This window comes from Schistosoma mansoni (assembly GCF_000237925.1).
Source record: "Schistosoma mansoni, WGS project CABG00000000 data, chromosome 5 unplaced supercontig 0195, strain Puerto Rico, whole genome shotgun sequence".
NCBI lineage: Eukaryota > Metazoa > Platyhelminthes > Trematoda > Strigeidida > Schistosomatidae > Schistosoma > Schistosoma mansoni.
The window spans coordinates 172,021-244,109 of NW_017386018.1; the positions used below are offsets into that span (position 1 = coordinate 172,021).

At 31.6% G+C, this 72,089-nt stretch overlaps 2 protein-coding genes across 2 annotated transcripts in view; one reads left to right on the plus strand and one right to left on the minus strand.

Moving 5' to 3' along the window:
- Positions 1–21,433: 21,433 nt before the first annotated feature.
- Smp_157240 (serine/threonine kinase) lies at positions 21,434–51,223 on the plus strand (the record flags this gene model as incomplete). Its single annotated transcript, XM_018791084.1, has 12 exons — positions 21,434–21,476; positions 21,901–22,036; positions 23,975–24,161; positions 26,765–26,886; positions 30,665–30,737; positions 33,296–33,386; positions 35,213–35,413; positions 39,237–39,319; positions 40,442–40,513; positions 41,104–41,221; positions 46,942–47,171; positions 50,645–51,223. 12 exons carry the CDS (start codon positions 21,434–21,436, stop codon positions 51,221–51,223), a joined length of 1,935 nt encoding a protein of 644 aa, XP_018645702.1.
- A 7,681-nt stretch (positions 51,224–58,904) lies between these two features.
- The window catches only part of Smp_159370 (family M13 unassigned peptidase (M13 family)), a gene marked incomplete at both ends in the record, with an annotated part of 41,255 nt that continues 28,070 nt past the window's right edge, over positions 58,905–72,089 (minus strand). Inside the window, 5 exons of the mRNA XM_018791085.1 lie at positions 58,905–59,004; positions 61,653–61,729; positions 64,989–65,084; positions 66,819–66,884; positions 68,983–69,107. Coding sequence (XP_018645703.1) covers positions 58,905–59,004; positions 61,653–61,729; positions 64,989–65,084; positions 66,819–66,884; positions 68,983–69,107 — 464 coding nt within the window. The remainder of the gene's footprint in view (positions 59,005–61,652; positions 61,730–64,988; positions 65,085–66,818; positions 66,885–68,982; positions 69,108–72,089) is intronic.

Consider the following 72,089-nt stretch of genomic DNA (forward strand, 5'->3'; position numbering starts at 1 on the left):
CCTATTCGAGTATTCCAAATTCAGTCAAACCAGAAGTCATAAATGTATAAGTTTGAAGATGGAGTTGGAGGTGAGTGAAGGTGTAACTGATATAAGCTGACCAGTTGTTATGTGAGATGCACCACATTGGATATCCATGAAGTCAACATCAGTTTCGAAGACTTACAGAGCTATTTAGGAACGATCACCTAATATTTATATATTTGGAGAGCAGGTAGTGCTCGTTGTCCAAAATTAGTCCCAAAAACATCTATAGACTCACACAACGACATGAATTTGGCGTTAATTCGCTGTGATAAAGTAGGTGAGCCTGTAATAAAGGCGCATTCGGAGCTACTGTTTGCTTCTAATCAAGACTATTGATGTATGGCTTCGGTGAATTAATTAATTTCATGGAGCGGCGATGTATAGTAGCTTCGTCATCATCCATCTAGATTCTTATTCCCGTAATTTGTCATGCTGAATAAACCGACGGAACTGGATATCCTGGTCTCTAGTGCAGAATGGGTGGAACAAGAAACCATGAGTTACTGTAGCCATATCTTTGTGCAAGATAGATTTAAAAGTTATATCTGTCCAACTAGTTTTTATTACTTTTGAGGGTACGTATTCAGGCCCAAATAATTTGCTATGATTAATCACAGTTCAATTCTTTACGTTATCGTCTAATAATATCGCAGTTGGAAAGTTCAATTGTCTTATTAGAGAATCGGAATCTATGGACATAGGATTCTAAAATGAAAGAGTAGATTGTACACTATATGTTAATCGAACCGTCACATTGGCACTGTTGAATCTTGTTCGATCGTAATAAGATTCTGTCCGTTAAACGTCTTTAAGTTAAACGTGGCTGATAAGTAATTTAGGTTTGAAGTGCCGTAGTGATACATGAGAGAAAAAACACTAATAACTGTTTAGTGTTAATTTGAAATATGCTTAAGAAATACTATTAAATTCAATAAGTCCAATTCCTCGACAATACATAAGCAGGAGCTTAGATTCAAAGTACTCGGCATGAGGTTGTACGATATTGTAATGATAGCTTTAAAGACGATATTAAATACTTAATCGCATAACAAGTGCACTATTAATTCGGTTATTCGACAGATTACTATCCAGCCCATTAACTGGTGGTTTTGTATCTATGATTGTACAATATTGACTGAGAGTATATTACGTATTGCCATGTTAACATAATGTGTGGTAAATGACACATCTTCAAATGACAGAGGTTATTTTCGGAGCTTCCCGTGCATATATGTGTCAAAAACAATGGAATAAAATGAATGCAAAATGAATCTATTAACCGTATAACCCAGAACATGGATTCAAACCAGTCGGTCAGGACAACTAGGTATAGAAAAACCAAACGTAGTGTACTCAAAAACATAAATCATACTGACAGTGAAATAATTCTTTTAATCATTTTGGTGTTTCACCACCATTCACTCTCACAACACAGCTTACCGAGGGATAACAATCAAATATTTGGGGTTAGGTCTTCTTTGCGCAGTGTAGACGGTTTTGTAGAGAGAAGGGACAGAATGCTCTGAATTTTGATGAACGACTAGAGATCAAAACACACTTTTCTAGTGATGCGATAACATTTCAACTACTTTTTAAAGGTAATACGAAGAGTAGTGCCGAAATCCATCTGTAAGTTTAAAAGGTGTGAATTTCAAATTGCTCAGAGGGAGTTATATGCTTGATTTTCATGTGTGCTTAGTGAAGCCACCTACGCAGTCACAAATTACGCACAATTCGCTCTAAATGACAAGCGTATTGGGTGGTCCATAGTTCTGTGGTGGACCAAAAATTATATGGACCAAAAATAGCAGTAAAGTTATTACGTCCAAAAGTTAATGTATCAATAAAACAACTTTTAAGTTATTAACACTAATAAAAGTTCAGGGACGTTACTTAAATCAGCTGACTGTTGCGTGTTCCGTTGTCCTTGGTACCAAAACTCACAATTATACATAATTAATAATCCCAATGAGATAGATATGGCTCCAGTAAGTGCAATGGGAATGTCATAATAGTCTATAAATATAGATAATAGTTAATTAATAGTTCAGTTATCATATCCACAGGCATGATAGAACGAGGCATGTGTGTATAAGAATGTATTTATTTACGGACAGTTAACAATGTCGTGCTATGAGTAGTTCGAAACGGAAGTAAGTAGGTAAGTGCTCAAGGTCATACACTTAAACGACAAGTACAATCGTTTAGTGATAAATGTAAAGAATGTGAAAACAAAAAAATAAATGCAAAAGCTATAAAAAACTATTTACAAAATAAGTTTATTAGACTTATCTCCACAGTTCCCCTCCCCAATCCTTATATTATCTGTGCAGAAAAGAAGCTAAAAAGTTTTGATCAGTGTTCTGTAATAGTAAATAAGTCCGGAAATAAATGGTTTTATATATCTTCAACATTGGTGTTGACCTCATTAGTTCTTCTGGGCACGCCCTAGCTGAAGGGGCTCGGTCAAGCTTCTGCACCATATCACGAGCAGGTACGCTACTACACATCCCTTGCAACTACTAGTCAGCTTGAATCGAAGGCCTCTTAATATATCAGCAAACTTCCTAGTACATCTTGGAACTTCTAGCTTCCTGACTTTTGATTATACTGGGTTGGTATACTTCGATTATGAAGGTGTTACATGAAGATCTGTGGCATCTTTATATAATTTGCTAGACTAAACGAAGCTAATCAGTCAGAGAATGACATTTAGTGGAATCCTTTCGATTACGAAAAATTAAACAAAATGGAACAAAAATAACCTGATAAGTCATAATCTTTCAGTAAGATATTCTTAACAAAGGTCAAATAAGCAATTTCAGAATGATTTAGAATGATGTTTCGGGTAGAGAATTCCATGATATTTCGCCTTAAGATGCATAGAAAGTCTCTAAAATCGTAGTGAAAGCTGTGTAAACTTTATAAAGCCATGTTTTTCAAGCAGTGAATCCATTGACTCGCTGTACATCCATGTTGGTATCAGTGGGAACCATGTTTCTGCCAATCAGCCTCGAGTGAGTTTGTAGTTGGTTATTTGAATGGAATTTTCGACAACTGAACTAGAGAATGTAACCTTGTAACAGGAAGCACGTGTTTCACTCTCATTTATATAAAAAGAAAACTGATTAATTAACACAAGAGATAACGAAGAGTAGTAGTTCAACACGCTAACCACCAAAGAATAGTGATTAAGTAAAACAACACTGAAACAGTCAATGAGGAACGATAGAATGGTATGGAAATGGTCAGAAACTAAAATTATAGGCATGATGAATGATGTTGTTCTCATGAGAACCAAAAAATATAGTGGACTTACACCTAAAGGTATTTTTAAAAATGACAAGTTTACATTTCAGTGAAGATGACAAGTTACAAAAGATAACGTAAAATTATTTTCACACAATAACCTACAAAAAGATTTTACATCAACTACTATTAACCATGCTGCCCTAAGAAACCTCGGAAACATTTTTTTTCTCTAGCTCATCTCGCGAATACTTACTTTCATTCATAATGGATCATCACCAATTTCTATATTGTAAATTAATTTGTTTGATATTTAATCACATTGTCTTTCTTTCATCACTCTTTATCTAAACCTTTAATGACAATATCCAGTGTTTTGGCCGTTTTTTAAAATGAGCTAGCTAGTTTTCATGTGGTTAACCGACAACTGTTCAAAAGAAAGACAGTAACTGTAGGGACAGTGACTAAAATGATCGTAATAAGGGTAGAAAATCCATAATATCATCTCTACACACGATTAGTTGGTTCGCACATATAATGTGTTCTTGAGTCCTCGGTGAGTCAAAGTGTTTAAAGCATTGATTTGAAGTGAAGGAATATGCGGATTTCAGTGATAATAAAGGGTCTCAAATCGACTCTCTATTATTTAAATCACCGAACGGACGTATGCAACTACTCTATACATGATAATAAAGGGACAAAAGGCAAAACATCAAGTGCGAACTTCTAGAGTTTGGTGTTCTAAAGTTTTAACTGTATTGTGACATAAACAAATAAAAATAATTTCCAACGGTCAATAGCAGTAGCACATGAAATATCAACATGAATGTGTTAACATGATCTAGAATGGGGACAAACAACAATCAGTCTTGTGGCTAGTGTAAAACAGGCTTGAAAATAGAAAATAAAACAGATAGAGTAGATCAAAGACCAGTAAGATCACCTGAACCTGTTTACACTTGAAGTCCAACATGGCTCTTAGCCCAGTTGGACAGGTTTTACATATCTTTGGTTGCTACGATCTAAAATGAAGTGCTATTATAAGCAAAATATATTACGCATTCCACACATACTTTGATAAATTTGAGGTGCTATGAATAAATGTCTTGCCAGACGATCAAAATACAGTAAATATCTCTTACTAACCTTTATGGTTTGGATTCGACTAACCAGTTAACAAGAGACAAACTGACAAAAGGCGTTTTATGATGTTTATGTTACATAATGAGAGAGGAAGGGATTTTTCAGAACTCTTCATCACGTGATAAACAGTCTTTGTAAACCAAGTTCGATTGGTGAAATAATAATTACAAATGTTTAGGAAATAATTTTGCTTACATTGAATGAAACTTAGAAAAAATTATAATTTTGTCAATTGCATAGCATTCTGCTTAAGTCAGTTTCTGTGTCATACGAATCAAAGACATTTACACAGTTTGTTTTTAATTATTCAGCTAAATATTAAATTCTGACCTCGTAATTCATATCACTTGATTATTGTGACTGTTGGAAAATAATTCATATCTGATGAATCAGTCATACTTCAAAAGACCCAGTAAAAAGTAAATTTTTAAAGAGAAACATTCAGTATGTGAGAAATCAAAATAAACAAAACTAAAAACACTGTAAGTCGTGTGGTTTCTTCGTTATCGAATTCAACACTATCAATATCAACATTGGATCTCTTTATTAAATCCTGTTTGACTGGTGAAGAACATCATTAGGAATTACTTAACCTTGAGTGATTCTTGCCAAATTATATATTGGAAAGATAACTAGTCGATTCACTATCTATATTGTACTGATAATTATGATAAAGTTAGCATCTGATGAGCTCATGAAAACATCTTTGGCTATTTAGGACCTTATTATATAAAATACTAAAGTATTAACATATATGACTTATTTGTTTCGCAAATGATTGCTTGGTAAATGTAACGATATTGCTAATCGTTTCTATGCGTAGTATAAATGCCAGAATAAAATTGAATATCAAGCTCTATTAACATTACTTCCAGTCAGTTTTTGAGTTGTTTCTTCATTTGTTTTTCTTTTTTTACTAACGATCAGAAACTTAGTCTTACAGATTATCGGTAAGAACTTGCTACCTGTTCATTAATAAGCCGATTATCATGTTGAGTTGAATATTTCATCTATCAAAGTTTTATTTTATTAAGTACCGCATATTCATTTTGAAAATCAGTTTGAGGTTCATAATCTAGATAAAAAATTGCTATTATAAATAGATACATAGTTTTAACACAGTAAACCGTGAATAAAAAGGATTCAATTTCCAATTTCCTCTTCACTCAGATTTGTAAATAAACCACTAATACAATGATGTTTCGGTGTGTAATAATGGTATTCTTCACCTAATTTCATCTGGAAAGGGTTTTCATTGTCTTTAAATACAGACATATCGATTCAACTAGCTCAACAATATCGAAACAGTATTCTTACTCGGTTGAATACTAGAATAAGTAGCGGTAACCTCAAAACAAGCGATCAAATAAACAGGTTTCGACCACCGAACAAATGGTTTTTGCGTCGATTACTCACAATTTCTGAATATACCACAAATGTTCAGTTGTACCCAAATGTCAGAGATATTTCTGTAGAATAAATTTACCATTCTTCATTATAATAACTCTCTTTAACATATTTTACTAAATCTATTTGGCCTTTAGTATGTGGTGTATTTTACTGGTATTTGCAAATATAGAAATCAGGTTTAGATTTATTAGTTTGGATAAGCTTTAACAATGAATAAATGATATTCATCTTATTGAAGTTTGTATTGAATAAAAGTGTAGAGCTAAACACATCAAGACTTAATTCCATGCCCCTTTATATAGAGAAAAAAGTTGATGAAATAAACGAATAAAATATAGGTATTGATACTGTGGGTTTCAGTGTACCGATAGTCGGACAAGTCATAAGCAACAATTATTGAAGTATAAAAACGCGAAATTCTGTTTTTCCCACACAAAATGTTCTAATTAGCTAGTAACTATCTTCAAAAGCCACAAATAATCTGAAGAATCCCAAATGTATACTTGACCATTCAGTGCCTTTCGTCCAATTGAAGTTGATTTATTTTAGTTTTTTACCAATATCCATAAGTGAGTGGTTATCTGAACTCAGTAGCTAAATGGATAGAACGATCGAGTTTGAAACGAACAGTACTGAGTCTGCCGAGCCCAGAAGTGAACATCAACTTTGGAATTTAGGTATGTTCAGCTGCTGAGTCCCTGATAAAACGAAACATGCGTCCCGGATTCCAATGATAGCCGCATTCCATCTATTCTATTCTACTTTGTGTCATAATGGCTATATCTAGGCAATCCACACATAACGTATTCATGCCCACCATGACTGATCAAATTTCCGTGGAATTATCGATAACGGAATACTTCATTCCATTACAAATTTAATTAAAAGCTTTAATTAATTGAACATTTTCCCAATATGTACTTTATACACTTGGTAGAATTACTCTAAATGGTATTTCGTGGTGAAAAATTAGTCGCATGAAAATGTTTCATTGATTGAAAATATTATGATATTGCATTGTTGATAAATGGGTGCGATTCAATATAAGTTATATTGTGTTTATTTGTCTAATGTACTTCTTAACCATGTGACTTGATTTTATTTAATGAAGCTCATTGTTGTGACAAAGTGAAGCAAGTTATATAGATATGTACATTCATAAGCAAATTTTATGAGTTAAACAATTTTATTGGATAGGATATGAATCTCACACTGTTGCTAGCTAATGACCCCCCTTCCAGCTATAGGAACATGGTGGAGCCTATAGGGCCCTTCTGGCGAAGAGTGCTACATTGAAGCACGGCACAACTACCTGGCGCAATAGTTGTTTTTGCACTGCTTACGCAGAATCATTACATAACACTTTCATTCTTTTTTGGGCAGACTCATTTTTACCATCTTTTTGAACCCTCAATAGTCATGCAATGACTCTTTATAGCATTCGTAATCGTTTTTTGGGAATAGGTAGAGTGGTTGATTAGGCCGATCTCCACCACTCGTGTTACCGCTCACGTTCAGTCAGTCAGTCAGCTACAACATAGGACCAGGCACATTTATGCATCGGTCCAAGTTGCCATACCTCATTAGCACAAGATGAACGCCGGATTTATAGAAATAGTTAATTTAGTGGTTGTAGTATATAAAAGATAGGTTGTATATAAGGATATAGTATAGAAAGGAATAACGTTATGAAGCAATTTTAATCTCAAGGTTTAAGGGAAGATAAAAAGTGTATACACCTACACCATTGTGATCGATTCTGAACCATGTCACCTAGAGTCTCCAACCATTGGTTACGATGTTCACGCGGACCCCAACCAAGTAGTTTACATCTGCCAACATGGCTCAGATTAGAAGTAAGTGACTTCAAGCACTGATGCCACGTTTTGGTTTGGCCGCCCCTAACTCTTTTCCAACCATCCTCTACACTAGTCAGCATAGAGCGTCGTGGTAATCGGTATTCAGGCATACGTAACACGTGGTCTAACCATCTCAGTCGATGAAGATTCATGACTTCATCAACTGATTTACCATCATTTCCTAATATCCTGTATCTAACCTCACTATTACTTACCCGGTGATCCCTGCAGATGCGAGCAATATTTCTAAGGCATCTGTGGTCAAATACTAGTAACTTAAGAGTATCTTCTACTCTTAATGGCCATGTTTCACAGCCGTAAAGTAGAACAGAGCAAACTGCTGCGCAGTATACTCGTCCCTTGATTGATAGACGGATATCTCGTCTTCGCCATAGGTGACGTAAGTTGGCAAAAGCCAAACGAGCTTTCTGAATCCGTGCTGAGATTTCGTCAGACACCAACCCCTTAGGGCTGATCAGACTTCTGCTCACGTTAGTACATGGGATAAGTGTCTGCTAGCTAATGAAGTATTAAAAAAGACAGGATATAAAATATCCATCCAATACTAATTTGTTACTCTTCAGAGGTACACATAAGTTGTCTACAAAACATTGAAACCAGTAATTTTGGGTCTTACATAGAGAATGAAATCACTCATCCACTTAGTTGATTTTCAATAATCTACAGTTATTTTGTCATTATAGACTAGATAATATTGGAAATTAGTTTGACTACTTTCAAAATCTGTTCAGTACTCATTAGTTTTCCAGCTAAACTAAAATCAAGAAGAAAACATTTTTCAATCGACTGCATCTCCGCCAACTTCATAGTCAATAGTAGTTCATCATTTGTAGCAAACATTTTTTATGACGAACTACCAAATTTTCTGTTGGAAAGCTGTAATCATTTGGAAGCAGTCAAAATGTTTATTCTTCGTTGTGAATTTAATCAACCTAGAAAATATGAATGATTGGATTCCGACTAACTGAATAGTTAACGTATACTATTATGCTTCACTTCAATGTTGGTTTATGGGTGTGTATTACTGAGGTGTCTGTAGTATTTGCACAAACTGATAATTCCTTCGTACTTGATTGCGCGATGATTATGAATTCCAAATATAATAAGTCTACTTGTGTTCATTTAGTTCTACTTGCCTTAAGTTGCACTATTTCGGAAATTCTTAATTAGTAAATCAGTTTGAATACCTCTAATTATCCTTGCATCACTGACTAGAATGAATTAATAATTCAGTTCCATAGATTCTCCTGATTAAGTTCAATCTATGAAGAAAATTATTTCTATGAAAACTTTCAATTTAACTAAATACTATTTATTCTATAATGATTTATTATCTTAACTAATGTGTTATCAATATATAAACCAATTCAATTTAAATGGAACAATTTTTTTTAAAAAAATAAACGATAACCTGTAATATTTATCACATGTTGATAAATACTTTACAATTCGTTGTCATAGTAACAATATCAAGAATAAATTCTTTAAATCATGTGCATATAATAATAATCATCACTTATTTTTGTGTATAATTTACTTGATAGGGGAAAAAACAGAGAAGATAAATTATACTATCTATTTAATAATAATAATAATAATAGTGAAAGAGTTAAGGTCTACTTGCAATTCAATTGACTCTATATAATTCAGTTTTTATTTAAACTAAATAATTCATTTTTTATAGTTCACTATTTGAGAGGTATCATAATTTGTTTTGATAAAATAATAAACCTAATGTAATAAATAAACACTGATCCAATTCTCATAATTTATTATTATTATTATTTTAAAAGTACATTCAAAAATAAATAAATAGACTGAATGAATATATTGGAAGGGGTCTTGTGGGGATTTTTGTAAATTTTATAATTGAATTCATGAGTCAAGTGTGGTGTGGGCTACTTATATCCACATAAGAAGTATATGGTGATGGTCAGATATAGAATGTATTTTGGTAGAAGATCGATAAGGAAAGAACAGGAATGAAGCGCATTAAGTATGAAAATGCATGAACAATAAAATCAGAGAAGATGGACTGATATTTACAGAAGGAACAGTGAAGATTGAGACAATTGATTGTTATTTTGCAAATTAACAGTTTACTGTATGGTTTTAAAATTTAATGAGATAGTCTGTAATTCTCTATGTTCAGTACATTCGATTGTACTCGCCCGTGTTCTTGTTCACTACAGAAGTACTGGACGACGGTTTCGTTCTATTGTAGGATTCCTGAACATTGTGGATTGAATATACAACAACTTGAAAAATGGAAGGAACTATGTAAAAATAAAACTTTAATAGATTACTAATTAAGAACTTAGATCAGTTTAATACTCTTTTAGTTGAATTTTATTTTAAACATTTCTGATATTCAAACTTTATCTTCTAAATAATGTATATATACCTTTGATTTTTAATGAAATCTTACATTTAAAATTATCTTCAATTATCTACTACTTGAAACGTTGTACTGTATTCTTTTGATATTTCTTACTTACGCCTGTCACTTCCAATGGAGCATAGGCCGCCGGCCAGCATTCTCCGACCCACTCTGTCATCCGCCTCCCTTTCTAGTTCTATCCAATTTTTGTTCATTCTTCTCATGTCTATCTCCGTTTCTCCGCGCAATGTGTTATTTGGTCTTCCTCATCTCCTTTGGCCTTCGGGATTACATGTGAGGGCTTGTCTTGTGACGCAGTTGGGTGATTTCTTCAATGTATGTCTTATCCACTTCCAGCGCTTCTTCCTGATTTCTTTCTCCGCTGAAATCTGGTTTGTTCTCTCTCACAGTAGATTGTTGCTGATAGTGTCTGACCAACGGATCCGAAGTATGTTGTGTAGACAACTGTTAATAAACACATGTATCCTCTTGATGATGGCTTTAGAAGTTCTTCACGTCTCCGCCCCATACGGTAGAACTGTCTTGACATTTGTATTGAAAATTCTGATTTTGTGTTGGTTGACAATTGATTTGAGTTCCAGATGTTCTTTAGTTGTAAATATGCTGCTCTTGCTTTGCCGATCAGCGCCCTCACATCTGCATCAGATCCACCGTGTTCATAGATGATGCTGCTCAGATTCTTTTAATATACAATTATATTTTTGATCTTCGGTTATTCTATAATTAGCACACTATCAAGTCAGTTTTATAATTTTATCATTCGCTTAGTTTATTCATAACGTTATTCTATAAAGTGTATACTACAAATTCCATATATTATATTTAAGCATACTGACAAAGTCGTTTATTGCAATAATGATTTTTTATATATCCTACAATTGCAAATCTGTTGAAACTAAAAGTGCACTGCTGAGGAGTTCCGTACAAAGACGAATCGGCCGTTCAGGGCTTCCAGGTTTTCAATGGTGGTCTAGCTTAGACTGACTCACGATTTTAACAGTGAAAATGATGCAATCTTCATAAATCCCCATACTGAAAGTAAAACTGTCAATGGGAAATTTTCTTCGTTCAAATATCTACTTTTTTCAATATATGATTGTAGAGATTGTTGAGTTTTAATTGATTGGTTCATGATCTCAATTAAAACTCAACAAACTCCATAACCCTAGTCTGATAATTGTCATGTGCTCACAAGTGATTAGCCTCGAGAGGTAATGTTGGGAATTCTAGTAGGAGGCCATGACTATTGGAGTTCAATCATGTTGGATGTGGTGCAGTTACCTACCGAAGACAATGGAAGATGGTCACGCAATATCGTGGTTTGGTTAAAGCTACACATTTACACCGTTGGATGCTAAATCAGTTGCCTGGAGGTCAAGTGTTCGCGTGCGAGACCTCAGGTCCTGAGTTTGAGTCCCGCGCGCGGGATTGTGGACGCGCATTGCTGGGGAGTCTCATACAAGGACAAAACGGCCTTCCAGTGTTTCCAGGTTTTCAAAGGTGTTATAACATTGATCGATTCGTGATCTTACTTTTTTATCATTTGTTTCAATGAAGGTTAGGAAACAGGAAGGATTGTGAATTGATACATAATATGTGTTTTTTTTTAAATAGATACCTCATTGTTGCACATGATTGATGTACACATATAAGTATACTTTCGTGTGATATAGAAATTAAAAATTGAAATAGTTCAGCTAAACAGAGGGAGTGGAAAAAAGTGGTAATTTCACATTATCTTATTTTTATTAATGTGTCATCAATAATTATACATAATCCAAGTTTTGCTTATTGAAAGTAAAGAAATATTACTTGAAAACATTGGTGTATATTTGATAGAAGTTAAAGCAAATTAACATTACCAAAAGTCTTACAGATGAACTGCAACCAAAAAGTGGTACCATCTGTTTGTGTTACGAGTAAAACATTGTTAAATACTCCGATCCATGAATGAATACATAATGATATCGTGAAATATCCGCGATAACATGGTTGATATTTTAGCGTCATATCAAATAAGGACGGAATTGTAATTAAAAGTGTAAAATAATGAAGTTTGACTTCATAAGGTCACATTGAAATTATATTAATAACCATGAACAAGGAATAAATAGCAGAAAGACTAGTGAACGTTTTTCAGAATAGGAATTACGATTTGGTTATTAACTCCATTGGTTATACGAAGATTATGTATAGATTCGATGATGATGGTGTTGATGATAATGATGATGATACGAGGAAAATGACAAGCTGTTGTATAAAGAAACGTAAAGACAGCTAATTATACCACGACAAACTCATCAATACCTTAATATGACTAATATTACAAAAGTAATAAGCATCATGTTATAATCAGAATTATATTTACTATCTAAATGAAATGGAGAAGAGTTTAAGAACATGTACAAAAATGTACTTTTCCATGATTTTCATCATTTTCAATCACTTTATAACAAACCAATAGTTTTTCCCTGTTATCGTATACGTTGCTAAATGATCAGTTAAGTTTTGTTAGTCAGTCGTTCACGACTTATTTTTTCACTTTATAGCCTATTTACAATGATTGAAATCCACTTTTGTCAACCAGACGTTGATTCGTGAAAATACGAAAATAAGTGATGCGATAACAATAAGAATAGACAGATGCTGACGAGACCCGGGAAAATTCTTAGGTACATAAGTGCCTAGAGAATAGGCTATTAGCTGATTGATCAAGTAATTCTTGCTAGAATTCAACCATTATTTGTGAATAGACGATTAAGTGGTTATGATTTTAGATGTTAAAAAGTGATTAATCAGGAATATAGATATCAATTACTCAACAGTCAATCAATATAAATCTCTGAATTTAATATTAGTTACTTGGATAAGCATTTTTCCCGTAGTATACTGGAGCCCAAAAATTTGGGAAATTTGAGATTTTTCTGAAAGAATTACTCATTACACAGTATACACTTTCTTTGATGAATCTGCCGTATAAAAATAAGCTTTGGAAGTTTTATGGTGAGGATTCAAGTGTTGCTGAAAAATATGCCTAACACTTATTTTCTTTTGACTGATCAAGAAGTATTAGTTATATGTTAAGCAGTACGGTTTGTGAAGCACTCATTTATTGATTATGAATCCGGTTGCTAGTAATTTAACAGTTGAATATCTAAGAAGATTAAATGGGTTGGCAATATCTAGCCTAAAAATAATATTTACTTTACTAGTTATCAAATTTATTTTAAAGTAGTTTGTTTAACAAAAAAGGTAATTCTACAAATTAGATATAGACTTTGACAACCAGCAAAGTAGGAACTGTTTTTATAAAACTATGGGTTTGCTCCAACACTTGAATTCTTATAATAAATTACAATGTCCTTAGAGAAAGGTCTTTGTATTTGATAGCCATTTAGATATCCTGTGCCAACTAGTAACTGGCTTCAAGATGAAGTTCAACCCTGTAAAAACTCACCAGTGACATTCGGTGCTAATAGCACTATACCGTGAATCGAATGAATTTGAAAATATGAATCACAGGATTTCAACTGAATAGTTAAATAGTAGCACTGCAAAATCTAATGATTTGGAGGTGTGCACCTATTTTAAGTTTTTTACTGGAATAAAACAGCGACCTAGAGCTCCCCTGTTTTTTCTGATAACCAACTGGTAATTTTCTTTTGAGAAAACCATCAACTAACTATGGATAGAAACATTAACAAGAATATTGTAGAGGGTTAAAGATAATTCAGTTCACACAATTATTAATGTCTTCCACTACATGACTAACAAAGAATCTGTATTTTGAATAAATTTTTACCTTCATACAATAAAGTATCAGAATTACTTCGATGAATTCTACATTCTTTATTATATTTAGAATGTCTGTATTTGAATAACAGTTTTATTGATGATAATAAACAAAATTAAGAAAGAACAATAACACTAGTCTTTCCGTCTTTTATGTTTGCATAGGAAAATTATTGTATATTAGAGGTAGGAAACGATTAGAAGGTATAAGTCTTAAACTGATAAAGAAAATACGTACCTAATTGTTGACGCCCATACACTACGTCAATTAAAACACAATACAAATTACAATTCTGTATTGATAGAGATAAAAATATAAGTAGTCTATGATTATGAAATGTGAAGAAATAGTAAGTTAGTATATATCATTAGTGTTATTCAGAGTCAAATAGCGTGTCTGTTCATTTGTGATATTTAGGTAAATGATGAACCAGCTGGATGTTTGTGAATTTCACAATTCATTATCCAAGTCGACTCATTACCTTCTGTAATAATCTGAATGAAGCAATCTGTTTTTCTTTTCATCTTACGAAAAATCACCTTTGAAGTCACTACGCTTGGATTTCAACTATAAATGGAATTGAAAATTTGTGTTGTTCTTATAAATAGAAACTGTAAAAAGGGGAAATGTTTGTGTTCATCTATCTAAAATATGAATAATATCAGTTGTAATTTCAAATAATTGCAGTGTCAATGGAAAGTAATGAAGTTATTTGAATTACTACCTGCTTTCTTGGTTTTCAATAGAATTAAATTACATTTATCCATAGTGTTTTCATGTCTCCACGCACCGATCCATTCATGACTACTACAATGGGTTTTAAACAGATCTGGGAATTTCTATTTTGTTGAGTGGTAATCTCGAAGTTTGTAATTATCTTTTCTGATAATATATGACAATATGACGATCTTGTTATTTCAGTTAGTTGAGTATTCATTCTAATTATAAGATTCAGCGTAGAATAAATCAGTAAGACAAACAGTTGCATTAATTAACGGGCTGAAGTACCAACTGAACTAGTATTGGACATTTATAACTATAGTGTTCGAGTACATGTAAGTCTTCCATATGACCATGCTTAGAATCACAGCCACTAAGCTCAAAATGGAGTATACTACCATTGGTTATATTGTTACTGGTTGAATAACTGAAGTTCTAAATCTGCTTACCTGCTAATAATAACACAAGAACGAATATTTTTTAGGATTGAATGGTTATGGAAATTGTGGTTCTCAACACGAAATGAAATGAGTCAGACAATTGTTGGAAATCAGGAGACGAGCGATAGCTGTTTAGTCTTAGTCCAGAAGTTTAGCCGTATAGCAGTCCGTTCTCTTGACATCGGATGAAATCGAAGGTATAAACTCCTGATCTCATGACTAACGGGTTGCCTTAAGACCAATTAACTGGCTTAATAGTTGTTTACATTTCCAACTACAATCAGTTCATGATATGACATAACCATCAACCAATGGAACAGGTAATACTGTGGCGTATTCTACTTATACTGACAGATCTAAGTAGTATATAGCACCAATCGAAAGTGGAATGACTGCCAACAGAAGATTGAATTAGGAAGAACAGAAAGGGGAACAGAAAACATTTGGAACAATAACATAATTGAATCAATCATGAAGTATGCAGACGACAAGTAAAGGGTGATGTGCAAATAATGTAGTTAAAGTATTGTTTATATATTTAACAAGACAGTTGATGGATATTTTGCAAATAAAATATTTACTGTATGGTTCTCAGGTTTTACTGAGAGATTCTGTAATTGTGTATTAAGACACGTCAGGTTTTCCCTCGCGAGTGTTCTCATTCACTAAAGTCTGATAGTAATCGTAGGTCAGAGAATTACATATCTCTTTATGATCACAACCGTATTTATACCGAGGAATATAAAATTTTGAACTCATATATGAACATAGTTGCAATGTACATTTTTCAACAGTAGAATCTAGTAGAATCTACGATTTTTACGTCAAAAGTATTTCATAACCATAATGTTAATAAAAAGAACATGACTATACAAGTTTACAGTGTGACTTTATTATTATTATATTTTTTGATAATGCTCGATTTTTGAATATTTCTCTTAGTAAACTGGGATTAATTTGTCAGGTGAAACGTAGGAAATATTTATATTTCAACTGGCAATTTAAATTTGAGTACAGTTTCCATGCTTAACAGAATATGATTTAAATTCACTTGATATTATTTGTTTGAATCTTCATATTGATGTCCAAGACTGCAATTAATCAGTCTCTTATTAGCATATGTGCATCCTGTGAGGATTGTCTCGATATTGCCTTACATAACAAGTACTATAAGCAAAGATGGACGGTGGTTAGCGGTGGAACCTAGAACATGCGTTTCTCTCTATCTGGGTTCGAGTCCCAGAGTGAACATTGACTCTGAGATGCAGGTACATCCAGTTGAAAAGTCCCAAATAGGACGAAACGCGCGTCCTGGATTCCACTGCTAGCCACTATCCATCTTTTCTTAGAATATGATTTATTTGGGTTTTTTCATAAAACTTACTTATGTTTTCTGATTTACAATTAAAGTGAAAGTAATCTTTGTTCTTGTTCTCTTCAAATTGAAAAAAGGGAACTGTATATATAAAAGTAGTTAGACTGATTGTCAATTATATATATTTATATGAAAATAATAATAATAACGGAATTCACGCCAGTTTACAGTCATGATCAGCTTGATATAAATAGTAGCATTGCATGTAGAGAACAAACCTGTGATATAAGATTGTTTTAAATTTACTAGTTTAAAAATTGTTTAGGTAATACATTTATGACATGTATTACAACAATGCAATGCATCGGCCGAGAATTTCTACTTCTTAAGTGGACATCTTGTTGATTTATGAACGGTGTATTTAAGATTATTTTCTGTGTCATAATGAATTAATTGTAATCATCTATAATAAGAGAAAGTAAAAATAGAAACAGAGAACATGGAACAGCAAAACAACAATTTCTAAAATATGTCAATCAGGTCTACCATAATGCATGTGTCATGTGACTCAGTGATAAGCTGTTCATCTTAGATATTATTCAAACTAGTTAAGGTTGCTAGGGATGGTGTTAACGTAAAGTAACTACAGGTAGGTGGTTTTACTTAGTGAATTCAGTAATAAGAATGGTTAAACATTTAGAGTTCCTATAATCTCACTTGTGGAATAAGATACACTTTCAGGTGCTAGAACATTTGATGCATTTTCAGAGGAACAGTATGCAACAATGCATATTGTTATCATTACCATTATTATCAGAGTAATGACAACTTGAGAAATATCTTTACTTAACAACTGTCGTGATTATCATTTTTTTACTTGGTTTTGTGGATTTCCTGTCTCAATAAGGATTGTTTTTAATCTCTTCAGTTAATGTGATAAAGAAGTATTTATGTTACCAGATATTTTATTTAGTGGTTTACACCGTGAAACCATAGTGATGAATTTGTTTTGTATGGAAAAAAATGGCAAAACAACAACAGCAATGTCTTATCTGATGTAAAAATTGGCTTTTGGAGTTTCTTCGATATCTAATGTATACAAAAAGAGTAATACGGCATCATTATTTATGTGATGTCTAAGTAATTGTTCATCAAAGGATTGGTGGTAATAATGGTTGATGAATAAGGTATAATTCTATCTAAAAATATGTTAGAATGACTTTGATTAGTTTGAGACTTGATTTTCTAAAACAAAATATTTGTAAACAGCTGAATGAGCTTAAGGAGTGAGTGGTTTGACATTCTACGTCAATTATGAACTTTTAATGGCGTTATTATCATTATATCTTGTTAGCTGAAAGTTGAATATAATAATCAATTATGCAGCAGATATCTGTGGGAATCAGCACAAAGGTATGTTAGATGCAATTGATAATTATCTGATAAGTGATAACTACTTCTGATGACTATCAATTGAAACAATCCATCACATACTGCCGAAATTTTTAATTTTCGGTTGATCTTAAAAAGTAGTGACTAGAACTTACGTTAATTATTTACTGAGTAGTGTCCATTATCACACTCGTCTAGTCCATAGTGGTAATGAAACGCTTTCTATCAAGTTTCAGTGTAGCTATTAGTTTCAGTGACTTAACATGGCTTGTACGTCGTTTGAACGTTGTCAAAAGGAAACCCTGGAGTAAATGATACCTCTTATGACATTTGAACCTGAGTTTCTTAGTTCCATAACCTAAGTCAAACATGACATTGGTCAATCAGTTTTAGATTATCAATTAAAACTGAAGATAAAGCATATTGATGAGTGCCATTTCATATGAGACCTAGTTCTACAGTACCTTACCAACTACTTCCAGCCACCCAACACCCAAACCAAAGTTTCAGGGAATTACGAGTAATTGATTTAAACACTTAATTGACACATGTTAAAAGTTGACCAGTAAACTTCTTAGTTTACTGGAATTTTTATTGAACCAAAACCAACAATTATACGTATATGGTACCTAAGAGGAATATTTACATTAATCAGTCATGAACCTAGGTATTTAGGCAATTAACAATATGTAGGAAAAGTTTTTCTTCTCAAAGATTCAAAACTGCATTCTACAATGCCTCAGTCAGCAATATTATCACAGAAATATTACATTAACAAATAAAATAATTCATAATAAGGTATCCAAATAATTAAGCATAAATGATATTGTAACTTTTTAATAAACTCTCTTCGCTTAAAAAATAAGACAAACAATAGTAAGCAATAATGGATAGTGGCTAGCAGCGGAATCCAGAACTCGCGTTTCGTCCTATTTGGGACTCCTCAGCTGGATGGACAAAATACAAGTAAACAACACCAAATGAACAAACAATAGTAAGTTTACCAAAAACAAATGAAAATGTGTATTTTTAGTTGCACAAAGAAAACTAACCAATTAGAAAATAAATTTAATAAATCTTACATGAAAAAAACTAGAATGACCTACTGCAATACAAAGCCAACATAGAAAGAAAACATGATGAGTTTATAGGCATACAATGAAAAGAATATTCCGTTTTCCGCAAAATGTGAAATATAGTATGATTTTATGATAGATTTTTTATTGATATCAATTTATAATGAAAACAATCTCCAGTCATTTCATCATCATCATATTGATCAATAATTCTTGTCAAGTCATTACGGGTTTTATACAATTATATATATATATGCCAGGAGGACTTCAGTTGGGCGGTTAGTTCGCTCAATTTGTGTTTCGGGATAAACGTGTTTACTAATCATTCAGTTTCATGTACTTTATATACGGCTTCTAGTTTATAATTATGCAATCCTTCCACCAAGAATCATATTCCCAGTTATATCAATAAAACCGTTGAGGGTATTATAACTTGTAGCGTGAATTTAAATTTTCTTGGTGATGTTATTTCGAAACGATGACTACTAGATTATTAAGTTGAATTTTTATCACCTAAGCAACTGACTGATAATAAATCTTTCATTTCTTTATAAGGAATAATAGTTTTTATCAAGCGCTTTCATTCAATTGAAGGTAAATCTCAATTGTATGCGTTGAAACAACACCCTTCTGGATTCTCATCCAACTACGGAGTCAGATTTGCTGAGTTATATTTGTGTTATCATTTACCAATATAAATCTGACATTTCAGTTAGTGTTATGGAGTTAAGATGAGTTTTTAGAGGTACTTCTACATATTTATCATATGTCTTCAAGTTGACACATGATTACTGGCTTTGAACGTCTCTAACATGTGCGACTTTTTGTGCCAGATTTTACATACATCGTCAACTAATTATTAACCTGGAACTGGAAATATCTAAATAAGAAATCTTCAGCTTAATTTCACAAGGTGGAGGATTTTTCAGTAAAAATCCCAATATTAGATCACTTCTTAAAACTTTGGAGATATTATGGCGTTTGCTACTGATGTCAATAGATATAAGTAGTATGTATCATCAATCGAAATCGAAATACCTAGCAACAGAAGGCTAAGGAGATATAAGAAAAGAGAACGAAAACAGTGAACGATTTCTGTGGAAATGAAGGAACAGTGAAGTCTCAGACGATTGATTAACATTTGCAAAAGGAACGGTCAAATGTGAGACAATTGATTAACATTTTGCAAACTAAGTATTTACTGTATGGTTCTCATATTTTACCAAGATGTTCTGTAATTTAGTGTTCAAGTACATTCAATTGTTCCCGCTTGTGTTCTCGTTCACTACAATATATTTTTTCACGATTTACTAGTGAGCACATTTGAAATTTTCCTTATAATATAATTATTTTAATTTTTCTTGTGACTTCATGGTATAATTAAAACCTAAATTGAGATGTAAGTAGAATGAGAACTCTTTACTAACTTAACTGTTAGCTGAGCATCTGTGATATTTCACTCTTATTTAATCTATTATAAAGGATGTTCCTCCCTGATATAGCTAGGGAAAAATTAGCACAAGGATTACTTTCTTTGCTTTTAACGTTAACTACAGATTTTCTGAAATCCTGTTTACAATGCTTCTAAATAACACGTAAATTTTAAATGTATATTGTACTATCTCAAGGTTCTAAACTATTATGGCATGCATTAAATCAGACTGGTTAGTTTTGATCGAAATCTATAAATTATGCTAAAGAACATCTGTCTAACTTAATCCTCTCACTTTTTAAATTCTTCTATCCTGTTACTTACATCTTATAAGAGATATGCTATATGTTGTGTATTTATGGGTAGTCTAGTAATCTGTGTAAGGATGCATAGATTCCTTTTTCAATAGAGTAAACTCAATAATTACGTGGTCATGACAACCTGTCTCTCATTCCATTCTAATCAAAATATTATTGGTCATTAATTTTAGGTTAGAAATTAATAGCATTATAGTTTACAATGATTTTATTCACCCGCCCATCCCTTCTCATTTTTTTTCTTTTTTCTTTCTTTTTTGTTCTACAATCAAATAACATAAAAATGAAGAAAAGTATACTGTTGTATAAGTGAAATGGAAGAGATTTACATATTGAACAAAGAGTGATGTATATATATATATCTACCTATAGTCTTTATAATTATTAATGTTTAGTTTCTATTCACAATCAGTTTCTTTAACATTTCATAATTTATTATTGAACAATACAGTGATACACATATATATACATAGAGATAGATAGATAGAGGGATAGATACATTCAAGTCATAAAAACTGTTAAAGTTCATTTTGATTTTATTTTTCTAAAAATAATCTTTATTAATTGGAACAATTTAACAATACCATTTAAACAAAAGGATTTGTATTTTAAATCTTTTTTTCCCCTCTTCTTTCTTTAATCATAATCATTATTAACATTTTAAAGATCTTCATCCATAATATAAAAAGATTCATATATTTCAGTGAAGAATATTCATTTCAAATTCTATATACAAATTTTAAATAACAATTTAAACAAGAAGAAAACTTCAATGTTCAATATTTATAAATAAATATATGTAGTCTATAAGATATTAGAAATTATCATATTGTATAACATGCAAGAAGATGATACAAAAACTATTACAACTGTTTTTGATGGTAATTCAATATTTATTTATTTATTTATTTAATATCAGAAGGAGTTTTTGTGGATATTATAGTGATTTCGATAGTTGAGTCAATTGGTGCTAGATCACCATGGAAAACTGATACATCATTGGTTCGAATCTCACGAGGTGGGATCATGGATGTACACTGTTGAGGAGTCCCACAATAAGAAGAAATGGCTTTCCAGTGCTTCCAGGTTTTCCATGGTGGTCTAGCTTCAATTGATTCATGATTTCAACTGTAAAATCACTAAAAATCTTCACAAAACCCCTCTTGGATAATTCATGGTTTGATAGTTTTCAATAGTTCTCTAGTTGACATCAGTTCTGTTATAAAAATTCATTTTTAAATGAATTAATTATCTGGAAGCTATCGAACTCATATATAATTACTGATTTGTTTATTCATTTTATAGAAACAGAATCTCACACAAATACTGATAACTGTGAACATTTTGTACAGAATGGAGAAAAGAAATTAGATAACTCTGGAGATGGGATAAAATTAATTACAGTTCAACCTATTGCAATTAATAAACACGTACAACAGAAGTAAGTGAATATATATATATATATATTCTGATTAGGTTCATTAGACTGTATCGTTTAATTGAAATGTTTTCATAATTGTTTTGGAAAACATTAACCACGACTACTCACACTACTTGAAGATTATACTATCAAACTATTCAGCTCATAAAACGCAGCACCACGAACAGTTTATAACTTTGCAACGGATTTGTTAGTTTGAGATCTTTATAACACATTTCATGTATTACAATTACTTTTTTTGAGCATTTTATGTCTCAAGTGTGATTATGCATTGGGGATTTTAGTTATGGTTTCTTTGTAATTTGATTTTAATTTGCTGCAAATTAGTCATTCTCCTGGCATATTATGCAACCGATAAGTGTTTTCTCAATATTTGTAGAGTGAAAAGCCTATTCATATAAGTTCATCATCAGTTTTATTGTTTGAATAATTATATATTTATAATATATTACTTCATCATGTTATACTCGTTGACATCACCACCAATTAGGGTGTCCACCTTTCTACCAGTAATTCTTGGATTCAATGCCTAGTTTCATCTTCATGATTAGAACAACAAGGTAATTTCTTAGACTCACTCAAAACAACTTTATTTCAAACACTGATACACTATCAAGGTGCAATAATGATGTATACACTTGAATGAACAATATTCTTCGTCCTATTCATCCTAGGAAATTGATTTATTATAATCTCTCATTAAACATTAATAATAATATTAATTATAAGTTAATGCATCATTGAACTGACTTTTGACAGTACTGTTCATTAATGATTTATGTTTTGTATACTACTTTATATGGTAGAAAATGTTTGAAAATTTTACAAATTAGCTTGCCATACTTGTGTTTAATCCCGGAAAAAATCATCTTCGTCTATAAACCATATCACTGCGTAAATTCTGATCAATAATATTGGTAAACTTTCAAAATGCAATTTAATCTGAATTTGATAATGAATTGTTTGTTCCCTATTTATCATTTAAATATGGACAATAACATGAATAAAAGTAAAAAAACTTATTATTTCAGAACGTATTCAAAATCTATGATACTTTAACATTATCTTCATATTTTTACAATCAAAACATCTAAGTTTATCGATTTAGGGGAAGAGTTTTGTGTACGTGGCAAGATGAATGAACTGACACTCATAAATCATGTGAGTAATAAAAGAAAATGTGAAATTAAACTCGAGATTGATAAAAAACAATAAAAAAACAACAAACAAGAATATATATATGTATATAATATTTACGGTAGTTCAAAGTAAGAATATAGGAAACCACACATTTTGGGCACAATCAAATGAGCTCTATGTTTTTATTTCGTTACATCAGCAGAGCAGGAATAAAAAAATTTGTAAAATACGTTAAGGTCATAGGAGCGTATTAATTTATTGTCAACTAAATACTAGATCATTATCAGAAGAGGGTTTTGTGGAGTTTTTAGTAATTTTATATAGTTGAAACCATGAATGCTGAGACTGATAGGTCCCGGATTCGAATCTCGCGGGGCGGGATCGTGAATGCGCACTGCTGAGGAGTCCCACAATCGGATGAAACAACCGTTCAGTGTTTCCAGGTTTTCCATGGTGGGCTAGCTCATTAGTTAAAAATATCAACACTGGATGGCCATTTCGTTCTATTGTGGAACTCCTCAGCAGTGAGCATCAACGATCCCACCTCGCGAGATTCGAACCCAGGACCTACCGGTCTTGCGCTCGCTCGCGAGTCTCACAATAAGACAAAAAGGCCGTCCAGTGCTTCCAGGTTTTCCATGGTGGTCTAGCTTCAATTGACTCGTGAATTCAACCATGAAAATACTATTATTTAATAATGTAATTCAATAAATTGATTTGTTTTATTTTAAACAAATGTTTTATTATCGTTTCCTGATTACGTTCAGCTGTTCATATCTGTTTCTTCTTACCTTTTAGAAAGCATGATGATTTATTATTTGAGAAATACGAGAAAATATGTAAGATAGGTGAAGGAGCATATGGTGTAGTATTTAAATGTCGTGATATTAAATCAGGACAATTAGTGGCAATTAAACAGTTCACAGCATCTGAAGAAGATCCAGTCATTCGTAAAATTGCAATGAGAGAAATTCGTATGCTCAAAGTAAGTTGTGTTAGTTTCTATCTTAGATATTGAAAATTATTTAAATATTTTCCAAAAGTGACTTAACTCATTAGTGACAACGTTGATTCAGACAATAGATAATATAAGTTCAAATTCAATGAAGAAGATCTATCCCTTCAGTATTGAAAATGCACCACTCTAATAATGTGTTTCAAGTAATACAAAAGCTTAATTCAAGACATCTATTCAATCATATAGGTTCACGTAATAAACTTCTTTTATCAAATAGTCATCGCGATTTGTTATGAACAATACGTGAATAATAAGCTCATTTTCAGTTTAGAATGGTTCAAGCATATCTTTTTTTCAGAACTTAATTGGTTTCAACATCGTAACTTGAGCTTCTAGTCTAAATTATAAAATGAATATATGACACATTTTCAAAACTGGGAAGTATTACTTCTGTTAGACTTACTCAAATCAAATCTAGTGAAGTTTACTGTAAACAACATAGTAGTGAGTTAGTTAAAGATATATTTAGAATAATAGTATGCAATCAGTTATATATCGTTTTATTAAGGTTTCATTTAACTACTCGATTTAGCATAGGAAACTATGTCAATTATTTGAAACTGAAACTTCACCTTAAACGAAAATGCCGAAAAAAATACGAACTGATTGTTCTGTGCTTTTGTATGAGAACATTTTAGATTGTCAATGTTTGTGAAATCACTTCAACGATGATGGATTGTTGAATTATGAGTGGAGTCAGAACAAACTTGTAAGTGTGAGTGTACCAAAAACATAATGAATATCCAATGGATTGAGTTTACATGTCTGTAAGCATGAGGAAAGCCAGCACGAAATCAATATATTCGTTGTTCATGTTGAAATAAAACCATTCACTTTAAATAAGTAAAGATAGTCTTATGCAGTTTGATAACGTGTAGAGCAGTTGACGACCATGTATAACTGTTAGCTTGAATAGTAACATTCCATCTAACTTGTTTTCTATACCCATTACTGAAGTTTATTTCAACATAGTTATAAAGTTCCGTACATTTGGCACGCGAGCAGCAATGAAATAATGCACACACATATGCTCTTATTTAGGGATCACTAGATCGGTGTACATGTATTCAATTATTGATATCCTGAGTGAAACTGGAGCCTCAGTACATTTGCTCCAAACGCTGAACATGTTATCCATGGAGCTACTGAGTTCAGACCGCCACTAACGTGCTCAGAGTATTCATCGTTAATAAACTCTTTCTAATCGTGTAGTTGATTTTGAAAAATCAAAGATGTCAAAATACAAAGGTAGAAATTGCACGAAACAACTTTCAACCGTGAATAAATAAATTACAATAGTCTATAATGAAAATATCACTCAGCATGTTGTGGTCATTAGGCGTATATGAGCAAATTGTTAGAGTTTCATCTAATTGTGATCACCCTCTATTTATTAACAATGTTCCAGCAAATGACAAGCATGCCTAAAATCATCTTCGTTCCTAAACTTCCAAAGCTTATCGTTTCAGCAATTACCATTGATGCACCTCTTGTTTCCATCTCAAACTACAAAACATTAGTCTTTACAATATCTTTTTACCCAAAGCATTTCCATAAGATGAATACTAATTTATTAGCTGTAAAGATTAGCAATGAAATCAGTTATTTTGAAGAAAGACTATGCACTGGACTATGTGAGAAGATGGAAAATTTTCCAATCCAGGACGAGGATTTAAAAATTGCTGTGTTCTCTGAGCTAGAAGGTTCAGTCTTGAAATTTTCATTGTCTTTTTGGACAACATCAGAAGTATGTGAAGTTTGCTGCTTACATGAAGGATCACTTTGTTAAACCAAATCTAAAGTAGAAACACCTATCACATGAACTTCATAGTTATAGGGTAGAGGATTCAAACATCTGTGTATGTATTTCGGTAAATGAACTAAAACTTGCCATTAGTTATCGGAGTTTTATGCCTGAAAATTCATTTGCATCTGTGATATTTGATCTAATTTTCGTCAGTTTGAAGAATTAATGAAGGTTATAGTAGATATTTTATTTATTGTCTTCTGATAATGTCGTAATCTAAACAATCTTTGTGGCATTATAAACAAAGATGGATGGTGACTAGCGGTGAAATCCACGGAGCGCTTTTCGACCTATTTGAGACTCGTCTCAGAGTTGACGTTCACGCCGGGACTCAGTCGAAAGATTCAAACAAACAATACAAAATGAATTAAAAATTCACCTCATTGCATATGCTAGTGGTTATCTGGACTCAGTAGCCAAGTGGATAACGTGATGGCTTTTGAAGTGAACAGTACTGGGTTTGAGTCCTAGAGTGAACATCAACTCTGAGACGCAGGTACACCCAGCTGACGAGTCCCAAATAGTGCGAAACGCTCTCCCTGAATTCCATTGCTAGCCACCATCCATCTTTGCTTACAATGCTTGTTATTTGAGGCAATATCGAGGCAATCCGCATAGGATGCACATATGCTAATAAGAGATTGATCTATAGCGATCCTAAACATCATTCCGAAGATTCATATAAATAATGCAAAATGAATTAAATGTTTATAGTAATTAATTTCCGTTAAATTTACACTTTATTTTCAAATAATTTGTGTAGCGTTTAAAGCATCCGAATTTAGTTAATCTGATTGAAGTGTTTCGAAAGAAAAAACGATTGAATTTGGTATTCCAGTTTATTGATAATTCTTTGTTAAATGAAATGGAGCAAAGACCAAGAAAGTGAGTTCCCTCCTTCTTCTTCTTTTTTAATTTACAAAATATGAAAGTAAAATTCACAAATGTAATATATATATATAGCTAAGTTGTTTTATCATTCTGAGTAATGAAACTATTCAAAATTATTTTCAAGTAAAGAGTCAGTTGATGAAATTATGGATCACTTACCCAAACATACAATGGTGGTTAGTATTAATGTAGGTTGGAAAATGACCAGCAGCAGTAAAAAAAACGACATCAGTCCATGAAGTCACTGGTTGTTAATAAAGGTTATTTGAGGAAGTAAAGATGTTCTATCGTGTGAGTCTAGTTGCGAAACATAATCATTGATTGGAGATCGTAAGTGACGAAAATCATAGATTTTTTTCATTTTTCATTTTCTACATATTATGAATCTTATTACTATTTTATTTATTCCATGGTTTCATTGATTATATTATATTCCCCGTGAGTTTTTTTACTATCTTTGTTAATATTATCGGCTTAACTCATTGGGTTTTCACCACGTTGGATTTATCTATAATATCTATGAAATTAGTGTGGATTAATCTGTTCTAAGTCCTACATTCATTACGACGAACCCAGATAAACAGATCATATCATCTTCATGATCATAATATTTGATTATTAAACGTTCTTATCTACATATAATAAACAAGTTCGTTATTCTGTTAGTTAACAAAGATTTACAAAACTCGAATCAATAAGACTCCATTAATAGAATGAACGAGAATCTATCATGTATAATGATCTATAAATCAAATAGAATAAAAGTACTTGTACTTTTACACTATTTTCACAATGTTTGCAAACATGTGATGAATTTATAATCGAACCTATTATAGTTGAACAATTAGGAGGTATTCTCACTCAACTAGTACACAAGCCTTTTTTTCTTTCTACATAGATTTGCTCTAATTCTCTCAATCATAGGTCAGATAACATTCAAGAAATTTCTTTTATTATATTCAAATGAAATCTAGTCAATATTGATTGATTCATACAATTTCTGATTTATTTACCAAAAAAATAAAAGGGGGGAATAAATGGTTATTGAACATTTAATCCCACATCATTATAACAAAATGGGGGAAAAAAAGTGCCTAGAATCCAATATAAAGTACACATGATTAAATTTCTACTGATCATAATGAAAATATTCAAAAGAACGCCCTAATTAGTTTTAATAAATAAACATTCATAAAAGTCTTCATAAACAAATTCGACGATACTATTGGTACATAGGATAGTGGAAATGAAAAAACAGTGAAACGAAAAAGTTATCTTGAGAAAGCCAGTCAGTGTTAACGTTAGAGATATTCTTCGAATAACATTAATCATTGAATAGAAGTGTCACATTTATCTGGTTCTTAATTCGTTGCTATTAGTCTAATTTACTCGACAACCCATGTTTTAACATCAAGTGATTAGTGTAGTCCGAAAGAATTACAAGACCTCGGTTTCATGCTATTTAGTACTTATTAGAATGATCTATTTGAAATCTTGAAATAAATGATAATCCTATGGAGTTTGAATGAGCTGGTTTATCTCGGTAGATAATATTTTCATAATCAATTTAATTTTGAATTTTTTACTTCAGTGAACTGAAAACTCATCGTAGCAACAAATCATTTATCATGATAAACATTTAAAAATATGAATTTCGCGGAGTAATTTGACTTCAGTAATAAACTAGTGCTTGAACGTTTATGTTCGAAGTTGGCAACTGATAATTTTATAGTTAATACCATTTTCCCGCAAAGCATATGTGCAAGCTCCACGAAACTCATGTTTCCTAAAAGAATTAAATTTGCATAGGACGAGACAATAGAAACAAACTTTATGGGTAATAAATTTGTAACGTATACTTCATACTTACATATCTAGTCGATAGTAGAAACAAAACTGGTGTAGAACTTTAATATAATGTATTGAGTCAGGTTAACATACTTCTTATTTCAAGACATAGTTTTTAATGTACAATGCGCCCATAAATGTTAATAAAATTCAGCTCAATTATTATGTTTTTCTATCACACTCCTATGCTGTAGCAACCGTTTTTACACCTGTGACATAATAATCACTTAGTCGATTTTACAATCATATCTGAAACTGATGTAACAGGTGAAGATAGGCTCTTGTGTAAACTGGTACAATGAGGAATATCAAGATGACTCATGAATGCATCATTGTTATCTTATTGGTTATACTGCATGTTTCATAGTTGAAAGCATGAGTCAATTGAAGCTAGACCACCATGGAAAACCTGGAAACACTGGACGGCCGTTTCGTCCTATTATGAAACATACTAAATCTCCACAAAACCCCTTCTGATAATTAATATACTGCATGTATTCATACATACTGTTAGTCATGACCTTTCGCCTGTGTAAATTTTACGTATATATGCATACACTTGAATATATGTCTATATTTCTATTTATCGTGCTACATGTGTAACTCCGTGGAAACTAAAAAACAGAATAATTTGTGAAACCGACCTTGAAGCTCCATCCATTCAATTTTTTGCGTTCGCTTGTTCATATGAATACACTAAATATAATCTTCTAGTAACATTTCATATTTGGTTTTTATGTAACACAGTTGTATAGATAAAATTATCCAAATTACTATTTGTAAAGATAATAGGATCTATCTTTCATCCACCCTCTTCATTATGATCAACGATAGGAGTCAAATAATCGGCTGTAACACTATTCTCTTTTCATGGTATTCTGTTAGATCAAGTGACTTGATTCACTTTGTTTATCAAACCTCAGAACTTTACAATTACTCTTGTTCTCTAAATCTATCTGCCATATTCTAATTAACCATTATTTTTGTAGATAATTCTACATTTGTATAACTTATTAATTGCTTCACTATTTAATCACCAATGATTTTTTCGTCTATGATAGAGACCTAAAGAAAAGCTAATTGAAAGTAAATTTACTTTCGCTCAGGTTGCATTTTTAAATATTTACCTATGAAGCATTAGTTGGTAAAAAAACGTAACTAATCATGTGAAAAGTCAATAGACGCAAAATATATGAACATCAGGTTGTGATCTTGATACTAAACACTGATCAGTGATTGGTCATTGTAAACATCTCAAGCATAAGACTCAACAAGCTGTTTCCTTAATTGGTATACAGAAGCCTCAAATGTTTAGCATACATCCAGTAAAACTTCTAGTTGAAATAGTGAAAATGATGAATTATATTAAATTTGTTGGTTTTGAGAGAACTTGAGAATAATTTTTATACACTCAGTTATTTGGTCAGAGATAAGATTAATTAAAATCCGTTGAAATGCATCACACCATTAATTCATCAGATAAACAATGCTGGCGTACTAAGACTATAGAGAAATATGTCCACATTAAAAACAATGAAAACATAGGTGGTAAGGAAGTTAATATCTATCAGTTCTTTTTTCTATTGCGGTAATGAATTGTAAATTATGAATCATGATTTGTATGAGAATGATCTTATTTGTGAAGATTATATTTAAAGATAAATGACATCAATGACTAATTCAAATCAAACAACTAATAAAGTTTAGTTATTACTGGCTACATGTTTCGTTCTAATATGGGATTTCAAAGGATTGCGTACCCGCCCCTTCGTTTGAGATCGGACCTATAGCCTTTGAGTCCCGGTCTCGTATAATTACTTGGATTGTTTCTGAGTGTATAAAACGTTTGTAATGAAAACTGGGTCTAACCAGATAAACAATACATAGCTATTTCTTTAAAACACCATTTTTGTTTGATATTCAGGTTGGATAAAGGGAAAATTCGAAAGATTACATGGCAAATTCTTCTTGCAACAGATTTCTGTCATCAATCAAACGTAAGTTAATTGATATTGATGGTTTCTGTCTAAAGTAATTGTATAACAGTGTAACGAAGTTTTGATGAGTTTATACTGATTTATCTTAGTGGAGATTATAAAACAAGATACTTAGTAGTTATTAATAGAGTTATGATCTATCTAATGTGAAACACTGGGAAAGGCATGTAATAATAGAACATCTCATCAGTTGAAATCGATCTCTGGTTTCAAGCATGTAACGATCTATGATTATCATTTAATTAGTACACAAATAAAATATTCACCAACCGAAGTGTTAGTTCTATGATTCACCGATTCAGTCTTATAACTTAAGAGTTACAAAGTCAAATATAACGAAACTGATGTTATCTATCTTTAGTCACCATTATCATGTATTTCAAATAATCCTGGATTATTATTGTTTTCGGTTCTTTAGAGAAACTAACTTGAGTGAAAAGTTTATATTCAAACTAAGGAATATAACATCTCAATTTTATTTCATGTCAAAGATCTGTTTAACTGACGAGTCTCACTTAGTACAAAACCTAGGTCCAAGGCATCCACCTGATTGGCTCCAACTTCATAATATTATGAAAGTTAAGTGAAATATCAATTTGATTTACATGTTTAAAAACGTTACATAAGGAAAGCCACGTAATTCAGAAGCTGCAAATCTCGAAAAGTCCAGGTCAAATGTTTATTCAGAATAAGAAATTACTGAGAATTAGCATAAGTCTAATGATAGTGTGATGTTTCAAGAGAATGTGAGTGGTGACTTTTGAACATCAATATAGTAGCTTTCTCAAAGCTAATCAACAGAGTAATAACAATCAAACAGAAATTATATGGCACAATACACGTTCCCAGTGTGTCAAATGAGTCGAAAATGCTAAAGTGATGTGTAATTTAGCATGCTAATATTACTTTCAATTACCCACCACCTGTAGAGTGCTGGTGCACCAGCTGTTTGCTTATTTGCAAAAAGATAGTTTTAATGATTACTGTTTTTCTGGGAGTAATAACATAATTTAAAGAGATGGTAAGCACTTGCAAACTAGAACGAAGATATACCCAATTTGTATCTAGTTCTCAGTGCTTCACTGATTGACATCGGTGAGTTATGAACTATTTAAATTGAATTATTGTCCATCAATCATCTAGCCAACCAATTCTTAACGGGCTATTTTCCACAAGCAGAGCTTAGCAGTTGATGTTAAAGAAATAATCTGAGCGACATGATTCATATGAAATGATAGAAGAAAATCGTAGATCAAGTGAATACTTTTAGTGATCTTATCTTCTCTGCATCATTGATGAACACGGTCGATCTGATGGAGATGTGAGAGCGAGGATCGGCAAAGCAAGAGTGGCATATTTACAACTGAAGAACATCTGGAACTCAAGTCAATTGTCAACCAACACAAAATCAGAATTTTCAATACACATGTCAAGACAGTTCTACTGTATGGGGAGGAAACCTAGAGAACAATGAAGGCCATCATCCAGAAGATACATGTGTTTATTAACAGTTGTCTACGTAAGATACTTCGGATCCGTTGGTCAGACACTATCAGCGACATTCTACTGTGGGAGAGAAGAAACCAGATTCCAATGGAGGAAGAAATCAAGAAGAAGCACGGGAAGTGGATAGAACATACATGGAAGGAACCACCCAACTGTGCCACAAGACAAGCCCTCACATGAAATCCTGAAGGTCAAAGGAGATGAGGAAGACCAAAGAACACATTACGCCGAGAAATGGAGACAGACATGAGAAGAATGAACAAAAGTTGGATAGAACTAGAAAGGAAAGCTCAGGACAGAGTGAGTTGGGTAATGCTAGTCGGCGGCCTATGCTCCACTGGGAGTAACAGGCGTAAGTGAATTAAGTAATTAATCTTCTCTGCACTTGATGACTGGAATATGAAACCTTCAATTCTGTTCTAGAAACATTATCAACATCTAATTGAAACAGAATGTTAACTTCATAAAATCACAAGAATGTTAGTTCCATAAAAAATTTAAACAAATCAGTCTATGATGATTCTTTTTTTAATTGCTCAAAAATCTTTTTTTTAATTTAACCTTAAAAAAATGACTCAAAGATTTCATCTGTAAGTTTGTTTATATTCTGAACACAATAAATAAAAGTACTACTATTACTACTACCAATACTACTAATACTACTGCCACTAATAATAATAAAACGCATTGAGTTCATCTAAAATAAAATCTACATTTCTTAATATATAAACTATTAATTTATTTGACCTATTTTATGGACGTGTCAATTAAAGTACTGATAAGATAGTTATAAATTTCCGGTTGACACATTTTATTAGTAAGAAAAATACAAAAATTATTTTCTGAAAAAGAAAAAAATTTTTTTTCTTTTTTTGTGAGTCTAAAAATAGACTCATGAACTGACTCTGTTTCTCTTTATTTTTGGTTTTTTTCAAAAAAGAAATAATAATCAGCTACTTTCATTTCGCCTCTTTTTAATAATGTTTCTCTATTGTGGTTGTTATTGTTGTGGTGTTTTTGTTTTTTTTGTTTTTTTCCCTTTCTATTTTTAGTGTATACATAGAGATATTAAACCTGAAAATATTTTAATTAATAAAGCTAATGAAGTGAAATTATGTGATTTTGGATTTGCAAGATTTTTAAGTGAGTTATTAGTTTAATTAAATTGGATAGGGTCAGTGATAATTTGTTTCAATTTCATCTATCTATCTAGTTATCTTTTCTTTGGATACAATGACTTAGTTTATGAAATGATAATTAAATATGTAACATACAATAACATTAAAGCGTAGATGTTTTCTTGTTGACTTCATTACCGAAGCTATATAATCGAAAAATGAAAAAAATACATGAAATATCTGTCATAAATTTATCAAACTTGGTAACATATATCAGATAATTTTATATAGTTGAGATCATGAGTCTATTGAAGCTAGACCACCATGGAAAACCTGGAAACACTGGACGGCTGTTTCGTCCTATTGTGGAACTCCTCAGAAGTGCTCACCCACGACCTCGCCTCACGAGATTCGAAACCAGGACCTATCAGTCCCAATCAGTTGGTGATTTCAATAATTTCTGAAATTAAATATTAGGAGAGTGTGGTAATTATATGTTTTTTTTCAACTTTTGGTGTTTATCAAAAAACGTACGTTAAGAGATAATGCTTCGGAGAAAATGTACTTTTTATGTTGAAAAGTTAAACTAGTAAACATCTGAGCTCATAAAATGTTGCAAAGTAATTTCCTATATACTTTTATTATGACAAAGGTTGTCAATAATATTTTTTTTAGTTACTAACAATAATGTTGAACAGGCAGTTGCACAAATTAACTCACATAAACCATTCAAAATGATAGAATAACTTCTCACTAACTACTAACGAATTTTTGTCTACGTAGTGAGGAATAAGTAACACTTTTCATTAATATTTGTTAAACAGATAAACAAGTAAACATATCGAAAATCAGAAAGGGTTTTTATGGATATTATAGTAATTTTAGTAGTTGATATCATGATTCAATCGAAGCTAGACCACCATGGAAAACTTGGAAGTATTAGTTAATCAACTTGATGAGAAAGAAGAGGCATTTATGTAATGAAATATTTTTTGTATGATATTGATTACGTAAGATAATTTTTCATTCTCAAAAACACCAATTATACAGTTTGGAATTTTCGTTTGTCATCTCCAAAGCATTTAATACTAGATATGTCTTCATACATAGTAAAATTGGTACAAATGTTAGAAGGATTTGCATGAAAATTCTCTTCTTATAAATAGAAAGTCAACCAATCGGTTACGAAATAAGCGAACTAACCAGTTATTGTCACTCTACCTAGAAAAATCTTTTACTCTGGATTTCAGCCAAAAAACTGAAGTTACGTCCCTGTAGAGATCCACTGAAGTTGATACTTGGTAGTGGACCAATAGCTTTCAGTTAGAAAACTGAAGTTTGGTGAGTACTAAATTTGAATAATAGTCTGATAATGTCATTGGTTATTGACTATTATAAAGGAGGTATATTTTACAGTTGTGTAGACTACAATCAACCTTCAAAATATGATGGAAAGTATAACCAATCGATAACTACTAATAATAAATAAAACTATAGACTTGAAGTTACCAAATAAACAAAGAATTGATAAATAGACAATCTATCCTCAATGATGATAAATTTTTTCTTGCAAAAAGATACAATTATATGAAATGTATTTCAAAACGACAACAAATGTGATTACAGTTCATTTCAATAGTAAATTATTGTAAAATAGGGAGTTTTGTAATACGTTTACGAGGTCTATATAATGACAGATTAATTATTAGACTTTAGTCTTTAACGTCGTACCAGCATTTCAGTTTGAAGATCTATAAAACTATTTTATTTTATTCTTTACTAATAAAACACCTCAAGGATAACTTCACACTTTGCGTTAAAATAAAAACGTCTAACTTTTCATTAAACAAGCAGGTCCTGGTGGTGAATACACTGATTATGTAGCAACACGTTGGTATCGATCTCCGGAATTACTAGTTGGAGATACACAATATGGACCACCGGTTGATATATGGGCGATTGGATGTGTCTTTGCAGAAATGTTACTTGGTTGTCCTCTATGGCCAGGTTCTTCTGATTTGGATCAACTTTATCTTATAACGAAAAATCTGGGTGAGAAATATGTGTATTGGTAATTTCGACATATTTGATAACACGATCCTACTGACTCGGCCTACTAAATCTGAAGTACCTAATCTAAAATATTGTTTAACCTAACTAAGATATACCACATTCATTAATAAATATCCTGTTTGAAAAATGTATTGACTAGAACACTGAAAAAGTTTTTCACTCTAAACTGTGCGAAATACTATCTTCTCTTTGATTGATAAGCAAAAAGTACTATATACAGAGAGTTTTAATGGATACTGTAGTTTGACAATAGTTTTCTGCACATTATAACATTTTGAGCCAGGGATCAGTTGAAAGTTTTTCTCTTCTATGGTTTAAGAGTTCCCAGTAATCTGTAATTGTGCAAACACTAATCATTTTCGTACATTACCTCACATATGTTTCTTATGTTAGTTATGTTTAGGTAACTGAGTAACTCAGGTTCAGTTGAAATTATATCGAAATTTCTTCATTTATTGCACTCATATTAAATCTAAACCCAATAAATTACAGAATAAATATTTTAGCGAAAGGATTTGTTTGTTAGCAAATCAACCGTAGAAGCCATACATTCGTACAAAAATCTTAGATTGTTTTAAAGAATAAGTTTGCAATCTTTTATAGGCAATGATATGCTTACAATGTTTTGCTAATGAAGTCAGTAAGTAAATAGAACTTTCGATATTTAATGACTAACGGTAGGGTAATATTGTACATTATTAATCTAAGAAGTTGAAATATAAGTCGTGTACACTCAATGATAAGTAAGAATTATATGAGTCAAGTTATTTAAACGAATGGGATGATAATGTTGAAAGGAATGTATTTGACGTCATTTGTAAACCCAACTACATTCTGACATTCTACATTGCTTTGGTCATTACCATGTAAAATTAACCATTTAAATGGTATTTCACACAGTTAGTCCCAATGATAAATGTTCACAAAGCAAGACATATATATATATAATTTGCGGAAATTGTTTGCTGCATTTTTCTATCCTATACATTCTATCATTATCTGCTATCCCTCTCATATTTTTTAAATTAAGTTCAATAACTCATTGTTTCTGGTTTCAAATTTATTGTCTTTTAAATAATACTGAACTGTATATTCCTATTTTTTTCCTGAAACTACTATCTACCATAATTATCACCAATATTTCAATTGTGTTATCAGATTTTCATGTAGCCTCCGATTATTATTATTATTGTCACCATTTTTACGAATGATTGTTATTTTTTGTTGAGATTATACATCAATCCTACTATTTCGTTTAAAATATCGTTAACAAACTTCATAAACAAGGTCTTTGCAATAAATGAATGAACTGAGATACTGAATACACAAGTTACGGGCAACCATCAACCTCTTGTATCATGATTGAATTAGTATAACATCCAGAGCACAGAAGAGACGATAGAAAGTGAAGTAATGTGGCAGCTAATAAGTGTGACATCTGAAAACATAAAAAACCTTTTTAATTAATTAAAATGAAGATCGGAAAAGTATGTTGACAAAAATAGAAAGTAATTTAAGGAGGGGAATAGTGATACATTAAGTTTCTAAAATAGCTTTTGTCACCCACATTCTTGTTTTATTGCAGATTGTGTATTTACGCTAGTTAATTATATGATGATACCTTTTGCTTGTTTCCTGTTCATGAATTCGGTAGTCATATGAATACACAAAATATTTGAGATTATTTATCTTCTTTGACGGTGTTTCACAAAGTTCACTTCAACCAGAGAATCATAACATGTACTGATTTTGTAAACAAGAAACAAAATAACCACATTTATTTGTAAATTATATATGTATATAGTGATTACTAATAAAAGCTATGTAACTCTATTTGAGACTTATCAGGTGACAATATTTGCGTTTTCGTGATATTTGTGATTGATCTTTTCGCGTCTGGTATTTAAGTGCATTTTCAAGTACACTACTCATGTACGATGCATCATATTCAAAAGATCAACTGTTTTATTTAAATATTACGATTCAAAATACATATACTTTATAGGAGAGATAGATTGTGGTTTGCAGTAATAGGCAGAACACTCTTTCAGTTCTATGTGATACCTATTAGCGTTAATACTTCCTCGGGAGCTCGAACCCAGTATTTTCCGCCTCAAACGCTGAATGTGTTATCCATTAAGCTATTGAGTCCTGATAGACACTCAAAAATATATAGATCAGATACACGTTATATAGTTTTGACTACCTGTTAAACTCTTTTCATCATTTAACTTTTTAAAATATAAAACAAAGGTTGACAAAGAGTATGTGTAGAATTTGAATAATTTTGTTATAATATGGTTTTTGGTGATTGTTAACTGATTCAAACTTTTAAACTTTTTCGAAATCAAATTATTTATATAATTTTCTAACTTTTAATTTTAATATTATAGCAACCATCAAAATAAAATGTAACTTTATTTTTAAAAAAACTATTATTGAGTAAATGCTTGTCGAATATGAAAAACAACATGTACGATACTATATACTTGACTGTCGATTAAGTACAATAGTCTGATTATGACTTACTTGTATATGATAGGCAACGGTAATACTTAATTATATTAATTTGGATACAATATTAGTTTTTATAACATCACATTGATACTTGATTAGTTTTCAATAAATTTCATACTGTTATTAATATGAAGACGGTATTTTCGGGGGAAGGGTGAAGAGTTAACTCTTCCTCTTGAAATGCTCTCAAATGGTAGCGCATATAAACAGCCACTTCTAGGGATGTCCTACTCACCTTCTTCTCGAGGCGGGGATGTTGTTTACGAAATTGAGAGGATGAAAAGCGAATGTCCGACTGTCTAACCGGGTTAGTGGATATGGAAGATCCTGCTAGGGGATCGGAAAGTCCTGGTTCCAAACCAACGATGCACATGGGCTCCAGGATCCTGAGGTAATAAATGGTGTATGAAGCGGTTGTTGGTCTACGGTTACCATGGGACTGAATCTTCTAACTTTGCTCCATCGAATTTTGGATTAGACCTCTAGATCAGAGGCTCGTGGAGTGACCCTCTAAGAAAACCACCTGCTTCGGTTTGGGCTTCCGGACATTAATTCAACCCTCACATAAATCAATTGACGAATTGTGGAACATGTATATTTAATGCCTCCTTGTACCAATGTTCATGTGTTTAAATAAACAGATAAATAAGTAAACAATTGATATGATAATATTTACTTTAAAACCAACTGTATGAACGAGAGAAAAGCAGGGTAGTAAATGAAACATCAAAAATGTTTCGTCTACACAGTAAGGCCCAACACTACACAATGGAGGCATCCCGATTATGTGAAACTGGTTCCAAAAATCTTAAAAACTGAATGCTAGTGATTTTACGCATGTGTTTTGTACTAATCTTGTCACTGAAACCTGGTTAATGCATAAACCTTTTCTTAAGGAAGTATCCCTTAGGCCACCTCAAATTACAAAAAACATCCATAGACTTTTCATCATTTCATAATCGATGACAGCAGCTTACATGTGTTCGTATTTAATCGTTGCAAACCTAATGATACCTAGTCAAATATAGTGTGATTTTGCACTGAAAACCGCCGCTTTTGTTAGATCGTGTAGTTAGGTTGATTAACACTCAACCAGTACGAAAAATTTATTATATGGTGATTAAGATTTGTGAGATCATTTTGAGCGTAATAACTTGATAAAATGCTCAAATCAAACTGAGCAGCTTCTATTTCAATTAAAATGTATTACAGGTTTTTACATTAACCTGAATATCTTATTAAATCTGAGTTAATTTTCTGATTTAGATTATTCACTATCTTTCAGGTGATCTTTATCCCAGACACCGTCAAATATTTGAACAAAGTAAATACTTTGCTGGTATTCAAGTCCCATCTTCAACATCTGTGGTAAGTTTTTGAATAATATTCCATACTTTATACTGAACTAAAAAAGCATTCACAGTAAGCTATCATAAGTATGATTACATCCGAATTTCGTCAAATCTTTCAAGCCATATTTGTATGACTTAGTTAATTCATAAAATCCCAAACTGCAACCAAAACATTAAAGTTACTAGATATATGGTGTCAAAATGTTAATACTTTTTTAGATATGGCATAAATGAGGCTCACATTCAAAATTACTAAGTACTACCGAGGAATCTTACGATTTAGTTCATTATTAATCTCCCCCTCAAAACAGCACAAGAAAAGTCTACACAAACCTTCTGGGATAATAATAACAATTATGGGCTCATCAGTAATCAATCTTAAATGATACACATGTTCTGATTTTAAGTAGTTTCAGTTCTTTTCAAGTCAGTACCAGAAAGCAAAATGTTCAAATGTATTTCTTCATTATGATTACTGATAACTAACTAACGGCAAATGTACTTATAATTCATTTAGTCCCAATGACCCATAATATTTTAATTTGTGTACAGAAAATCCTTTGGCTTTAGAAATTTATTTGTGTTTCAAACGCTGACGTAAAACGAAATACAAAACTGTAATTAATTAATCGCAACTTCAAATCAAAGTTTAAACTTTATAAGCAAAGATGGATAGTGGCTAGCAGTGGAATACAGAATGCACGGTTCATCCTATTTGGGACTTGTCAGGTGGATGTACCTGATCTCAGACTTGATGTTGACTCTGGGACTCATACCCGGTACCGTTTGCTTCAAACACCATCGTGTTATCCACTTAGCTACTGAGTCTTGGTAACCACTTGCTTGTGCAATGGGGTGAAGTTTAAATTCACTTGGTATTGCTTACAATACCGATTCAAACTTTAAACTGTGCATCTGTCCAGTTGAATAATATTTATGAGCAAACTAAAAGTCATATTATAAAGGCAAACGAATAAATAAAGTCAATCAAAAAACTGTAGATCAGTTTCTCATAAGTAGTCGTCAATATCAAGAAGAAATCAATGTTATTTTATTGTTTTAAACATGAAGTACTGAGATTTTAACTCTACAAACTAACTATAATTATCTTTGGTGTTTATACATTATTTGATTTTAGGAGCCATTAGAGAAGCGGTTTGAGAAAACCTATCCCCTGACGCTAAGCCCAAGAGAATTGGATTTTTTGCAGGTTATAATCATTATTATACAATAAATTTAATTTTCTGTGTTATAACGTGGTTATTTGAAGTAAGTAACATACTATATAAAGGCGTATCTAGTAACCTAGAATGGCTAACTATTATGGAAACAAATCAAATACTATGATACGTGATTAGCAATATTGCTTGAATACTGACTATCTAGTTTGTATTCCTGAGATTATTCCACATATTATCCACCTGAAATATATTACCGTGGGAATCGAAGCCGAAATCCGTTAGTAAATATACAAGAATTGTGATACACACCATTTTTCGTTGTCATATGCATCAATACTAAATGGGTTAATGGGACATTAGGCTAATGAACTCGACAAAAATGTTGTTCGTCAACATTCAGTGATCAATCATTGGAAATTATCGTCGTTTCGACTAGGGAAATCGTAAGAAACTACTCGAACAAATGTAGTTTCAGTTATTTCTGATTTATTTTGAAATATCCTAAACAACTGGTGAAAGTTTCATTGTAAACGGTTCCTATCAATGCATGATTTTGTTATCATAGTACAGAGTAACAAATAAGTTTGTTAATGAACAATAATTTTTCCTTTGTCAATAGGCTTGTGTACGAATGGATCCTTCAGAACGATGGAGTTGTGCTGAACTACTGAAGCATCCATATTTTGGAATGCATAGTTTATCTGAGAAAAATAATAAATTGTCATGTAAAATTCAAGGTAAAAATATTGTCTATAACTTAAAAATTATGAAGTATTTGGTACTCTTAGTAAATATGAAGTTTTGGTACTGCAGTTGTATAAAAGATGAAAGATATAATTAGATACTGGTTTACTTTAAGGGATTCGATAATTTGATTCAAGTATCTAGCTTACTAATACATGCTAGATCAGTTTGCCTATTATGTAATGAAATGTATCAAACGTTATACTATATAAATCATAATGATACGGTAAAAAAACCCAAGACACGGCTGATTTTAAAGAACTTATAAGAGGTATATATTTGTCATCTAAGACAATCAATAAATTTATTACACTACCACCCAGCTCATATATATTAAACACTTGATCACCAGCTATATACCCGAATAATTTAGGTTAACTCTGTAAGTGTTTAATCATACACCTTTAAAGTTTACTATACCCATAATCGCTTAATTGATATGAGTTTACAAATACATAAAACTAGAAAATTTTATTTAAATACTTATATCTTGCCTATACTTCACATTGAGTATTATACAATTTATCAGTCTATAAGACTAAATATTCTTTCTCTCTACATACTTCCCTTTCTATATTATTGAGGTTGTTACACTCATACAAAGAAACGTATACAAATCAATATTAGAATTACGTTTCCGACTATTTAGCTATGGACATTGATACAATCAACAAATTTAAGTAGATTATAAAGTAAAAAAATATTTCATAATAAGTTAACTTCTCACATTGATAAATAAAGACTTTAGATAAAAGGGAAAAAAAACAAAAGCACAAATTTTATTTCATTATTCATTTAGTTTCTTAGTCACCATAGTAACAGACATGAAAATGATAGTTAAAGATATTAGAAAATGATACAAGTGTGAGTTTAGTCGCTCAGTCAACCCAAATATATGGATTATACCGACTGAGTATACATGTACAACTAAATAAACTGTACAATTTCTCTTCCCGTTTATTCATCCTTTTACCATAGTAACTCGTTAAAATAATATTAATATTACATTTTAAGAAAAGTTTAAACTTTGCTCTCAACAAGAAAAAACATTGAAGAAAACACACTTGGATTAGTTTAAGTCATCAATATTAGCTTATTTTCTTCTTACCGAAATTATAAATGAAAGAATAACTGGCCTTTAATCATTTTATTTGTTATGAAATTTGGCATATATATTCATTGTTCTAATCCTTACTTCCGCTTTTTCTACTCAATTCGATTTTCAATATAATATTCCTGAATAAATCGTGCACTACATTAAGCAAATATATTTTGTCAATTGAATAAGTAAGTAATTTATTCAAAAAGACGTCTATACAGCATATTAACATCTTGTACAATAAATCCTCTTTATGAAAATGGCTATTGCAATAATAACAACTGAAGAAAGAATTTGCTATGTCGGGATAAGTATTAAGCTCTTGTGGCTCAATATCGGTCTCCAGTTTGACCGTTTGACGACTATCATTGAAATATGCATACCGCTAACCCTTGTATGTTTTTATCGACTTAATCCTCGTTAGACGATAACGGAATAAAATAGGCCAAATACGAGATTGAATTTTGAAGACATAATTTCATACACTCATTAGTTCAGACAGACAATCAAAAAAACTAAGTGAAGGAAACAGAGAAACGAAATGAAGTGGGAAATGTCGTTTGGAAAATGTAAAACGAAGGCAATTGATCTAATTCAATTCGACCAAGCTTAACTCGATATTTATAGCCAAACCAAAAATAAGTTACAGACATGTGATGGATAGGGTAAGCAACTAACATACATACAATCATATAAAAGCAGTCATGGTTAATAAGCAAATAATCAACAAGTTCAAAATGTGACTTAAGAAGAATGGATAAATTGGTCTATTCAGAAGCTAGAAAAACGTATGTGGGCTTGACGTAGTACCAACCACTACAAAGCAAAGTTGAACTTTCGTAACCGTCCTGTCTGGAATCATTGTTTCGTCTACATTCGTTGGTATAAGACAAAAAGTCTAAGCGAACTATTTAATATTTGAATCAGATGAATACAGCTGCTCTCCTGTCTTACGATCTGATCACACAGACGCTGAATAGTCCGAACAAGAAAAACTATTTATTTTTACTGTCAAATCAGAATAATAGAAATTTGCTGTATTTTTCAGTCACTCTTATCAAAACGTACTATGTTGTGTGGTTAGAAGAAGTCGGTAAAAGAAGCTGAACCTAAGTTTCTTGCTAGATAACACTTATCAACAAGTGCCTAGAATTTTTAGAGAGATCACGTCACCTAATTTGACAATCTGAGACTTTACCATTGAATTATTCATCTCATAACCAACCTATTTTGTTGAGAAATATACATCAGTTAATCAGTGAGTAGTGACTAGTTTCACCTTCGTCTTGTACTTATTGCTTACTGAAAAAAATATAAATCGGTTGATTTGAAACGTACCATGAAGAAAATCTATGACACAAACAATACATCAACAGAGCATATTAATGAGGTTAAATTCGTGTCAGTCGTAATAGTGAACTTAGTATATCTTGGTTGTTGTTGTCTAATTTTACATAGTACTCAATCAATACGAGGTGTTACAGATCATTTTGTTTAATACTAGAAAAGTTAACTAAGTTCTTTTGACAAAAAACATGGAGTATACTGAGGTGGACAAAAAAATAAATAAACAATCGATTGAATAACTTCTGACTTTGAGTCTAGATCTACTCAGCTGAGTTGAAAGCAGTGAATATGAAATCAATTTCTGAAAAATACTAACTGAGACATTAATAACTGTGATTTTAAAAACATAACAAACCGAATTAGAGCAATTCATCACAATACTATGCTGGTCGGTGGCCTATGCTCCATTACGGGTAACAGGCGTATGTAAGTAAGTAAGTATCACGATACTAAATGTGTGTGTGTAACATAAGACATATCCTTAAGTGATACGAAACAAAAAATCTTATCATATCTAAAATCTGTTCTGAACGTTTAACATTTTAGTGTTCAATTACATGGTGGAATAGCTTCACACTACACATTAATTATTTGTTTTTTCTGAGTTTTAAGAATGAATCTACCAAGTTGTCTGTTAACACATATACTCTGAAAACTGTATCATGAAATGGCATTAGACATAAAATCAGCAAACACTTCAAAGTTGTTTTATTTTAACTTGAAGCTTTTTATAACTGTTCATTTGCAACAGCATCCAAACTAAAGCGATTGATTTTCAGGTATATGTAGTGAATAAGTTAATAATGACTTCAAATTCAAATATTATATAGAAGATACAAATTTCAATCAGTTCATAGTACCAGTGTCTAACGTTAATTTTTACATCTAATCTATGTGGGTTATATACTCTGCTTGATACTCAAGAAATCCATATCTTAGTAAGTCAGTAATGATTACTGAAATAATTAAAGAAATTACATATTAGAGCTAAATAAAATTTCAGAAACATAAAAAATACTGTAAATGTTCAAATTTAAATTATTTACCTAAACTATACAACAATTCATACAACTGTAAACTAATGATTTGATCTTATATTAAAGTGATATTGTTTAGTAGTGTGTTGTGGGTTGCTTACATCCACATAAGTAGTATTTGACGATGGTCAGGCAGAGAATATATTTCACTAGAAGATCAAAAGGACAACCTATCCCTTTAAAAATGCTTAAAGATTTATTACTATTATGTACTGACAAAGTTCAATTCACTTTTTAAGGCGAATACTTTCGCCAGACTACCCATAGCAAATCTATGGGTAGTCCGTTAGGACGATTATTAGCAAGTGTTTATAGCACATATTGAAAATCTGTCTGAAGAATTAATCGAAAACGTGTCACTTTATAAGAGATATGTGGACGATATCTTAGTTATCTGTGAAAAAAAGGATGATATGAACTGTTTGTTGAATAAACTTAACACTATTCAAAACCACATCAGTCCTTCATGCGAAGAGGAGAAGAAGGACCAGCTTCCCTTCCTGGATATACTTCTAAGCAGACGAGAAGATGGCTCAATCAAACGGTCCATTTTTGGAAAACCGACATGGGCGGGCCAATACCTTAGTTACTATAGTTATTGCCCTGTGCAATACAAACGGGGTTTGATAAGATGCCTATTTAACAGGCTTGATCGTATTTGCACAAACGACGCTATTGATGATGATGTTAAGTTATTAAACAAGACACTAGTGGGGAATGGTTATCCACCTAAATTTATCAAGAGATGGAAAGTTCATGGCACAGTGAAACCTACTGTAGCCTTTGTGGAAATAAACCTGTCTACATCACCTTACCATTTAGAGGCGATTCAAATAGCCTTTTATTGAAACAAAGGCTTAAACCAGTCATCAACAAAACGTATTGTGCAGCGAAGGTCATTATCAAAGAGAAAACGAGGTCCATGCTTCATCAGAAACCTAAAAGACATGAAAACGATTGTGCCACATCCCACTGCGTGTACAAACTTAAATGTGTGCGTGGTCACACATACATATGGAGGAGCAATCGTGATCTGAAAATCAAGGTGTGTGAGGATGTACCAAAATGGTTACGGAAACAAATAGAATCAAATGACCCGATAAGAGTAGAGGCTAAACATCCATCATCCTCTATTGCCAAACACATAAACGAAACAGGCTATCAGATTGATCTTAACTCGGCTTTTGTGGTGTTGCATAAAAGTGTAAAAGGGCGTACACTTAGGTTTATTTAAGCCTTAGCCATACAAAAATTCAAACCCCCTTTGTGTGTTCAAAAACGGTTTGTTCTCACCTCAAACCTACCATGGTAATATTAGCTTATTATCCAGAATGATTAGGTGTCAAATTGTTTTCACATTATTTTTATTATTATTATTATCCATGTCTATTCTTGCCCCCCTCCATTTCCAGTCAAGTTGACCTTTTATTTTTATATATAAATATTCTTAACTAGTATCTGTGTGATCAGATTGTTCGAAACACATTGCTCTAATATATCACATAGTTCTGATAATCTTCGTCTTCTTATTACACTATCGAAATTTATCAAAGGGACTAATTGCTTTAAATAGAATTTAAAGTTTATTATAAAAATAAATTTCATTATATTCCAAATATTGACATTAATATTTATTTTCATAGTTGAAAGCGTGAGTCAATTGAAGGCATACCACCATGGAAAACCTGGAAGCACTGGACGGCTGTCTCGTCCCACTGTGGAACTCGTCAGCAGTGCGCATCCACGACCTCGCCTGGCGAGATTCAAACCCACGACCTATCAGTCTTGCGCCAGAGCACTTAACCGATAGACCACTGATGGTGTTTATGTCTAACTCCGACCAATCCACGAAGTTGAGCAACCGTTCACCAATTGTCTTCAGTGAGTTGATATCTCACAACAGACGTGGTTTAAACTCTACTGGTAACTGCTTCCCACTAGAACTCCTGGATGTATTTCTCGAAGTCAGTCACTAGTGAGCACATGATTATGATCAGAAGGGGTTTTTGTGGGGATTTAATATTTGCATACTTCAAAGCATGAGTCAATTGAACGAAACGGCCATCCAGTGCTTCCAGGTTCTCCTTGGTGGTCTAGTTTCAACTGACTCATGCTTTCAACTATGCAAATACTAAATCTCCTCAAAAACCCCTTCTGACATTAATATTTATTGTTAAAGTGTAGCATATTTTGTTTTAAAATGTTTATTCCATTTTTATTTTTGTTTTAGATTTAGGGACCAATATAATAAATGAATTTAGTTCATCATCTAATCTAATGCCAAAAAATGAAAAATTAATGGGATATGAAACTTCATCAAAAAAAATTGATCATAAAGTTGGAAATAATAAATTTATCAATCCAATTTCATATCCATTTAAGACAACTCTTCAACCAAGAATAAGAATGCCTGGATTTAGTCAGAAACCAATTAATACATGGGATTCTATTGTGAAAAAGGTAAATAAAAGTGTGATATAATTTGTTTTGTTTTAAATATATATATATGTAGTTGTGGACATTAATGTACTTGCTAATTTCTTGTTTCACAGTTTGGGAACTGATCTCAATGAGACAATTATTCAAGACTAAAACAGCACTGAACCGCTCTTTTCTTCTAATAGAGATATTTTTTACATATTTAAAAAAAATCTTAATGTAACGAAATGATCTTTTCAGTTTCATAATGTAAACTCAAACTGATAGGTCCTGTGTTCGAATCTCGTGAGGAGAGGTCATGGATGCGCACTGCTGAGGAGTCCCACAGTAGGATGAAATGGCCGTCCAGCGCTTCCAGGTTTTCCATGGGAGTCTAGCTTCAATTAACTCATAATCTCAACTACATAAAATTACTAAAATATCCACAAAACCTTCAGATATTATTATTGGTAGCTCAACAAAATTTGTTGAGTATTATTATTATTCTAATTTACTGAGACTAATTCTTCTCTTATGAATTTGTATGAGTAGATGGATGGAAGATGTATTAGAAACACATTTCTTAATGTTAAGTAATCACATCAGTGCATAATAATTCTTACCTCTCATGTTACTTCTAAACTATTCTATATCATATATTTGGGATAATTTATTGAATTAAGGTATAGATCCAAGTAAAATATAAACCATCAGCATCTTGATTCAAAAAATGTTGCACAGTGTTAATATTACCTAAAGTGTAGTGAACGAGAACACAGATAGGGAAAATCGAATGCATCTTAACATAAAATTACAGAATCTTTTAGTAAAATCTGTGAACCATACAGTAAATACTTTATTTGCGAAATATCAATGAATTATCTCAAACTTGACTGTTCCTTTGCAAATATCAATCAATCGTCTTAGACTTCATTTTTCCATACCAATTACTTTCTGTTCCCGTTTTTTTCTTCTCGATCTTCTCGACCTTCTGCTGCCAGACACTCTAGCGTTATATACTACTTATGTTGATATAAGTAGCAAACATAACACAGAAATAGTTACATTTAGAAAGATCCATTACTTAGTAAGGCATAAGCAATCATTGAATTAAAATTGAAATAGTTCTAGTATTTAGAATTTGTAATAAATCTAATTGAATATTGAACCCATAAAATCAAAGGTGGATAGTTTAAATTTACTCATAAACCTAATTGATTAATGTATATCGTTTTTCATTTTATTTAAATTACTAAATAGTATTTCATAATGAAACATGCAAACTATCAAACCCAACTTATTGAACAAGTTTCATTCATCAATTTTTTAATAATTTATTATCTGATAGAAAATAAAAAGAAACCATTTGTGTCTTTGTGAAAAATGAGTCATTTCATTGAAACTACTTTGAATTCTTTGGGCGTACAATAAATATATCCTTCTTTCTTTTACTTCTTATTGACTATGGGAGTGACTATAGAAAATCACACGCATATAAATCATATAAGATTTGTCTACTATAAACATATCAAAATATTTCTTATAAGTACATGAAAAGTATCGATTACTTTGCTAAATAAAATTTAAAGTTGGATAATAATACTTGGTTTTATTTAGAGGTTAAGCGCTAATGAGTGAGGCTGATACGTATTGGGTTCAAATCTCACGAGACGAGGCGTGGATGTACACTGCTGAGGAGTCCCATAATAGGACGAAACGGCCATCCGGTACTTTCAGGTTTTCCATGGTGGTCTAACTTCAATTGACTCATGATTTCAACTATAAAACTATCTAGATAACATAGGAATTTGCTTAAATAATGAATATTGGTTCATTAATGATAACTGAATTAAACCATGTTTTACTAATTAATGCTAACTAAAGTTTATGGATTAAAAAATTGAAGATACAAAGTAAGAGATATCTTATAACAATGTGAAATGCTATTGTTGTGTTAAATATGCTGAACTATGTTCAGTAGGAAGAAAAAACAATCTGATTGGTTCATTTTTCATAAGATTTAAGTTTTTCAGGATATTTTAAACTTTTTCGTTTGTAAATCGTATCTTACGATCATTTCAGTATGAGTATGTGTATTTTTAGACCATACTATCTTAACAGTAAAAATTACCAGTCAATCTAATCTAGACTACCGATGAAAATCTCTAAGCACTAGACAGCCGTTTAGTTCTGGTATGGGACTCCCCAGCAGTGAGCATCCACGATTCCGTACATGGTACTCTAACCCAGAACCCTCCGTCACGTACACGAACGCTTAGCCTCTAGACCATTGAGCAGGGATCAAACGATGTTAATGTCTAACTTCACTTGATCCATGATCTTGCGCAACCCTTCATCCATAGTCTTCGTTGGATAATTGTCTCACACACAACACGGATTGGACTACGCCTGTCAGTATATGAACTGCAAACGTGTATCGTTAAAAATTATATTCAGTTATTTTTAATTTTTTTCAAATAGTTGATAATATTCCAGATTGACTGATTCTGTGGATATTACAAGTCTTTCTGAAAAACTTTGGGTACCGTCAAGAAAAAATACACAACGGTCAAGAATATGTTGTTATTTCATAGTTGTTACTGGCTTAGTGATGTAATGTTTAAATCAATCAAAAATATTTTGATAACAAACTCCAACCACTAGTGCAGTCTACAAAGTACAGGCTAACAACAGATTAGATATAATTTTATATAGTTGAAATCACGAGTCAATTAAAGCTAGACCACCATGGAGAACCTGGAAGCACTGGACGGCCATTTCGTCCTACTATGGGACTCCTCAACAGTGCGCATCCATGACCTCGCCTTACGAGATTCGAACCCAGGACCTATCCGTTTCGCGCGCGAGCACTTATCCACTAGACTACTGGGCCGGTATCCAATGGTGTTAATGTCTAACTTCAACCAATCCACGAAATTGAACAACCATTCACCAACGTCTTCAGTGAGTCGATATCTCCCATCAGACGTGGTTTGGACTCCACTGGTTACTGCTTCTCACTAGAACTCCAAGAAATACCTCATGGAGTCAGTCACTAGTGAGCATATGATCATTATCAATTGACTCATGATTTCAACTATATAAAAATACTAAAATCTCCATAAAACCCCCCTTGAGACTAGATATCAGTTTAAATATAATAGGAAACATTTTTAGATTTCCACATGATATAATTAATAATAAAATAGAATATTTGATAAGGAAAGTTTAGAATACAACAGTCGTTTAAAACTTCTTTGTAATTTATCAATGATATGGAAACAAGTTATAAAATTGATTCATTTTCATAGAATCAAAGACTTTTATAATAATTTTAAAGTGTTTCGTTGGTTTGTAAACAACCCAAAACTAAATTATATCTGATTATGATAAATAACTGGGAAACTTATGAATAACAATCTTGCTTACTTGTTGTATCTTGATTAAATAAGTAGTCTAGTAATAAAAAGAAATGACTATAATTTTCCTATTTAACGACTATTTGTTTTTTTTAGCCTTTACCATTGATCTCTACTCATAAAACATTTTATCGTACAACAGCAACAAATCTAAATTCTACAACTCCTGTTACCATGGCAGTTACTTGTACTACTAATTCAATTAACAGTAATAATAATAGTAATATGTATGGTGATTCACGACCACATGCTCCAATATCATTAATTAAACCAATTTTTTCAAATCATACACAAATTAATCAAAATAATCATAATTTACAACTTCATCCAACACATTCTAATTTAGCATTAACAACAATATCAATGGGTTCATTAACCGGTAAACCTGCATTAAATCATGGATTTTATAATTTATCTATATCTATGCCAAATGTAGCTCAAACAATTACATTAACTACAACCTCAACAACAGTAACAACAACAACATCATTATTAAATACAATAGAATCTACAAATGAAAATTATTATAAATCATTATTAAATTTATCATCATATTCACCATTACATATACCTATACGTTTTATGCGCCAAAATACAGATGATCATTCATTTAAACAACAATATAATCAATTAAGTCAAAAGTCTAAGACAACAATACATTTACCTAATATTTAAAGCGGTGATATAAATATATCTTATTATTTTAAATTTAATCTGTTCTCATTTATTTTGTTTTGTTCATTTTATAGTGATATATATATATATATTGATATAGTTAAAGTTTGAGGAAAACAAAGATGTAGTGTGTTCATCTGAGAATTACGGAACATGAAATTTGTCCTAACTAGAACTCGTCGTCTGGATGTCCTTCCATCCCACAGTTGAAGTTTACTCCGGAACTTTAACACAGATATGTTCTCTTTAAAATCTATCTCATCATTCACCTAGCTATCGAGCTCACAAAGCTACCAAACTCTGGGATGCAGGTCCTAATGTAACGAAACAAAGCATCCTCGATTCCACTGGTAGCCACATTCCATCTATCCTATACTAACTTGTCATAATGGATATATTTAGGCAATCTACACAGGATGCACATATGTCAATCAAGGGAAGTCAAAATTCCGTTAAAACAACAACAACAGCGGGATAATCCAATCCACTTCAAATTGAACTAAATAGTCTTATATGCCGAAGCTTATTCAGTGTTTCATATTCTTAGGCATGCAATAATAAATTTTTTTATTGTCAAATGATATAAGCCAGAAAATTGCAATCAAAAGGGAGTGAATAGGTGTTTCGTCGTGTATGTACACACAAGCAGTCTGTTAAGTAATATATAACTTAAACGTTCTCAGTATTGCTTTAAAAAAGGTTATAATTTGTAATTTTCTACCAAATCATTGTTATTGCATTAGGAAATTTATATAATGGTGAATTATATTTAATACAAATGAAAGAGGTATCAGCAATTCGTAAAGCACGATGAATAAATTCAATCCTTTCCCCTACATACTAAAGTATTGTATAGTGTAAAAATAATGACGATTCTTTTAATCTAAGAAAATAATTAACCATGCAGTTCCAAATAAGACGAAATCGGCGTTCTGAATTCCACTGCTAGCCACCATCCATCTGTGCTTATATCCTTATAAGTGTTTTCTACTCAGTCCGCCTAGATAGTAAACAGAAATATCAGAGCATAATCCATTTTGATATTGTTTTATTCTAGACATTAAAACTGAAGGTTTTCATAACAAGAAAGAAATGTAGAATTTTCTGTTTTTCCTTTATAAAAGGAACTCCCTTCAAAAGAGGATTTAATTCATATCTGGTACAATTAAACGTAGAATTTTTTCTGAAATAGTAAATAGAAAAATTTAGTTGTATTTTTCTACTACAGAAATTCACTGTTTTTCACTTGCAATTAATTTTGTATAGAGAGTCCTTTGACAATAAATATGTCTCATTCATGTAAACAGTTATTTTCTTGGTATGTCACCCAATCTAAGTAGTCTAATATGTCAGTAAGATGAACGTAGATCTGTTAGGCTCTCTCCATTTAATAAAATAAATGTACTTAGATGTCAATATGAAACAGCATACTACGTTGTTTATTATTGAGTCAACATCAACAGTAACTTTTCCAAAACAACATCATCTTATATGTCTCAACGTGATATGCGCTACATTTCAGTGACAAGTGGATGGGGCTGGTTACTAATAATCCCTGGGCTTAGATATAGTTCTGATTGAGATTTGTCACTAACCTAATCGATGGGATTCTCTTAGCAATATGAGTCACATAAATATAGTATAAGTAACTCTTCAATGATTAGCCACTGGGAAGTGTTGGTTTCATTTTTAAATGTATTACTATATCAGACTTTTTAAAAGTATACAGTACCATTTTTCTTATCTATGTATATTATACCTTATTTTAAACCCATATAAAAACTAGAAAATCACATTCAGCCCTTTGCCCTAATGTTTATCCAACTAGCTCATTTGGTTGAATCTGGAAAATTCTTAAAATCAGGTAGAGTAATATTAGTATATAGATAGGGACACAATAGAAAATGGACATATATATATATATATATATATATATATATATATATATATATATTGTAGACCATCAACGTTGATGGTCTATATCGATATGATTGGAGGCCTACTCGAATTAGACGAGAACGGTGTGACGAACAAGCTATAACTTGTTATAACTTCGAAGTCACACCTCGCGATCAGCGCCTTACGTGGATTGCCCCCATCGACGTAACAAGAGACCATGGATGCTATGAAAACTGTACAACACAAAGGGCGTCATTACAAGAACATATTAAGGAACGAATCGAGCGAAGAAATTTCTTTTCAATTAGTTTTTCATCATAGCTCTACACTAATATATATGATTTACAATAATTAAATAACACTCATGGAGTAGATACGTTACGTAATAATTATATAATGACATCGATTATAAACTAACATTAGTAGGAATAGAAGGATTAATACTAATCAGAGTTATTATTCAAAAATCAACCAGTTGCTACGTTGCATAATATATAAAAAAGAGAAGAAAGAAATAACAAAATATTTTGATGAACGGTCAGTAATATAGTAGTTATGTAAGAATCAAGAGACGAATGAAGAGAATAAGTAAAATACAAAAACACAAAAACTGGAAGGAATAAGATAATTGTTTACCGAAATTCTGCTACAAACTCCGCTATACCGATGGCCAAGGCAGCGAAAGTGGTTGTACAAACTTCTTTTGGATACAAAGGTTCGGTTTGTGAATATGAATTGCAATGGCTTCAGCTATGTGCAATAGACGAGCTCGTAAACCATGTGGAAAATTTGATGGAATATGGTAGATAACCTTAAAAGCTTTATTCAGTTCAACCTGATGACCTGTGTCCACCAAGTGAGCGAGAATAGAACTCTCAATCCCCTTTACCTGTCCTTTGGTCAACCACGACTGATGGTGTTCTGTTATTCGTTGACGAACTTGCCGAATGGTACGCCCTATATAAATCATTATATAAATAAACAAATACTTTGTTTGATCTGAAAGATTTTTACAACTTTGTGTTGGTAGACTTCACATTAATATTCGCTACTTTATACAAAGCTATAATAAATGAATATTATATTCGATTTATTCGATAAGATCGTTCAGTGAACAAATGTTTTGTCATATTATGTTGTACTAGAGTATTCCATTCATCTGTAATAAGTTTTCAGAAGTTAAATATGGTTAGTTTGTTGAAATCGTTAGCAAATTTGGTGATAAGGTAGTTTTTCTGGGTTTTTTTAAAATGTGGATTTCAATGCCATAAACTGATGAACATTCTAAACGTTTTACCGAAGTTCACTAGCATAAATTCACTAGGTAAATAATTACTAGTGTGGAGTAATTTACTTAGTCACTCTTGTACTAGTACACAAAATATTGTGAAAGCGACTTCATATTGTACTATATTTTTAATAATAAAATAAGTGAATTATCACTTGACTATGCCCAAATTTGTCACCTACAAAAATGAATTCAGCTGACAAGTCCCAAATAGAACGAAACGTGCATCCTGGATTCCACTACTAGCCACTATCCATCTTTGCTTACAAAGCTTGTGACGTAAGACAATACTGAGGCAGTCCACACAGGATGCACATATGCCAATAAGATATTGATCGATTGCAGTCCTTAACATCAATGGGAAGATTTAAGTAAATTAATTGAATTCTTTAATATTTCAGAACTAATTGATTGTAGAAAATTATGGGCTGATGAAAAATCTGAGCAAGCATATTGGTTAAAAAGTATTGAAAAACTGTCGAAAATTATTGTAATGCTCACTTGCATCACCTACTGAGCACTTTATATTTACCGAAATGTTTGTATAAATTAAAAGGTCGAAAATCGTATCCTAAATTCTATCGTTAGCAATTACTCAAAATACAGCTAGCTTGTAGCTATTGGTAATATTGAAGCATCGGTGTGGAGAGCTCATATCCTAATAGAAACCGTTGGTAGTCCTCAATAATAATAATGAGAGGGAAAATTATTAGATCCAGTATTATTGTAACCCAAACTGTAACACCATATATATACATAAATGACTCAATGTTACATCAATTCTGAATGATGGTAATTTTTCGATAGTTAGCAGTAAGAAATACAATTAAAACGAAATATGAATACGATGAAGTAATTTTTATTACTAGAATAGCGGGAGTGATGTCATTATATTATGTCCAAGCTACATTAATAATTAACTGATTAGACTATTGACAACTACTTACCAATTCAGTGATGTTTACCCCATGAACGGATAATGAAAACGATCTTTTGTAAATTAAAAATAGGAATCCGTATAAAATAATTGCATGAGGAATAGATTTCTAGTTCTTTTTATAGTTAACCAAGTCATATGGAAGTAACTGCCGGTGGAATGTTCGAAAATGACATTTGCTTTCCATGGTTTAAAAATATTTATTTGTGGGTGCGGAAATATCAAAACTGTCATTGATTTTCATTGTATATTATTGTTATTTAACATAGAATATTGAACAACCTACTTATCGAACAACTGAAAGTGTGGCTTACTTACATCGCTACCTTACCTATATAAAAGGTATTTAAGACACGTACTAAGGTCATAGTACTTACGGCAAAGCCATAAATATCTTTTATGCGGCCTGTACACACTCAGTTCCAATGTTTGTTTAACATTAAAGGGTCATTCAAAACCATTTTTACGTTACATCTATCATCGGTTATTTACAAGTTTCACTTAAAAACAAAGTAAAACTAAGATATAGCGACTTGCATGGCAGAACGTAGTAGTTTATTGACAGGATTGGCCAGTTGATGGAACAGAAAAGATGACGTTATAACTGAATCATTGTTATGCGAAATTTAGAATTAAGAGTTTCTTACTATCAATGACGAAATCTTGTTTGCGAAACTATACTACTAATAAGTAGTTTGGTACATTACATGAAATTTAGGAAAGCACCTTAAGATTTGTAAAGCAAAATGAATCCATCATATTTTTCAGCTTCTCATGATTTGTAATTTCACCCTCTCGTACTCTATGTAACTAGTTTCTTCAAAGGAAAACACTAGTGACTCATCTTAATTCTAGTTTATACACATATTTGTGTAGCCTTTGTCTTATTATGACTTTTTAAGTAGTTTCGAACATCTACCTCATCGTCATTAATTAGTGTATGAAAAAAGTTTTTCACTACTCAGTTTGCTTTTTAAAGCTTTACTCTGCATGGAAGTGATGAAAGTCCTGAAGTAGATTGAATTCGTTTGATTCTGCAAATTCTGTCCTTTCTTCTTTATATAAATTGATTAAACCAACTAAATATTGGAAATATACATTGTCATTAAAGTAGCATTTGAATAGTTACAGGTCAGGTAATATGGTATGAGTTTGTAAGCAATATTACCAAATTCCCTGTATTTAATTTAATATTGCCAAATGATTTTTATGGTTTACTATTATTTAACAAAACAGCTTGATTACTATGTTATTAACCTTTTCATGGCCCCATCAAAAATAAAATCAAATGATTTTCATCAATTAACATCAGAAAATTATTCAGTCATTCAGACTTTTCAATTAATTTAAGAGGCCTAGAAGTAGTTAAACAATAGTGATAATATACTTTTTGAAGTGTTAAGGTTGTCATTTAAGATGACAAACATAAAAGTACAATAAGTGGTCCAGAAGGTTCTTTAAATTTAAGTAACAAATTTCTTCACGTAATCATATTTTGAAGTGTGTCATACCTATAGTGATTTGACAGATGACAAGTGAGTTTCAAAGTTACATTGGTTTTTTAAAAACTGACCAATAACCTATCGATTCAATATAATACAAACAGTTATTCTTTGAGGCTATGTTTTGGGTTGAAAGTAATTGTTACTCGGTTACACTAATGTACATTAGCTCAGGTGACTGATCTCATAGAGTCATTAAATTTCCCTCTATTTTAACATACGCTTACAAAATATCAGATCCCTTTTTCACTTACCCTTAGTTTTCAGTGTGAGGACAGGTCAGTAATCTCTTAAAAAAGTGACTTTAATTATTGCGTTGTAAATTCAAAACTTAGTTCATCTGCTTCAGTTTGAATGGCCAGGCAGTATTATAAGATTATCACAAAAATGGAACGACTTAAAACTGAATAAGTGTGAGTGCATTGTGAAAATAGACTAAATTAAATCAGAGTAAATATGTAAGTATATTATTACTTTAAAGTCACTTTGCCTTTAGAACTGTCATCGAAATAAAAGAAGATAATAGATCTCAGAGAGGATGATTACAGATTAGAATAAAACAACAAAGAGAACAACAAAGTAGGAAAATGGTATTTCCAAAGTTTTGTGACTCAATGTTATCCTCTTCTTCAGAGTAAACAAATAACCGAATCAAGATATGACTAAAAACATGTTCATTATTAACTTTCTAATCAGTGCTCGATTTATTAGAAACTATTAAGTTCAACCTTGTCATCGATATCCACAAACAGAGAGAACGGACTGCTTTCTTTCAAGTATAAACAAAAATGTTTGAATTTTAGCCTACTAATACTCGATAATTATTTGGAAATTTCTTCGTAACTTAAAAGAATGAAGCCAGTATCTATTTATCATATGTTTAAACAAATGAAACATACGATGATGAACACCACTGGAGTTTCAACAAAAAAATGTTATTGATTAACTCGACAGATTCCCACATAACTGAAGAATTAAACAATAATAATGAGAATAAAATCATATTGACTATTAAATACATTATTCATAACTGAACAGAAGACTAGACCACATATATATATGCCATTACATTATTACTTTAAAAAAAACATTTTATACTTGGACAATAAAAAAACACAAACATGTTGAATACACTGTAATACAAATATAGGGTTGTTTTTTTTAAAAAAAAAAACTGCAACTAATTGTAATAATAGTAAGAACTTTAGTAAAATAGATCATTTAACTATGTTTCTATGCATTTGTTTCTTTCTTTATTCATTTCAAGAATCAGGCACAAAAATATTCACAAAAGAATAACAAAAAAAGAAAAGCACAAACGAAATATAAGTGAAGCGAATGAATATTTTTTTTCTAATTTTAATCACGTAATTAAAAATAAAAAAAAGATGGGAGAAAAAAAACTAATGAAAGAAAAAAAGAAAACAAAAAGAAGAAAAAAATTTTTCCACTAATAATCTGATTAATAATCACAATAAAAGGAATCTTAGAAATTACAAACGATTATGTAGGATCACAAATTCAATGTTCATTAATCGAATAAAAATTATCCATTGATAATGGTTTCTATGTATGATTGTAAATTAGTTCACACACACACACGCATACACACACACATATATATATATATACCATACAAACAAGCACATTAACATTTACATAGATAAGAGTATACATTCATATGAATACAATTAGGTTGAAAGTTTATATTCTCCCTTAATAAAAAAGAATCAAACAAAGTGAACTACAAAATAAACACACACACACATATCCCTCTACTTTGGAATATATTGACATCATTAAAAGACATTGATTATCAAGTATTGGAATTGAGCTTAATCACGTTTCATTTTATTTGCATAAAAATTATATGAATGTTAATAATAATAATGATGATGATAACAATAGAGATCATTTTAATAATAAAGACAATAGTGATGATACAAATAAAGATTTGTTTATGCAAAATTGCTCGAATTATTCAAAATGGGAACGGGAAAGAAAATGGGATAGAAACATAGCGTTTTATTTAAAAATGATAATCAGTAATAATATTTACCATACATGACATTTCTTTACAGGATTCATTGAAGATCCTGGAGGACAATTGAAAACTTTAGCAAATTCTTCTGAATTTGTTATGGTACCAATTACTCTACAAGTAAAGAAAAATATGTGCAAAACTTTAGTCGGTGACAGTTTTTGTTTTTAAACATAAATCAACTGTGATTGATATAATTTTGAATTTCGAAGAATCTTGTGAATCAGTCAGATATTTAGATAACAACAAGATGATATCACTATCAGGTATAGAAGCAAACATCTTAAAATAAATGAAAATATTCGAAAACAAGAAAAGGATAGATATGACGTTAGAAAGGTAGAAAATTTATCAATCGATCAGCAAAAACTAATGCACAATTTGTTAAATTATCGATAGCCCGCTGTATGAATTAGTGAGCTCTTTTCGTAAAGCTTCCATGATGCTTCTTAGACTATTTACTTTTAACCAAACATTTTTGTTATCTAAACTCGTGAAAAATATGTTTTAGCCATCTGAGGCAACATAGTATAATGAGATTAAGTGTTTGAAATGTCTTACCTACAACTCATTTGGGCATCCTAAACATTACATATTTAGTTATACCATTTATTTCGTCTCACCTTCAAGATATAAATATGATCTATATGTTTACATTTCAGCTAATAATTGCAAATGTATTAAGGTTTCATCAGTGCGGTCTAATAATTCAATATTGGGAAGCAGTATTCAACTAAGCACAATAATATTAGTCGCTGAAAAATTCTCATTATATTCAAACACAATTATATGAACGAAGAGTATTCTTTTCAATAATGTCGCTTCAGGTTTCAAAATTACATATCCGTAAAATTGGCCAGGTTTAAAGCAGAGTACATCACATAAAATTGTAACATGTGAATCAAGGATTGCTGTTTGCCGTATAAAATCAAATTAAATCGTTAATGTTGAGATGACTAATATGAAGTGTTAACTTGAATCAGTTTATAAGTGAAATGAAATTGTGAGATAAATGATCAGAATAAATATAGTTGACATGGGGTGAGAGAGAACATTGGGATTACAAATCAGAAATAACTTAATATGTAGAATACTATGAATTGGGCAAGAATTAGTAAATAGGGGTGGATACTGAATAAATTTTTCAAAGAGGTTAACAAGCGTAGTAAGGATAATAATAATGGTAAGATGTGTGGATAAGTTTAGGTTATAAAAATGAACACTGATTAGATTACGTCACCATACTATAAAATTGATTATTAACTAGTTGGCCCCGAAGTTGGCCAGGGTAAAAGGAGTGGCTGAACATATTTCTTTTGTATGAAAAGCTCTGGCTTTTTGATCCGGATAGCAATTGCCTCAGCCGTCTGCAGAATTCTTACTCTGATGGAATAAGGTAGACTGCTGTTAATACGATATATTATTGCGAAAGATTGCCCCATGTTGGTTGTATGTCCCGGCTGAATTAAATGGACTAAAATGGAGCCGTTAACCGTTTTAACTACACCTTTGCATAACCACAGTGGGAGGTGTTCACGAGCCCGAATAAACAAATTCATAGAACATCTGCCAATATAACTTGCTCCACAGGAGCAGGTATATTGATAAATACAGAAAGAAGTGTCTAGTGAAGGCAATTTATTTAAAAAGAATATTCTTCACTAATATTAGTTGCTATTTGTTTACGTGAATCTTGTAACAGTACAACAAGGCATAAACAATTTTAAAGCGTTAATATCTTAGTAATGTGTACAAATATATTATTTTTAGGCATTTTCTCTCACTTCTCTTCAGTGTTTCCCGATTGACAAAATATATTAGTTATTATAAGATGAAACATCATTTAAAAAATGACATTTAGTGAGCTTCTAATTTAACATATTTAAAATTAATCTACAAGAAGTGGGATCTTTTCGATGGTATTTTAGTTACTGTAAACGTGCAAAGTACAGGCACCATTCACTATACAGATGAAACAACACGCTTTCAGAAGTACATAAGTAATGCCCATTCATATGAAATGATAGGAGAAAACCGTAGATCAAGTGAATAGTTTTGGTGATCTTATCTTCTCTGCATCATTGATGAACACGGTCGATCTGATGCAGATGTGAGAGCGCAAATCGACAAAGTAAGAGCAGCATATTTACAACTGAAAAACATCTGGAACTTAAATCAATTGTCGACCAACACCTAGATCAGAATTTTCAATACAAATGTCAAGACTTCTACTGTATGGGGAGGAAACCTAGAGAACAATGAAGGCCATCATCCAGAAGATACAGGTGTTTGTCAACAGTTGTCTACGTAAGATACCTCGGGTCCGTTGGCCAGACACTATCAGCAACAAATTACTGTGGGAGAGAAGAAACCAGATTCCAATGGAGGAAGAAATCAAGAAGAAGCACGGGAAGTGGATAGAACATACATGGAAGAAACCACCCAACTGTGTCACAAGACAAGCCCTCACATGGAATCCTGAAGGTCAAAGGAGATGAGGAAGACCAAAGAACACATTACGCCGAGAAATGGAGACAGACATGAGAAGAATGAACAAAAGTTGGATAGAACTAGAAAGGAAGGCTCAGGACAGAGTGGGTTGGAGAAAGCTGGTCGGCGGCCTATGCTCCATTGGGAGTAACAGGCGTAAGTAAGTAAGTAAGTAAGCAAGTCGAATAAAATATCCTTGACTTCATTTTTTATAATCTATAGATTTGTATACTGATTTAATAATTCTTATAAAATTCAGATTATAAAATTACCTGTATGGTTCCACTGTATGAACATCAAAAAGCACAGTATTAAGAACTGACTGAGGGAGGCTTTTAATGCACCATAACTAAAAATTAGATAAATTAAGAATAAAATAATTAAATGCAACTTACATACCAGTGTGTTTAATATAAAGTTATATATCAACTTTTACAAACTAGAATGCATATATGATCATAAAATCAATTAAACTTAGATAAAGTATACTAATTGTTAAGGCATTTTATAATTGATATGCAAAGATAGCTAGTACACTACATATTTTGTTGATCACTGAAAGTTCATCAGTACTAGTCATTAAGACTGAAATCAGAAAAGAATATGTACAGTGACCATTTGATTAAGGATATTGTCTAATTCAACAAATTCACAGGTTTCAGATTATATTTTAAATTCTCAATATTTAGTCAAACACATTTTATAAATTAAACTTGACACCGAAAACTTTATTTAGTAACCGTCTTTAAAGAAAGCTTGTAGTAGCTAAACTTAGAAGTGATGAGGCATAACACTAATTGCTTTTAGCATCAACACGCTGCTAAAAAAGGAATGTATTAGATCGATAGATCTATTTGATTAAAAAGATGAAACGTAAGGGCGAAACACTTTTTGTTTTTCAATGTATATCATTCTAGTTTAGATTGACTTTATATGCTTATTGACTGACCACAATAAATCACAGTATGTACTCAGTCTAATCTATATTTTCGAGCCAAAGACGGAGATATAAATATACCTGAAGATATTGGCTCTAATATAGTGTAATTCAACAACTTCACAAGTTTCAGCTTCAATTTTGAATTCTTAATATTTAGTCAAACACGTTTTATTATAGATATTTTTAAAATATGATTATCACTATCACAAGGAATCGTATGCTATTTATTTTGGACTACTTGCATTATCTACTGATAATGTTATTCGTAGTTCTTCACTTTAGTTTTGAATTCATCTACCGTTGTTTATTCAATGGATGTATTTGAACTTTCTACCTGTTAATTATTGAACACTTCTGGCTTTAAAATACTAGTTTGCATTTTAGAATTTGGTTATAAATTCACTTAGTATTGTTTGTTTGAATCTTCCCATTGATGTTTTAGGACTGCAACTGGTCAGTCTCTAGTTGGCATATGTGCATACTGTGCGTATTGCCTTGATATAGCCTAAATTCACAAGCATCTCAGAGTTGATTTTCATTCTGGAACTCGAACCCAGTACCTTTCGCTTCAAACTGAGCAGACTGACCAGTTACAGTCCTAAGAATTAATGGGAAGATTCAAATAAACAATACTAAGTGAATTCAAACTTCACCCCACTGCACAAGCAAGTGGCTATCAGGACTCAGTGGCCGAGTGGATAACGCGATGGCGTTTGAAGCGAAAGGTACTGGGTTAGAGTCTCAGAGTGAACATCAACTCCGAGATGCAGGTACATCCAGTTGACGAGTCCTAAATAGGACGAAACGCGTCCTGGATTCCACTGCTAGCCACTATCCATCTTTGCTCACCATGCTTGGTAGTAAATTGTTAGAAAAAACGTTATTTTTCTCATCAAAATTATCAATTATAGCTTAACAAAACCAGTCTTATTCGGACATAATTCATAACCAGGAATCAGTTTAAAAAAGTATCAATTGAAAATCGCCTCATTTCATTCTCTCAGTATCATGACAATTTGAATGAGTATAAGTTTTAAAATTCAGAATCAGCGAGAATTTTTAAACAAACGATTGAAAATTACATGGAAGTACTATTTAACCATTGAACAAGAAACGATTTATACACATCAATACAAAATGTTTATTTGGATTGTTTAGTTTCGGTGTGCATTAAAAAACGACTAATTAAAGTAAAAAACAAACATTGTATGCATAGGAATCACAGGAGTATACCTGCTAGGTAGGTAGACTACATCAATGAAGGGATATTAAGTAAATAATCACTCTTCGGTTTCATAAAATAGTCCTTATATCTGTGAAAAGTGACCTTACACTATCAACCACCAAAGCTTTCCGGCTGAACATACGATCTTAAAGAAATAAAATAAAAACTGAATCATGGTTGTAAGTCACCACTATAAAGTTCATGACCATCTGATATCATTTAATTAGCTTTAATGGTGGTCAAATCAATTCGCAGTACAAAATTATAGTCAAACTAATGTTTCTTTCGAGAATTTCTTCCATATCAAAAGTTTCTTCTAAATGAGGAACAATGTTCAGATTTAAGTATTCTGTTTTGAATATTTATGATGATAATCGGCTACCATATTGAAGTGTGACCAAAACTCTAAAAATAGTAACCAATGAGCGATTAATTGATTTAAGTAAAAATTGACTAAAATGTTTTTGTCGATATAAGTCAAAGGTAGAAACAAAAACATTTTTTTTTATAATTTAGTTCACATAATATGCCTAAAAATAATCCATTTTATTTTATTTCAAATAGTTAACTAAGACAAGTTAGTCCGTGACATAAAACCAGCTATTTTAGTTCATGTTATAAAAATTTATTTTAATCCAACCTTCGTCGACATTTTTTTTCTCAGTTTAAATAAAAAGTTCATTTTAATGTTCTAAAGTTACATTAATTTATAGCCGTATGACAAATGAGCCATGAAGTTTACCTACAAGTTATACAATTTATTACTTAATAGTAATCTACTAATGAATTATATTTTTCTTGTTTTCAATTAATCATTTATGTATTTTCATAGTTGAAATCATGAGTCAATTGAAGCTAGACCACCATGGAAAACCTGGAAGCATTGTACGACTATTTCGTCTCATTGTGGGACTCCTCAGCAGTGTTCATCCACGATCCCTCCTCGCTAGAATGGTGGGTCCTGGGTTCGAATCTCGCGAACAGGATCGTGGATGCGCACAGCTGACGAGTCTCACAAAAGGACGAAATGGTCATCCAGTGCTTTCAGGTTCTCCATGGTGGTCTAGCTTTAATGGACTCATGATTTCAACTATGAAAATACTAAAATCTCTACAAAACCCCTTCTGATAATCATTTATGTAATTGAATAAAAATATTCTCGAAACGTTATTTATGATCATTTAATTTACCATCGAATATTGTTATAAATAAATTAATATATTTTAATATCCCAATAAGTGGAAAAATTAGATTTTCTGACGTTTCGTGACTCAATGTAAGTCACTTCTTCAGAGAATAAATAACCAAAATAAAATTAATCCAAGTTTATATTGATTTATAATATTTGTAAATTATTATTTAAAGAATAATCACTTTGGTAATTAAATCCAATAAAACAGGGTAACATAAATTATTTACCACTTCAAATTAATATTAACATACCTGGGCAAATCCAATGAAAAATAACTGATCTGGAGTGAAATTTAAACCAGGTAATATAGGTTTGTCGGAATATTTGGCCTCCAACTTTTTAAACGCCTATAATTAAAAGGAGACAAATTTGGTCTTAGAAAAGATTTAAGGAATTATAGTGATTTATAGATGATATTTGGAGCAAAGTGTGGCTTAAATAGACATAACTCATATGCTCCATAACATCGTCGAACATTGCTATAAATTATCAAGCTATTATAAATAGTTATAAAAGAAAAGAACAGATAATATGGGATAATATTAAGCTTGTAATTTATGGCAATATAGAAAATGAATGTATCTAACTGAAATCAAATTTGAACTATAACATACATAATCTGTTGTTACAGATTAACTCGTAAAACAAAAATTTTTCATCTACCTGTTCATATCACACTAACAACAAATAAATTCGTGAAATGATTTTTATAACTTCTTCTGGTTACCAATGTTCAGTTTTTCTCTTATTTAAATGTTAGTTAGAATAACATTTTAGGGTAGGCAGTGCATGAATGTGTGTGACACATGTTCCAAAACTTGTAGATTTGTAGTCTCATCTGTATCTTAAATTCATCATTACCATTACTTACCCAACTCTTTCAGTGTATGAGAGAAATGGTTCAAAGATACATTTTTGGCCAGTTTTTTATCTCAAACATTAAAGTTTGCTTTTTATAACCGTATATTTTCATCGAAACCAAAACTGTTTTCAACCTCAATATTACACTTGTTAAAGCTCTGAAATAGTTTTAAAACTCCTGCATAACCATCCTTATAAATAAATAAAACCAATCTTAACAGTTTGATCTCTGAAAATCTATGTTAATTTATTTAAATTAACGTTTATATTCAAAGAAGAAGTCAGGAGGTAATGTTTTTATTTCATCAGAAGAGGTTTCGTGGAGATTTTAGTAATTTTTATATAGTTCTTGTAGTACCCTGGTAACTCCGCTTTATTATTCAGAGTGATTATCACATTGTTTTTATGTACTTTATTTTTCTTTGTTACGGCTTACCTTTAATCTGTCTAGAGTTGACCTTTTATTTTTTTTATATATGTGATCAGGTTGTTTGAAATGTATTGAGGAAATATATCACATAATTCTGATAACCTTCGTCTTCTCATTGCATTATCGAAATTTAAAATCCTTCACCAAATGCTTACATTAGCTGAAGAACTATTGCATAAAAAAAGCATTGGTATATGTTTTTCGATGACATTCATGAATTGTCCCAAATTGACTTCAGTGAGAAATATGTACCGTTGGATACAGCTTTATTTGTCTAAAGATTAAGCGCTGGCTGCGACATCGGAAGGTCCTAGATTTGATGTCTCATAGGGTCATAAACTCTCATATTATGATGGAAAAGCTTTCCAGTGCCATCTAGCTGGCTAACTGAAGTCAATCAATAACGTGAAAGTTTACATAACTATGTGCTAACTAGTGACTAGCCTTAATATATTTTCATTAAAACTGAAGTGATAGTTCGCAAACTATAATGTCAAGCAATCCAAAAGTCAGATAGTTAACTATTGACAACATTGAATTAAAGTAGCTATGTATCAGGTTTATCTAAAAAGATATAAACCCCTTCGATTATTATCATGGGTCAATAATAACAGCCCTATATAAGAAGTCTCTCAATTTTTCTCATCAAAAGTAATACACGATAATTTTTACAATGACAAAATTGGAAAAAAATTTACGACACATTAAGTATTTGTTCTTTTGTTTAATAATACTCAAGATATAAACATAATATTGATGTATTTTCAACGTAATTTCAAACGAAGCTTACTTTATAGGCTGCTTTAAGACCTCCATTATCAGCGATGTTTTCACCTAATGTCATTTTTCCATTAAGCTATCAAACAAGAAAATTATAATAAAATAATAAATTATCATTATAGTAACTAATAACCTCAAGAATACGTAAGATATACTTTTCTTTATTATGGTTAGTAGGTATTTTCAGTAGTTTCGTTTGCTCAATCATCAATACGTTACAGAATCTGTTAAAACACTACGAATGATATGGACCAATTTAAATTCAAGTCCATTTTTACAACTTAGAGTTACATCGATCATTAAGTTGACTATAGAAGAATATATAAAGAAAGTTTTATATACAAATTATTAATTTAATTAGTTGAAAGCGTGGGTCAATTGAAGCTAGACCACCAGCGAAAACCTGGAAACACTGGACGGCCGTTTCGTCCTATTGTGGGATTCCTCAGCAGTACGCGTCCACCACCTCGCCTCGCGGGATTTGAACCCAGGACCTACCACTAGCTCCAGAGCACTTAACTGATAGACCATTGAGCCGGCATCTGATGGTGTTTATGTCTAACTACAACCAATTCACGAAGTTGAGCAACCCTTCACAAAACCTCTTCTGATAGTGATAATTTAAGTTCATCCAATATTTTTCAACTACTTAAAACGTTTAAATGAGCGTTTCACATGTACATTTGATTTGTAAAACATTTTATAATAAGCTGCTACGCTTCAACAACATTTTAATAATAAATTTATACAGCCACATATACACAGTTTATATGCATGAGTTATTCAATTGTTTGACAGATTTCGGAAAGGTAGTTTTATTTGTGCCGTTCATTCATTCATAGAGACTTATTTGTAGAGACTTGTAGTCAGTATCATGATTAAAAAATGTGTTCGAAATTCGTACTTATATAAAAACAAAAAATAATTTGTAAATGACTCAGTTTAGTGTTTTTCACCAGAGTTGAGTAAAGTATTTAATCACTGGATCAAAAATTTTGAAGGTGATCTCGAATGTGAAGCAGTAAATTCGTTGAAACAGTCAAACAAATAAACGTGTGACCTGTTATACTTGGGAAATTCATTATTATACTTCAATTCCAGTTGTGATTAGTTATAAATAAGGTATAAATTTTAAAAAGTCAGTCCATGTTTTAGTAAATTTGCTTAATGCAATTAGAATACGAAGATTATCAAAAGTAAGTGATGTGTTTACGCAATAAATTTTGAACAATCTGATCACAAATGCTTGCTAAGGTATTTTACGTGAACGATCAACTCGAGAAAGTGTAAAGTAAAAGGAAGGAATGATAACAATAGAGTTCTCGATGTGAAAAACCGTGTTGGATAATAAATTATTATTATCACGGTAGATTAAAGGTAAGAACTAGTTTTTTAACACATAAAAGGATCTCATGTTTTGCATAGCCAATGTTTCAATGAACTTTAGTGTACATCCTTGAATGATTTTGTGTAACACTACATAGGATCATTCGATATCAACCCTTTGACCTGTCACAACTAAATGTTTCATGGTAAAGAAAGATATTTGTCCATCCTGTGATCTTATTTGACCATTGGAGTTCATTTGTTTTTGTAGACATTTAGGTATATATTCACTCACCGTTACTTGCAGATCATGATTGATCCTTTCTATGTGTGAGTTTCTGTATATACGCGTAACTGGATAGACCCAATAGGATGTCAAAAAGTCGTTGACATATTTTTTGTGTATTTGGTGGAATATAGACCTTGAATTTTCGATAATGATGAGTTGGGCTGCGTAAAATGTCATACTGAATATTAGTCTAAGTCTTCATTTCAACATAAGACTATTTAGATCAACTGTGAATGGCAGGATAGTACAAACTCGTTCTTTAAATTCCAAAAGCGTAATAGCGCTCCTAATATTGCTACCTTTTCAAATGTTTGTAGACTTCCGTGAATAAACACCACTCATCATTGTTGCGGTTAAAAGCTATACGTCTCCGATTATATCACTAGTACGAATATGATTGATCGTATTGAATAAGCCTTTTATTAACCTACCTATTTCTGATAACCATCGTCATCTAATCGCATTATTCAAACATAAAGATTATCTATTTGATAAAATCAAAATTCGAAATTCAAAAAGAAATAGCAAAACTATTATTAAATAAGACATAAATACTTACACTTGTATTAAGAATTGAATAATTACTATACTGATCAATCATACATTGTGAATTTTTTTCGAAAGCTGCCAATGTTTCTGCACTCCACCAGTCTCGCATATTTCCTTTAGCATCGAATTTAGCACCTATGAAAGTGTACAAAAAGCGGTTGTTTCAATATGATATTAGGGTTATCAAAAAATTGTGATATATTTAAAAATAAATAACATACAAAGAAATTAAACTGTTAATGTTTAGTATTTTGAAGAATTTCATTCAGTTAACACCAGTTACCAATTTAGTTAAAACACAAAATATTAATTCATTCTATTACACAGTTTCTCATCACCTTCATACAACCTGAAATTACAATTATGAACATAATTATCAACAAATGTTTAGCATATAAGCAAAGATGGTTATTGGCTAGCAATGGGATCCAGAACGCGCGTTTAGTCCTATTTGGAACTCGTCAGCTGGATATACCTGCATCTAAGAGTCGATGTTCAATCTGAGACTCGAACCCAGTACCGTTCGCTACAAACGCGATCGTATTATCCACTTGGCCACTGGGTCTTGATATTCACTTTCTTGGGCAACAGGGTGAAATTGAAACGAATAGTGAGATAGCGTTTGAAGCGAACGGTACTGGGTTCGAGTCTCAGAGTGAACATCGATTCTTAGATGCAGGTACATCCAGCTGGCGAGTCCCAAATAGGACGAAGTGGCGCGCGTCCTGGATTCCACTGCTAGCCAATATCCATCTTTGCTTACAATGCTTGTGAATTTAGGCAATACCGAGGCAATACGCACAGTATGCACATATGCCAATCAGAGACTGACCAGTTGCAGTCCTAACACATCGATGGGAAGATTCAAACAAACAATACCAAATGAATTTAAAGTTATATTTATCACATGTTTTATCTGATGTAACTGGAGCAATGATTTTGAACAGTTTTTTATGTTGAAAACTTTACCTGTATCTGGTGATACTAAAGCTGTAATTTATTTAACTGTCAATGAACAGTTACGTAACTGAAATAGTTATGACTGATATTAACTCAGGTATCGCAACGAGTATCAGTCTACTTAAAACCTCAGATACGTCATCATCCTTCTATATCAAAATGAAACCTATCAACCAAAGTTAGTGTTTCAACAATGTGAAATCAAATATTATTAGGTACCTATATAAAGTGGGAGAAAAATATATAAATGCTCATGTTAGCTGCAAAAATTTTTATAATCGTTAATGCAGGTGATATTGAAAATCTCATTATCTCAGCACATTTCATTACTTGTCACAAAGATATTGGGATGATATTGTTTGTAATGATTTGTAGAAACCCTAGATATGAAATCAACTACATCGTATTGATAAGAAGCAGTGTGAACGTGATGTCTTTTAGAAATTCGAAACTATATGTCCTTCCTTACCTAAAACTGTCCTGAGTTTTGTCTCATGATCATAATTGCTTTCCGAGTACATTTGATCATTTGGGAATTTCTTTTCCTTATCGTGTGAAATTACGAACTTATCTCAGCTAAGCTATCGTTAAAAATCTAGAAAAACTCGATATATGTTTAACCCTAGTATGTCACACCTAGAGAGGAGAGAAACGTATGAGCTTATATAACTGATAATACATACTCCGTGATGTTCAACAGTATTAAAGATGAGTACATTTTCTAACGCATATAATTGTATTAAATGTTAATCAATACTTAGAACCAGAAAATATATGTTAATTAGACAACAGGGATATGTGATACATAATGATTTACATCGATACTAGCATCTATGAAATGTGATAATAAGAAGAGCTTCCATTGTTGAACTACTAAATTAACATTCAAATGTAATTTTACAAAAAATAATCGGATACACATCCATAAGTGACACAGTTGTTTCTTCTTGTCAAAACTATAATTCTAACAACTAAAAAGGTTCTTATCTTTATATCCCCTATCTCATCATATTTCAGTAGTATTTAATTCTTTAAAGAAAAAATTTTTATTTAATAGTATCTTATAGATGATATCTCTTACTTATTTCAATATATGATGTTTTATACTTAAAAATAGTAACTAACTAGCTAACTGTATAACTTAAAAGTTTAACACAAAGAATTATCCCTTTCATTGTATACTCGTGATCAATGGACAATCAATGTACATAAATAATCATTATTGGGAACTATTCAAATAGTAACTTATACTTCATCATGAATACTGGATAAATAGTAGAAAAATCCAGTAGACATTCATATATCCATTAAGAAATATCGAATATCTATATGTATATACCAAATGTATTAGAAAAGTTGGTAATCATTGTATAACTATACTAAATTAGAAATTATTAGACAGCTGTTTATTCTTGTTAATGGACAAACAATAATCTCTCTCTTATATTGTTACTATGAAAGTTTGTATTTATTTTCCAAAATATCATTATCATTTTTTTAATGATGTTTTTTTAAAGATTTTTTAATTTTATTTTTTCTTCTTTTTATTGAAATCAAATGTATTTGACCATATGAATATGAATAGTATTAGGGGATTTATAAAATAGTTATTTAATGTTTAAATATTATTTTTTAAATTTAATTACATAGAAATAGTAATTGACTTTAATTCATTTTGTATGGGTTGTTGAAATCGATCTATTGATGTTTAGGACTGTAATTGATCAGTCTCTTATCAACATATTTGCATACTGTGAGAATTCCCTCGATATTAACTTAATTCACAAGCATTATAAGCAAGGATGGATAATGGCTAGCAGTGAAATCCAGGACACACAGCCCGTCTTATCTGAGACTCGTCAGCTGGATGTACCTGTATCCCAGAGTCGATGTTCACTCTGGAACTCAAATGCAGCACCAACGGCTTCAAACGTCATTGCGTTATCCACTTAGCTACTGAGTTTGTACAATAGGGTGAAGTTTAATTCATTTAGTATTGGTTGTTTGGATCTTCTCATTGATTTTTAGGACTGCAATTGATCAGTCTCTAATTGGCATATGTGCATACTGTGCGTATTGCCTCGATATAACCAATTAGAGACTGACCAGTTGCAATCCTAAACATCAATGAGAAGATTCAAATAAACAATACTAAGT